This window comes from Adiantum capillus-veneris, chromosome 13 (genome assembly GCF_014529385.1).
Source record: "Adiantum capillus-veneris isolate H3 chromosome 13, ASM1452938v2, whole genome shotgun sequence".
NCBI classification, from domain to species: Eukaryota; Viridiplantae; Streptophyta; class Polypodiopsida; order Polypodiales; family Pteridaceae; genus Adiantum; species Adiantum capillus-veneris.
Genome location: NC_140943.1, coordinates 32,224,265 through 32,296,353, shown reverse-complemented (window position 1 = coordinate 32,296,353; position 72,089 = coordinate 32,224,265). Strand labels below are relative to the sequence as shown.

At 42.3% G+C, this 72,089-nt stretch overlaps 1 protein-coding gene and 1 pseudogene across 2 annotated transcripts; one reads left to right on the top strand and one right to left on the bottom strand.

Moving 5' to 3' along the window:
* Positions 1 to 23,431: 23,431 nt before the first annotated feature.
* Positions 23,432 to 61,657, bottom strand: LOC147443777 (Pentapeptide repeat-containing protein). 2 transcript variants are annotated; one of them, XM_086526565.1, is made up of 7 exons: positions 61,405 to 61,657; positions 25,325 to 25,487; positions 24,755 to 24,784; positions 24,573 to 24,634; positions 24,179 to 24,213; positions 23,854 to 23,982; positions 23,432 to 23,775 (listed from the first exon to the last, which is right to left on the bottom strand). In XM_086526565.1, exons 1-7 carry the CDS (start codon positions 61,586 to 61,588, stop codon positions 23,581 to 23,583), a joined length of 798 nt encoding a protein of 265 aa, XP_086382691.1. In that variant the 5' UTR covers positions 61,589 to 61,657; the 3' UTR covers positions 23,432 to 23,580. The 2 variants fall into 2 exon arrangements, with proteins under 2 accessions (XP_086382691.1, XP_086382690.1); XM_086526564.1 differs by having other exon boundaries at positions 24,573 to 24,679; positions 61,405 to 61,655.
* On the top strand, positions 52,596 to 53,756 carry LOC147443778 (uncharacterized; annotated as a pseudogene).
* Positions 61,658 to 72,089: the final 10,432 nt, after the last annotated feature.

The following is a 72,089-nucleotide window of genomic DNA, read 5'->3' as shown; positions in this document are numbered from 1 at the left end:
TGCCTTCTTTTCTCGTCCATGGTCACTTTGTGATGTAACTCCTTCTTTCTCCTTACCTTTCCCTCGGCCACGCTTAATGCCATTTTCTTCCATGTCAACCTCTCTTGAATTTGTCACCTCTACCACATGCACGTTTGGGTCTGGCAAAGGTGGAACTCCTTCCACTCCTTGTGGAGGTGGTCTTGCTCCATTTGGCCTTTGTATAAGCCGTGGTTGCTGACTAGTTCCTTCACCTGCATTCATCACTAAGTAATTCAAGTTAGGTCTCCCTGGCTCCCCACGGGGCCAAGGACAATTATACATCCCATGTCCAGACTCACCGCAATTCCAACATTGCAAGACTCTCCTAGGTCGTGGGTCTCACTCTTCAGACTTCTTTGCTTGTCCCTTTGGACCTACAGCTTGTGCAAGGTGAATTGACAAGCTGCTTAAAGATTCATTTAACTTCTCAATCACTTCCGCCGTTACCTTAGGAAGCTCCTTAGATGTTGATGCTTGTGACTTACCTTTGGGTCTAAGACCTTCTATTGGAACCTCCCCCCTTAAGCACTTAAGTTTCCTATATTTCTCAGCAGCCCTAGTTTCAGCTGCATCAAAGGTAGCAGGTGCACCCGCCTCAACTTTTACCTTAAGGTCAGGAAAGAGTTCGGCTATGAACCTCTCCTTCTTTAGAAATTCTGCACCATCACCAGGGTTAGCAACATTTCGTATCCATAGAGCCCAAAGACGTAGGAACTCTTGCTTGTACAAGTAGTAGTCATCTAAGTCTTTTTGCTTATGAGAACAATGTCTTGCCATAATTTCTGAGTGTTTTGGGGATCAAAGAAGTATTTCTTGAAACGATTCAAAACTTCCATGTAATTCCCTTTAACTTCCTCAGGCAAAGAGTCAAACCAAGTGCTAGCATCTTTCCTAAGGACCACCTCAAACATTTCTACACGTTCTTGATCAGTTACTATCTTCTTGATACGGCAAGACATCTTGAAATTCGCTAGAAATAATTCTGCATCCTCTCCAGGCTCTCTAAAGAAAAGAGGATATCCAGACATTTGGCGTTGGCTCTCCATTGAATTGATTTCAAAGTGACGCGTTTTTGTTTTTTCTTTCTTTAAAAGATTTACACAATAATATTTTCTAAATTGCAATCTATTCTACAACAAAATAAAAATATTCACATCAAATGACCTATGATAATCACTAAGAGGTAGAATGACAGGGTTTGGTGACGCAAGAATTTCTCCTACTCTTTGGGCACCAAATATGAATACCATACGTTGTTGAAAATGGATTTTTCTACTAATTGCAATGTTTACTTTAATGTGTGGAGTGAAATGAAAGGGAAAAACCTGTATTCCTGGGCCATTATCCATGGTCTATGCATGACCTAATTCTAAAAACAAAGCAAAAATATAGACGTCCAAACTAAGGTCGTACCTAATGAGAAGCAAAATAAAAGGATTTACTGATGCGTTTATCTCTACCAACCTAAGAGGACCTAAAATTCTACGAATTACTTGCTGAAATTGCAACTTAGTACTAACAATTATGTGTACCTTTTGCCTTGCAATGGGAATGAAGGGATCATACAAATTCTCGTGATTCATGCAAGCTACTTGATTATGCTAAAGGTTGAGCCTTCACAAAACATACACAAGCCTGTCCTCAGTGGGGGCACCAAAATTGAGGTGGTCCGGGGCGGGCAACAAGAAGAGAAACCTCTAGACACCCTTCAAGGCTCCCGTGCTGCTCAATGGGGCTGGGGCACAACACAACACAAACCAAAACAACAAACCCACAGCCAAATCCCAACTACACAAGGGGCACCACCTAGTTTAAGAGCGAACTAGGACGCAAAAGAGGAGAATCGTTAGAGCAACCCACAAACAAGCAAGGAATTTACACTAACCCTAACACCAATGGAACACTCTCACACACTAAAACACGAGCGAGCGAGAGAGAGAGAGAGAGAGAGAGAGAGAGAGAGAGAGAGAGAGAGATGGTGTACAACTTAGCTTCAACTTTATATTTTGCACAAAAAGGAACTTAGAGCTTGCGGAATCAAGTGACAAGATTTGGTTATAGCATCACTAGCACATTGTCTTAGGGTTATGGGAGCCCTCTCACCATCCACCCTCTTACAATGGTAGCCAAACAATAGCCAATGAATCACAAGCAACAAAACAACAACCTTCAATGAAACAAGTCACCTTATGAAGCTGAATGAATTTGCCAAGCCAAATTGGAGGAGAAGCGTGAGCCTTTGGACATGAATTGCACCCAAAACTACCAATTCATTGATGTTGGGGTAGATACAACAATGGTAGGAAGAATATCTTCTACTCGCACTCACTCAAACTAGCTCAAGCTTTTCTATGCACCAAAGTGATGGTGTATAGAAAGCTTACTCTCTCTTTACAACCAAGATAGAACTGGCGTGTGCTACGCTCAATCTAGTGTGCAATGGTATAGTGATGTCTTTTACAAGGAGGAATGGGTTCTATTTATAGGTTTTAGAAGCCTTGATTAGGATTAAGCCTAATCAATTTTATTAGGAAAGATCAAGGATTATGAATTTTTATGAATTTCAAATGAGAATGGGGTCTCTCTTATCTCTTGAGTCACATGGATGTGGGCTCAAGTAAGAGAATTATTGATGTGGTGAAAGGAGAGAAGCTTCCATGGGAGTGAGTGAATTTGGTTTACTTGTGCGGTTGCCTACTCCATATGTTGATAGTGTGGGTGCATTTTTACAAGAGAAGTTAGTTGTTAGTGGTAATAATCACTAGAATTGTTAGTGATACATTTACAATGGGTAGGATGAGTTGATTTGATGAAGGAAGAGGGGTGAATTAAACGAGAATCATTGAGATGGTGAAGCTTTGAAGAAGCTTGAACTCACCCTTGTGTAGATTGTGGAAAAAATGACCGCTGGTCTTCTTCTTCTTCTTCGCTTCTTTACGCCGCCGCCACGGTTGACCACCACGATGAAAAGAGGATTTGTTGATGAAAAATCCTCAATTTACATAAGTTATCATGGTTAAGATGCTGAATTTTAGATATTTTTAGGAGAGGTAAATGAAATTGTAACATAGAAGCAATAGAGAGAGACATGGAGAGGGTGTATGTATGTAGAGGTTCATAAAAGAACTATAGGGATGAGAGAGAAGGGTAATGGTGAAGAGGGTGGGAGAATCCATGGAAATTGCAAATTTTAGTGAGGGAAGGAGAGGGAGGGATGTGTAAGAGTGAGTAGGTGTGTGGAAGGGTGAGAGAAGATTAAGGGCTACTTGTGCGAAAAGTGGGCAGACTGGGGTCCACTCAAAAAATCATAGCTCACCGCTGGTAGCTTCAAAAATCATGAAAAAAATTGAGGTGATTATTCAGAGCGTGGGCTACATTTTCTCTATTGACCACCGCTCCAAATTTGGAGTGGAGATAGGTGCCAAAATTTTCACCAAAAAGCCTGTTTTTATGCCTGCAAAAGTCTTTTAGTGGCCCCCTCCTTTGTTGAATTTGTACAATGCATCCAAGAGTGAGCCCCTCCTTTGTCATATTATAATACAAAGCATCCAAGTTGCCCTTGACCCATGCATGGAGGAGGATTATTGGTGAATAAAGAAATATATACATGGTGGGACTAGTGTATGGACTATTCATGGACTTTAGCTCAATGAGCACATGGTGTTAGAATAATGAGTAAAAATAATAATAAAAATATGGAGGAGTTATGGATATGGAAAGACATTGGAATCATATGATATGGTCCCTCCTTGAATTATTTTGGGTGAAAGAGGAAAAGGTATGCAAGTAAATAATATAATAAACGTAACCAATGAGTAGAAATCAATTTTTTGTTTTCACGAGGGTGAGGGTGAAAATGTGGGAGTGATTTGTATAAAGAAAAAATATGAGGTTAGAGTATGTACATATTGGCAAAAAATATAATTATGGTGTAAGAGGATGAAAGAAGGTGTACATATGTTTAATAAAACACACACCTAAGTAGAAATATTTAAATAAAATACCAAAATAATTATAAAAAATCCCTATATTTAGGCCATATATACAATGAAATATTTACACACAAAGAGGCCATAATATACTTTTATTTTTTTGGCTCAACTAGCCCAGTGACTAGCTAGCTGAAGGTTTTTAAGAAGATATGGGAAAAGCCCCCTAACTCACACACGCCTATGTACAGTGAAATGGTAGGGATAGCCATAGCGTTTGGGTGAATTTGGTAGGGTGGAGTAACTTACTATGGCAATTATGGAGAGCTGAAAAACGGCTATCAATGCCTTTGAATATAAGTTTTTGCATTGGGATGAGAAATCTTTTTTTGGTGAAAGTGCCTTTTTTTTTTAATGTCTTAAAAAAAGGATCCATTATAAAAGGGGGGCCACCTAACTCATTCACTATTTTCACTTTTGCAACTCTTGAGCTCCTCTGCTCTCTATCTACACCCCAGGCTAGACATGGATGCTGCCACAGTCTCTACATCTGCACCCACATCCACCCCTTTGTCACGCTTCATCCTCTTCCTCGAGGACACCAAATACAAAGGGAAGTTGGACCTCCACACCTTTTTTACTCGTCTCCCTGACCTTGACGCCACAGTTGCCCTTCACATTGATGCATTTGAGGATATTTTGGCGTTCATGGAGGAGCACATCATAAAATATTTTGTATCCCCCCACATGCAGGGATCTGGGTGCCTTGCGATCTTTTGCACTATATACACAAAGGTGATCGCCCATTCTCCAAGTGGTTGCAACGATTCCAAGAAATTGCAACTGATGCAGGCCATTACTTGGACGAGCAAGCCCCTGGGGTGTCAGCGCTCAAGAAGCGCAAGTTGGGGGTGGAGTACCATTCTCGGCTCGCAACATTTATCTTCTTGGTGAGCGAAGAACCTGATCTGGAGGACCTCCGCTTACCACACCTTCAAGTTGGGTCCTTTATCAAGGACACCAAGGAGCAGCAGGTTATACCCATGAACCCTGTAGCGGAAGGAAAAGCACACCGGCTCGAGTACCCTAGGGGTCTTGAGGAAGTGGTTGAGAAATCCATAGTTGCGGCTGGCCCTAGTGACACTCCAGTGCCACTACCACTGACGGATGTGGCTATCCCAGAGGTAGAAATAAGCCGCTTCTCCTCAGTGTTAGTGGATGGGGAGGAGTATGTGTTCCTGCATGATTTGGAGAAAGCATTTGGCATGCGCATGGATGAATGCTTGAGCGTGCTATGCAACAGCAGCAAATGTCCCTTAGACAATACGCCAGATGCCCTAGAAAGCAAGCTCTTGCCAGATGGGGACTCTGTTGCTGACACTATTGTTGTTGTATGTGCGGAGGTCCTGGCAGCAGAGCAGTTGCACGTGGCCGATGAAGATTTCCAAGCCACGCAAGCCAAGGTTGAGGCTGCTAGAATGCCTATGCCATTATGCAACCTCCCATTTGATGATCCAAAGCTCGTATCTGTGGTGCATGGGAGCATTGACTTGGATGCAAAGGGCAACAGGGAGGAGGACGACAAGGAGCAGGAGGTAAACTGTATCCTAATTTTCATGTTACTATTTTATCCTTCATTGTCTTTTTTCTCTACCTTCATCGGTTTATGACAGGATGTTGTGGAGGTTGATGATTTTGCTGCAAGGACGGGTGGCAAGCGGACGGGCTTTGGACCTAAGCTTCCCTTGCGCATTACCTAGGACAACTCCCCCCTGGCGATGTGGCCATTATCCATAATGAATTTACTCCCCAAGCCCATTTTATGACTTGGTCGTTAAAAGCTTTGAGCAAGTTTTTGTGTTTGAGCACCATTGCTCAAACTGCGCATCAAGTGTTCCTAGTGCGTAGATCCCTTGTATGCACAGCGTTTGGCACTGGCTTTCGTGGTAAAGTGCTTGCCCAAATAGGGATACATGCTTCCATTGGCTCAACTGACCCAAAGGCCATAGCGCAGTCCCTCTTGACTGGGGAGTTGCCTTACGCACAAAATAGGCGCTACGAAATGGTCAAAAAAATTATGAACTCCTCAGATACATGATGTAAAATCACCGTTTTGGAAGGAATAAAAAATATTTGAAATTGTCTCTCTATATTGCAAATTCTTTTGAATGTGATTTGTCAATCTTCAAAATTGTTTCAATTGGTGATATGATTTATTTTTTTGATTGGTGACTTTGTAATTTCAAGTTCTGTATGTAATTGCAGTCAATTTCAGTAAATTTGTGTTTTTTAAGTACCCTTGGGGGTAGATAAGCCTATAAGGGCCAAAAAAAAGCATGGCCACAAGGGCGCGAAAATGGCCCATCCATCAGTTTTGGATGGGCCATTTGCGCGCCCTTGTGGATAGAATTTTTTTTACCCCTATTAGGCTAATCTACCCCCTAGGATACCTACAAAGCACAAATTGATTGCAATGGATTGGTTTTGCATCACTCATTTAGATGCACCCTTTTTATGGCAATTCCAACATATGTTCACACTCAAGGACACTAGAAAAGCTGAAATCAATTATGAGATGAAGTTTCCAGCACACTATCACCTACTTCAGCTATACCTAGTACACCCCTACACCAAAAAGTCCAATTACATTGGACATTTGAAAAATCCAAATTACTGTTGCATAGACACTTGGTTTCACAATATGTTATTTATTTTTATATCCTATAGGGAATTCAAAGCTTGAAATGGCCAAAAAATGGTGTCCACAAGGATCCATGTGAAATAATGATGCAAAACCAATAGGTTTTAGTAAATTTGTGCTTTGTAGGTATCCTAGGGGGTAGATAAACCTACAAGGGGCAAAAAAAAACCTGGCCACAAGGGCGCGCAAATGGCCCATCCAGCAATTTTGGATGGGCCATTTGCGCGCCCTTGTGGCCAGGCTTTTTTATGCCCCTAGTAGGCTAATCTACCCCCTAGGATACCTACAAAGCACAAATTTATTGCAATGGATTGGTTTTGTATCATTCATTTAGATGCACCTTATAGGTTTATCTATCCTCAAGGGTACTTAAAAAGCACAAATTTACTAAAATTGACTGCAATTACATACAGAACTTGAAATTACAAAGTCATTTCATTACAAAGATAATGGACACAGTAGACACAACTGTTGATCATATTGTCATTGGAAAGTCAAATCATTACAAAGATAAGGGTGTGCAATACAAAAAGAGGGGTAACTTCGGCTAATTCTCGAAGTCTCGTCGCAATCGACGTGCAAGCTGCATATCTTTTGGCTGTATTGTCACTCGCTTTGCATGTATGGTGCATAGGTTGGTATCTTCCAACACCGAAATGATGCGGGCCTCTGCAGCTTCTTGAATAGCCTCTAGCACTATTGCTTGCATTTTATACTGATTTTCATAGCTTTGAAGCACCTCCTTCACAGTGCGAGCAAAGGGGGCGCGTCGAATCAAAAGCTCCGTCGTCTTCTGGTAGTGGCGGATTTCTGCAAATGCCCTTGCTATTTTTCGGCGCCGCTGTGGTTGTCTTGGGGGCACTTGCACATTTGCTGGCGGGCGGCGTTTAGGCTTCTTGAAAAACTTAGACTTGCGCCTGTTTACATGCTTAGGGGCTGCTTGGAGAGATTTTTGGTAACCCCCTTTCCTCTATCTCTCTCTCTATCTTTCCCTCTCTCCCTTTAGTTCACTTTAGTTCACTTTAGTTCACTCATCTCTCTAACAATATGATATGTATGCAGGGTTGTCCACATCAGGGCACAATGCATGTCCTACTTGCGGGCCATCGTTGGTGACGAAGAGGCCTGATTGCTTGTGCAAGGTAATTTATCCAAACAACCATCGTTTCTTACCCCAAGGGCATAACAAGCATAAGGCTCGAACGAATGGGAAGACCCCTCTAAAGCTCACAATGGCAGATTGGGCAACCATTTGGGAAGAACACCACAACAACAATCCAACTCCGTATCCTCCACCAAAAGGTATGTCAAGGTATTCCATATTGGCTTCCATATTGGAAGGACTTAAAAATACAACACTTCCTAGATCCCATACACATATTCAAGAATGTAACCCAAACACTATGGGACCACATTATTGGCAAGAAGGACTCTTTGGGTGCGAGGGAGGATTTGAGGCTTTTAAAACGTCTCCCCACCTCTGCTACTCCACGTCGTGCCCCAAATGGAGAGATTGTGCTTCCTAAAGCACCATGTATGCTAGCCAAAGAAGAATTAGACAAGGTGAAGCGTACCATTGCCTCTATTTGCACACCAACAGGATACATGAGATCACTAAAGGGAGCTTTCACAAAAGCGAAGAAGGATGGAAGCGTTCAATTGTATGGGTTGAAGTCCCATGATTGGCACAAGATGCGACAGGTAATCTTTATACTCCCTATTCTATCTATAGTTTGTGTGTATGACTATCACTCACTTTCCCTTCCCCTGATCGTAGTTCATTCTGTTGGTGAGTATGTGTATATGTCAGGACAAGAAAGTCAAGGATGCTATTTTCAAACTAGGAGAGCTAGTAAGGTACACCACAAGACTCCACTCAACTACATCTTTTTTATGTACACAATACTTTCAACTAGCACTTAGTGTATCCTTGAGTGTTTTCTTGCATATTTGTGAGCTTCAAGGAAATCGAAATAGATGCTATCCCTACTGCTCAAACACTTGCAACAGAAACTGTGTGTGCCATTGATCGATCCTTCTTAGTCAAATTCACCTCTTGGTTCACGTGGTGGAGGAGATCGCTATATGTGGAGTAGTACACGCACAACGGATTATCTTCTTAGAGATTTTTTAAAGACTCTCAAAGATTTTGTGCGTCTACGGTCTCAACCAGAAGCATGTATGGCCAAAGGGTGGATCGTTCAAGAGGCATTTGTTTACATATTAGAGTATTTGGCACAAGTTGATCCTTCAATGCCTCGCATGTGGTCAGACGAGGAAGATGCAAGGATGACTTCACACTTGCCAAGTGGAAAGGAGAAACTACTTAACATGGATATGAATCTATCCCGAGTGGTCAATAACTTTTGTATTCTCAATGCAAAGATTATGACCAAGTGGGTAGACTTGTGAACAGCGGCAAAGGCAAGGCGTTTGCAAGAGAGGGAAGCATGGAAACAAGCACATGGAGGAAGGAGGGCACCCCCAATGCCTAGACACCTTGCATGTTTCCCAGATCTCATTAGTGCAAAGTGGATTCATGAGAGAATGACCGAGGCAAAAGCGCGCGGAGAAGACATCACCAGCAAAGAATGGGAGTATGCATGAGGCTGCGTGCCAAAGGTAGAGTACTCATATACCTAAACCATATTGTAAATTTTTTCCTTGAAATTATCTTTAATAAATATTTTATAAATTAAGATATTTTTCTATTTTATAGTGCCTTTCCTTTAACTCTATGTGGTCAAAGGGTCGTCACTTTCATACGCACCACATTGACGGGCGTAGAACCACCATGGATTGTGCCATCATGGGAAACTTTGACATAGAAGGTGATGAAGCCAGGTACTGCGGAACTATTGAAAGGATACTAAAGGTTAATTTTAGAACCTCTCATACCTTCATCTTTGAGTGCAAGTTGTTTGCAAATGTGTCTAGACGACATGAGAATGGCCTCTACATGGTGGACTCTAGTGTGCATCACACAGGGAGGTATGACAATTTAGTTTTACCGTGCAATTGTGAGCAGGTGAGAGATGACATGTACCTTTTTTATTCTTATTTGTTTGTAGCATTTATTATATCAATTACTCACTTTGAGCTTCTATTTTATAGGTCATCTATATCCCAGCAATCCACCAACCAAAACTTTGGTTCATAATTCTCGTAACACCTCGAGGTAGAACCATTTTTTCCACTAATGAAGTGGAGACCATCTTCGACCCTCTTCCACCTCCAACTTTGGATGAGGTAGAAACAGAGCAGAGAGAGGTCGATGAATCAAGTCCGGCGGCAGCAAGTCTTAGCGAGGATGTCATGATGATGAAGATGATGAGATGGAGGATGACGAACTCAAAGATGATGAAGCCAATGTATCCACAAACGACAATTCCGTTTCTCTCTTTATTGATTTAGAAGCCATGGGCTTAGAATTGGATGATGCCTCATGTAGAGATCTTTTGGAAGATGATTCATAAACATTTTTCAGTTATGAAGTTTTTTGGTCATGTAATCCATTCATCTCTCTCCACCCTCTTCCTCTCTCTAGATTTGGGAATATGCTCAATTATGTTAATCAATTGACAATGATTATTTTAGTTGTAACTAAGTGTAATCTTATTATCCCAACCCTCCTCCTCCCTCTCTCTCTCTCTCTCTCTCTCTCTCTCTCTCTCTCTCTCTCTCTCTCTTCTTTTTTAAATTTGAAAATTTTATACAATATTCTTTAATTTTTATTGAGAGGGGGGAAACACCAAAATTTGAAAGGGGGGCGGGGGGGGGGGATGTTTATTTTAAGCCAGAATTTGAAAGTTTAGGCACTAAATTTTGTTGTCGAAAATAAAAGCGGTAATACACGCAGCAATAACAGCGGTAATAAAACACAGTAATAAACGCGGAAACTGTCATGGTAATATTTTAAACACAAAAAAACCCCCACCCTCCTCTCTCTTCCTTCTCTACTTGAATTTGCACCTTCTCTCTACAAAACGCGATAAAACAGCATGGTAAACACTTGGAGATTCTCATAGTTAAACTTGAAACTTGCAATCTAATTTGACCTCTTGTTGTTGCCGAACAATGTCAACAATCAGAGTTTGATTGAAATACCTCCTAAGGGACTCGTCTGTCTCATGCAAGAGATAAAAAGTTACCAACCACCAAATATTCTTCTTTGATTGAATTCCAATATAAGTGTTTTCCTTATATTTAGCTCAACATCAATGTCCGCCAAAGCCCTCTTTATCAAGGTAATGCTTACTTTTTCAAAACGTTGACCTTTTATAATCTGGCACATTGAGCTTCATAATGAAGATGACATTACCATCACACTCTTTTTGTGTCAACCAATAAAACTTGATCATTGAATCTTGAAGCTTCAACAAGTCAACATACACATTATTGAACTCGGTGTAACAAAAGTATTTATTGTCTTCTATGGGCATGGGGTGGGCATGACATCATCCATGTATTGAAACCCACCTAATAAATTGGCAATATCATTATTGGCACATTTCTTTGCAAGGATCACACTATAAGGTATTGCTAGAATCTAATTAGTCTCTTTGCCTTGTGTCCTAGCTTGAAGACTCTGTACAAGGCTTCGTATGCTTTAAACATTATTTCTACATTATCCAATCCTCCATCATTTTCTAAGGTGACATAATGTTCTTTAATTCAGAAAAATACTTGTGGTACAACACTTTCGCAACACTAGCATTGGATGGGTCATCCAATAGCTCCAAAAGCTCCTTTGGCTTAACAATGTGCTCGAATAATGTATGTCATGTTGCTTGAGCATCAGAATCAATTCCTATCGTATGTGCACCAAATGTCTGCTTGTTGAAACAAAGTTTATCAGTAGCGTGCAAAAACTATAGAATACATGTTGAAAGTGTGCACCACTTTCCATACCTCGTTTGTCAAATATGTTTCTTTCGTGTATTACCACATGTAGATAGCACTGACATCACTGCCTCTTGCGTCTATGAACATGGAAGCCAAGGGGAATGTGTATAAGATTATCGATTTGACGTCACATATTATGTGCAGTGTACTAGATCAATGGAACATAGCTTTCCAACCACCGCTCCTGCTTCTATTTTTTTTGTCATAATTTCTCTATGAGCTTTGCCATTTCTTCATTAAGCTGTTTGAACTTCTCATTGGGATGCTCTTGGACTTGTTGAATATCCTTGACATACTACTCTCAAGATTATGCAGCAAAGAGTTGCTTTCTTGCTTCCATTTCATTGAAGAACATAGGATACAATCTCCTAACTACAATACAATAGCCAAATAATCCTTCTTTTTCATCAACTACAAAATGCAACAGCTCAGTGTCATTTCAGGATTGTTGTAATTATGGGATCGTGGGATTTTAAGACCCTAGGGAATGTGCCTCATAACTTGTGGAAGCTCTATGTAGAGTGGATTCTGCAACTTCTTGCAGTTCTCTTTTCCTCTACAAGTACCCCACAATCTATTTTCTATTCATGCAAGCAATAACTAGGTTGAAATGCCACCTCAAACAATGCCACTCAATTGTGAAATAGGTTTGTAGCATAAGTGCGGGTTGGTATGAGACATGCTCGAGACATGAAGGGCAACAAGCTGAAAAAGGAGAGGAAAACAGTGAATTCAAGTTTTGTCACTTGCAACTTGGCTTCTTTTCTTATTACCAGTGCAATTTTTCCTACAAAGACAAGGGTGGACAAAGGTACATTCAACATCTGACGTGCAAAGAGAGTAACTATTGTCACTCCAAAGTACTGTAATGGGAGTACCTACCAATTTGTGCTTATGTTTGAAAATTTCAAAAGAATGAGATTTTCAACAGTTAATTTAGAGCCATTACATATATGTTTGGCAACAAACATAACTTTGATAACATTTGTGACTTTTATGAACATATGTGATAATATTAAAATTGCTTCTAGGATTTGGAGAAAAGAGGATTAACAAAGGAAAAAAACATCCTCTTGTTTTCTCTCTCTGTCTCTCTCTCTCTCTCTCTCTCTCTCTCTCTCTCTCAATGTACAACAATTAACATATATAGTAAATTAGAAAGCACTTTTTTCTTGTTGTCCAATTTTTTGTGGGCATTTATATTTATAGTTGGCTCTAAGTGAATACATTAGAAAGCAATGCTCACATATTCCATAATTTGTAGTGTAAATTTTTCGATTGAAAATGAAAACATTTTATTGTAATTTTATTTGATCTTAATTTTCAAGGTCAAAACTAGGGTATTTTAGCTATAAATCTCGATTAAAAAACTTAAATTTTGGGCATAAATCTTCTAAGTTTGTTGCATTAATTTAAAGAAGGCTAAGAAAATGTGTTTTTTTGAAGCACTATTAGCCACATTTTTCGTGGATGTTGGTCATGTGTGTGCAAGTATATATTGGAAGTATTATTTTAGTTGAACCAATAAACGATGGCATAGAAAAACAAAAAAAAGTGTGGAATCTCAGTGCTAGAAAAAAATCTAGGTGTTGTGTAGTCCCACCTACTTATACAAATTTTGGATTTACCTTTTAATTTTAAATTTGAAGGTGGGGAAACCTACAAAATTAAGAGAAATGTAGTGTAATTTAGTATGTAAACCTCAAGGTTTTTGGGTTTTGGGGGGGGGGGGGGTGGGGGGCTCGTTTATAAAGCACACGGGGTGCACTCGAGGGATCAACGGCCCGAGTGCATCTCACCGTTGGATCTCATCTGGCTGGAAAAAAAAAGGCGCGCCGCATGTCCCACTCCCCTCTTGAGCTCGCGACCCCTTCCCACACACTCACAGACCTCAACCATCCCGCCTATCGCGCGTCCATGCAAGGAATGCGCTTTTAAGTATATAAAAACCTATCCCCTCTAGGCGCATAGATCCAACAGCCTAAAGCCCCCTGCCCTGCCTATCGCACTCCTCGCCTGATCCCTCGAGTGACACCTCGTGTCACTTATAAACGAGGAGGGGTGTGTGTGTGTGTGTGTGTGTGTGAGAGAGAGAGAGAGAGAGAGAGAGAGATATAGAGAAATATCGAGAGCATTGGTGTGGATACGCAAGCGATTTTGTACGATTTAGTAGAGTGTGCTGTCTCAAAAGCATAGGAAGCATGTTGTGTTTTTGAAGACGGTTATATTTTGGCGTGGTGGATGCATGCAATCAAGTTGACGTAGGGATGATGATGATGTCCGTCGCATTCTAATTGCAGCCAACGTCAACTCATGAACCCAATTTGATGCAAGCTGAGAATGATGAGCGCATGCATGCCGCTGTTAAAACATATATATATATATACCTATATGCCCATGCCGCTCTTGTTGCTTTGCACCTCCCAGCCTCAGGGCCCCCGCTCCCAAGTTGCGGGACAGCTAGCTCTATGCCTCTCTCTCTCTCCCTCACTCACTCACACACACGCGTTCTCAACTTCTCATTCACTCTTTTCACGCAAGCTCACGTAGCGACTTTGGTGAGCTCACGTCTGCACTATAGTCTCTGCACCCCTCACTTCCGGGCTCTCTCTCTCTCTCTCTCTCTCTCTCTCTCTCGTGCCGCCAGCAGAATCATGTAGGTAGTGAGTAGGTGTGTCACCGAGTGCGCGCGCACTCTCGTCTTTTTGTTTTCTTCATCGTGCGGGTTGTACCGTGTGCTGTGTGTGTGTGTGTGTGTGTGTGTGTGTGTGTGTGTGTGTGAGAGAGAGAGAGAGAGAGAGAGAGATATTTTTATGCTTCCTTCAGCTTTCCATTGTGATTGATAAGGGAGAAGACATGAGATGCTCATGCCAGCGGCCCAGCACTAACTAGTCCAATGCTGAAAGGAGCTTTTGGGCCATGCAAAAATAGGATATCATTAAAATTAGTAAAAAAAAAGAATTTGAAGCGCCTCGTGCACATTGTGTGCCCCCTCTACTTTTTTTTTCTCCGGCTCATCATCATACGATAAAAGGTGACCCATCCTAATGATGTGATTTCTCCTCTCTCTCTCTCTCTCTCTCTCTCTCTCTCTCTCTCTAGAGTGTCCCACATAGATTTTTTATTTTACTTCCATTAAAATAAAGTTGGCTTTTAAAAGGTGCTAAAAAGGTTAGGGTTGGGTGGTTGAAAGGTGGGAAAGTTAGGGTTAACTTAGCCCTTCTAATCTCTCTCTCTCTCTCTCTCTCTCTCTCTCTCTCACACACACACACACATTTTCGCGGTAAACACCCACATCTACGATTTCAACCTCTCCTAGCGTTAGTGCAAAACGATCAGCTAATTTGCACATTTTATCAGGAATAATGTTAGTGCAATTGGGAATTGAGCATGGGCTTTTATGCCTTCACACAAACTACGCTTCATTGCTACGCTACCGCACCCACCCGTTGACAATGTGCGAACTCCATACTAGGAAACATCATTACACCCCATGTGAACTTTGTTGCAGCCAATTAAGCCTTTGGAAGGTAATTTCTATTGTAATCCAAGCAAAACATATCAATTATGGTCTTTAAATTGTAAAGCAAGGGAAGAGTTGATTAGGCCCATCCTCTAATAATCATAATAGAAGAGGAAAAGCCCCTAAGGTAGAAAGAATTAACAAGACGTTACTTCAACGCTTTAGGATTCTTGGGCTATTGTCGGCTCTTTTATGCTTGTTTAAGGCAAAGGTGGAAGACAAGCTACATCACAAACACACCCCCAACTACCCTAAAAAAGAAAGAAAACAATAGAGAAACTACCACAATCACCCTCTCTTACAAAAGGGAAGAAATTTTATTCCAAAGGGCCTTACCGTTTAAGTGGCATGCTCCCTTTATAATCAGAGAACCTTATAAGTTGTACTACACACATATGATCGAGCAACATTGAATTGAAAAGGACACATTTCTTTCTTTTTCCGATTCGAAGTAAAGCTCTTATAACGGCGAAGCCGAAGCCCATTTCGGCGAAAGTTAAGTCGCCCTTTAGTTTTGTATGGAGTCCCTTCCAAGCTATGTGGGCTTTCAATCTCCTATTGACACTTGGCCTTCTACTCTTCGCTTAACGTGCTCTTAGCTCACCCCCTCCCCCACCACACTTTCTAAGGTTCACCATATAGACTACATGCCTTATAATTAGAGTAGTATAATAGTCACCATGCTTCTTCCATGCCTACCCCCTTTAATTTGTTTTTATGCAATGTCAAAATCTTGTTTGCAAAGAACATTCCGCTCTCATTCTTCCAAGAATATGGCACAATAAAAGAAGCTACCCCTTTATAAAGGAGAATATTTATCCAACCTTTGCTAATTAAACTTAATTTTTCCTTCAGTGCTACTAGTACGCAACCCGCCCTTGGCCGTGCGAGGCCACTTGCCCTTCGCCCCGCATAACCGACAAGACAACACATTCCTCTTAAGATATGAGTGCATGTTCTATGTATTCATGATTTAGTGTCTAGTACAAAAGGTAAGTAGATAATGTTCTCTTTATATTTTGATTAAGGCCCCATCATTGTGATAACCTTTTCATCATTAAATCACATTGAGCAACCATATTTGTTGTTCTCCACATTTGAAAGTCCAAAAGATCCAAAAGTCCTAGTATGTGGCTAGGGCCCTAGATTCTACCTATGCTACCATTGAACAATTGTAGCCCATTCTTTTAAATCTAGCGCATGAAAAGAAACATAGCAAAGGACAAACTTACAAAATTCATGATAGCATGTGGTTCTAAATCGTCAACTAAAGTTTCCATACCCAACTTTAACCTTATTCACAAAGTCAATATAAAAGCTATGGAATGTGGCATTCAAGTAGTGCCAAAGATTCAAAGGCAATCCATAAGACGATTTCAGGATCCAATTGTTGTAGCCCGTTTACAACTATTTCTATACCTTACTCTTTGAATTGATGAACGTCTAAGTCAAATTTGCATATTTTCCTTTTTAGAAAAAAGCTCAAGAGGGAATAGTGTACGTCCAAGAAAATGATTTTTTTTTCCCTCTTCTCACAATTGTGAGTGGAGATGTCACTGAGCAAAGAATGTACAAGCAATATATGTGCCATGGGAAATTTTAAAAAATTACATTGCATGGAACCCTTGGGAACATTTGTGAACCATGGAATAAAGCTTGTCAATTAGAGCCATATTTCAAGCTATTGCTTATTTTCCAAAAATGGGGAGCTCGGAGTACAAATCAATTCTAAATTGTGTACCCATTATAGATTTAAATTCTCCTTTTGAAGGGCTATCTAGTGATATATTACATATTTTATATTTTTTTCATTTTGATCATACATATTTGGTCAAACACTTCCAAGAATAGTTATTTGATCCACACACTCATGCTTTCACCCTTGATTGTAGATATATTGACCGTAATCAATTGTATATACATACATATATCCATACATATATGTATATATGTATGGATAAATATGTATTTGTATATATACATACATTTATACATCAATATATGCACATATATTTACACACACACTTACATACATACATATATGTGTATGTATGTATTTACATATAAATGTGTATACAATATATACATATATATGAATATATATATATTTATAGAAATAGATATATACTTACATTTGTATGTGTGTGTGTGTGTGTGTGTGTGTGTATATATATATATATATATATATATATATATATATATATATATATATATATATATATATATATATATATATATATATATATATATATATATATATTGCATGTGTGTGTTTCTATGTGTGTAGAGAGAGAGGAATAAAAGAGGTAAAAAGAGAAAAGAGATGGAGAGAGATAGAAATAGAGAGAGACAAAGAAAATTATGTTTAGATAGAGACAAAGACAAAGATGTAAAGATAATAGGGCAACAGAATGAGAGGTAGAAATAGAAAGATAGAGATAGATTGATTGATAAGAGAGAGAGAGAGAGAGAGAAGAAGAAGAAGAAGAGGAGGAGAATTTTAACGTCATAAGAAACTATCCCAAGAGACCTTAAAGATATGTTCGACAAGGAGAGTTGAACTGAAGACCTGTTATTCAAGAGGGAAATGGCACAACCAATCTACCACACTTGGGTGATAGAAAGGTTATACCATTTTCCTCTTCTTATTAGCGCACGCGCGTGCACACACACACAGAGAATTTTAACGTTGTAAGAAACTATCCCAAGAGAGATTAAAGATCTATCCGACGAGGAGAGTTGAACTCAAAACTTGTTATTCAAGAGGGAAATGGCATAACCAATCTACCACACTTGCGTGATAGAAAGGTTATACCATTTTCCTCTTCTTATTAGCGCACGCGTGCACACACACACACACACACACACACACCTGAGAAGACGAGAATTTTAACGTCGTAAGAAACTATTCCAAGAGACCTTAAAAGATCTATCCGTCGAGGAGAGTTGAACTCAAAACTTGTTATTCAAGAGGGAAATGGCATAACCAGTCTACCACACTTTGGTGATAGAAAGGTTAGACCATTTTCCTCTTCTTATTAGCACACACCCCCACCCACACACCCAAGAAGAAGAAAATTTTAACGTTGTAGGAAACTATCCCAAGAGACCTTAACGATCTATCCGACAAGGAGAGTTTAACTCAAGACCTGTTATTCAAGAGGGAAATGGAATAACCAATCTACCACACTTGGGTGATAGAAAGTTTATACCATTTTCCTCTTCTTATTCGCATGCGCGCACGCGCACACACACACACCCGAGAAGAAGAGAAAGAGAGAGATAAACATACAGGAGAGCTCAGAAAGCTTTAGATTTAAGGGGTAATTGACAATAGGCCCACCGAATCCAAGCACCATCATATGTCTAGGTTAAAGACATCATTGCTAGATCGAAAGAGAGGGAGAGACAAAAGTAAAGAAAGAAATAAAGACAAATTTAAGCTTTTGGTTGAAGGGTTAAGTTGATAATTCAGTCCACAAAATGTGAGTAGTATCTATGTGTGTACTAAAGACCACATTGTTGACTACCAAAAGCTACTATAAGGATATTGTTTCCCATGATAAATTGATACTTCAAGGCAAGGTTACACTCTTAGTGCATGTAATCTTTATTTGTCAATTTATATTAGCAGACTAAATTTACTTTCCTTTTTGGTTAATTATATATGAATCCTTTACTGATATTAACATAATGAGTGATAATAATAAGGTGAGAAAATGGATATGTCTCAAACCAAATGTGCGTAGTATCTATGTGTGTACTTAAGACCACATTGTTGACTACCAAAAGCTACTATAAGGATATTGTTCCCCATGTCAAATTGATACTTCAAGGCAAGGTTACACTCTTAGTGCATGTAATCTATATCTATCTATTTATACTAGCAAACTAAATTCACTTTCTTTTTCGATTAATCATATATCTATCCTTCACTGATATCAACATAATGAGTGATAATAAGAAGGTGAGCAAATGGATATGTCTTAAGACACTCAATGAAAATGGGTTGTGCATCAAACTAGTAACATATCATTGCAATACATCAAACTAGTAACATATCATTGCAATACATTTGACACTATAGTGAATTTTATCCAAGCAGATTATTAATAAGCACAATTTTCAATAAGTCTAGATGATGGTTTGAAGTAGTCCCATAAATTTAGTAGCATGTCACATTTCTCAATCTTATGCTTGCTTGGTTAGACTCCCTACAATTTTGTACTCTATGAGACACATTTGTAGAAGATCCACACAAACGGAACACAGAACATGATACTGATCCCAAAGTCACCCCCCATTCACAAGTTGGCCATGGTAGTATGAAGTCACCATACATTGAAATTTTCAAGCCAATGATCAACAACCTGATTGGCACTATTATGAGCACGAAGGAGCCACATATGACAACATGAAGTAAGATGCTTTAATACTATCGTACAAAAGCAACAAGCTTGTGAGAACTGAAGACAACATTGGTCCTCTTGAAGATGTAAGCAAAGCTTGGGGGGAACAATTCCAGTGTTGCGGTCTTCATGTACATTTCGTTCATGTATTCATGTATGTGTTTATTGTTGTTGCGATCGAATTATCTCCAATACTTATTTATGTAGGGTGCTTAAGTAACATTTCTTGTCAGCTTGCGACAAAATAGCCACCTCACAAGCTAATACAAGGAGGGTGTTGTGAAAGCTAGGCATGGATTGCAATTCAACACTTTCCATGTTCCATCCATCTTCATATTTTGTGTCCTATCTATTTCGCTACTCTTTTGTAAGGTGGGTTGGTGTATACAACAATAAGCACAAGAGAATTCGTAGTGGACCTATATATATGGCCTACAAATTAGTAAGGTGGGTTGGTGCGTTCAACAATAAGCACAAAAGAATTCGTAGTGGACCTATATATATACGGCCTACCAATTAGTGCTTGGAAAATTTGTGCGATTAGGGGACTAGCTTGTTAAATTTACACCTTCAACATCAAATGTGGCATGTGTGAGAGATCATGTTCTCATTTATGCAATCGATGCTCATTTTTGCTATTTTAATTGAGAAATCCAGTCATATAGCTATGCAGGTTTACTTTATTCAAATGGATATGTAGTTGACAATCAAAGTCATAACTGATAAGTCCTACAACCAATCAACAATCTCTTTTGATGAATGATTTTATTAATATTGGTGATAATAACAATAATTGACTAGCAATTTTGTGGTCATCCCAAGAGTCCTCAAATGTTTACTTTTCCACTCTTCTTCGTAAACAAACTTGTGCCTATGTAAGTTTGAACATATAGTATTGCATGTACTATCACCATTGTGTGTGTGTGTGTGTGTGTGTGTGTGAGAGAGAGAGAGAGAGTCTAATTATGAGAACCAAAAATTACAAACACCCGAGAGCCAAACAAACTTTTCATATACACAAATGAGTTACCCTGCATTATTCTAGAGCCAAACAGACCTTTCATATACTCGGAATAAGTTACCCTACATTATTCCACTTGGGCATCCACATTTATGTTAGCCCTTCCACTTCATTCTTGATAATCCATTCTTGATATCTCATTGCAGATGATGAAAAAAAAATCAACTTCTCATACTGTCATGCCTTGGGCCTATGTATTCCAGCACATCAAGAAATCTCAACCGTCCATTACATTAACATTCTTACACTGAATAAGACAAGAACAATGCAGTCAACATAATTCCACCAATGGAATTCACCTAGAGATAATTCCAGCCTATTATATCACACAAACAAGATTCTAACCAATCAAATGCAAGATGGGGCATGACGGATGGGAATCTCCCTCACCCTCACTAATCCGGAACACGAAACAAACTCAGCCTCCGCCTCGCTTATTCCAGCCCGGAACAGTGAGGGTGAGGGAGATTCCCCACCTCAACATTGACCGTGGCCCCACTACAACCCACACAAATAACCGGTACTCCTTAGTCAAATTTCAATGTATAATTTAGAAAATAGGACAGTTCACACTACCACCACTTATTATTTACCACTATCTATGGCTCACATATTCATCAGTATAGGCAGTGATTATTATTTAGTAATGATTCACAAGTTTCGCAAGACTACTTAATTATGATGTGTGTGTGTGTGTGTGTGTGTGTGTAATGTCAATTTGCCTATGTAAGCGACATGACACTAATTACTTTTGATATAATTGTGCCTAATTAAGTGACACGACACTAATTACTTTTGATACAATTGTGCACTTTTGGTGTGGCAAATCAAGTTGGTGGATAGATGGACAAGCATGGCTCCTATCATCACACATCTACATTAAGCTGTTATTTCATTTTGTTTAACGATCAAAACAGCCTTTATGAACAATTCACTATTATCAGGCATACAATGGGATGCAGGGTATCTTCTGCATAACTCTTTACCTCTAAATTAAATAGATGAAGCCATGCATCCAGTGCTTGTGTCATCTCTGTGTCCATTTTTCACACACATACTCTTCTACATCACATACATGCATGCTCTCTCTCTCTCTCTCTCTCTCTCTCTCTCTCTCTCTCATATGAGTTTCTTTCCTCACTATTTTGCAAGTACACCATGACTCCTGTTGCCATTGATATATGTGAGCATGGCAACCCCTTACACAAACGAGTTCTCAGGCTGACAATGCATGAATTTTCAGGCTACTAAGAGTGCTACTATGATTAGCCATACAATGGTCGAGCTCTGTGGGGCATGCTCAAGGGGAAGCTTAGTACAAACGAGAAGCTCTCTCTGCCATTGGCCACATTTTCATAGCTCGATTGACCAAGCAAAGGCAATGGACAAGGAGGCTACATTGCTGCTTTGTGAATTTCCACATGTCGAGGGCTGATAAGGTTTGGCACATTATATCGAACTAGCCCACATGCTCCAAAGCTGTTGGAAGTCCTCAAGCGACCCCAAAGATGATATGGAGCATCTACACCCTCTGAGCAAGTGATGAGCGGAGCACGATGCCACAAGGCAGATTACATGAGGCCATTGCTAGCATCCTAGGTGCTCACTCTCCGCCACAACACTCTGGGCTTTACATTCATGAGGTGACAGAGTAAGTACTCCGTGCAAGTGGACATGGTGTGGATCTCTCAATGCAAATTATGTTTTATGTCACCTTCTAGATGGTAAGTTCTATGTAGAGAAGGAGAGCTGCCACCAGACTAACTCTCATTCAAAAGCTTTCCAGGCATCAAAGACAACTGGCAGAGGCTGAGGAGAGCCCATCATGGTATTCACAAGTGACACTGATTTAGCTCTTCCCATGCTCTAGAGCACCTACTATACTTTAATATGACCAAAACTCCCTAACCATTCACCTCTTGCATACAGAGAGGAATTGAGTCCTAAGACGCAATCCACGTTAGCTTCATGTAAAAGACATGGATTACACTTACAAAGACTCTTCCATCAAAAAAGTTGCATTACAGAGATCAATTCCTGACCTTGAAGGATTTGATTATACAAAGCTCAAGGACATATACAATTCTCAAAAACTCTTGACTCTCTTTGTTATCACAGCACGTTGATGAACCTGAGTCCCATCTCCATGATTACTTGAAGGCTAACCTACACTGCATGGGAGAAAACCTCTTACTCTATCGCCAGACCTCAAGCCTGAAAAGAGAGCATTTCAACCACAAACCTTGCGAGCAAAGTAGATATCACACTATTCCAAAACCTCTGTTGGAATTGTACAATAACCCTTGATTTGCAATTGCAAGAAAGCTGCACACTATGCTATCACCCCGTTAAATACTGAAAGGTAGTTGCAACAAAGTCATCGCAGCGATTTCCTTGATACACACCCCTATAAAAAGTACTACAATCTCATTCATGGACAAAGAACACACATGAGCGATGAGGTGACTTGTAATAAAAATCAGATTCACTCTCCAACAGATGATCCATTTGTACTGGTGGCTACCAATATTTCCATAGAGAGGTTTCTCGATATTGATTAAAATATACAGATAACCAATGAAAAAACAGGAATGAAACCCTAAGAAATCCACTCACCCATAACTTGTGTATTTAAAATCAAAATTCTGGACCATAAATTGCAATACAAATTCGGAATAAGAATACCCACCAACCTTCTCATTAGTAAAATGGGTGAGCAGTTTACTTCTATAGTGAAGTCGGTTGCAGAAGGACAAAGCTAAAAGAGAAGGAAATGCTTCAACACAAATGGCTGAATGCTTTTCACACTGCACACTGACCTTTTCAAAGATGGCTTAAGCAATGTTTAGCTTGTCAGACTACAAAAATTATCTCAAAATCAAACTAGTATACAAAATAGAACAGATTATGCCAGAGAGCAGATGGCACACACATATATAATACTATCTCAAAATGAAGCTATTATACAAAATAGAACAAATAATGCAAGAGAACAGATGGCATACACATAAAGGCTAATACTTACATGTCAAGCTTGTCAGATGACAAAAATCATCAACAGGCTGAAGGCTTCAAGGAGAAGCTTTGCACAGGCCTGTAGCATCATCACAAAATCCGTCCTTGTCCAGTAGCTTTACAGGAGGGGCACTCAAGAGAGGAGAGGAGGGAGAGCCATAGGCATTACGCCGAGCATTTGAGCAGCCCAAACTCTTTCGTGTGCTCATGCCAGTCATTGAATTTGTCCCATCAGCATATTTGCAAAGAGCCTATTGTAAGCCTCACAGTCAGCATATCTAGCCAAAGTATCAAGTACTAATCAAGAATTATTCAACTTATGGACTTACCTGCTTTTGAAGGAGGTCTAAAACAGCATCACTGAAGTCCGCTCCCTCAATGACAGCACTTCCCAAATCACTACGAGTGAGGACAGCTCTTACAAGAATCGCATTTTTAAGATTCGCCTCATTCAAAACCTGCTCACAACCAAACCATGAGGTGTTGTCTGCATAAGGAAAATATCAATGGAGAATCCTCTTTGAGACATTCAGGTGTTGCAAAGAGACCCCGACATGTTGTGTTCATTGGTGAAGAAAGAAACTCTTGACACAAGTTTCAAGAGCGCAAATCAGCAGCCTAGAGGATAATCCTCCAATCAAAATAAGACCTTACCATTCGATCCATCAAAGTGTCACTCAAGTCAGCATCTGAAAAGCACAAGGTAAAACTGAAATCAGGTAAATCATGACATCACGTTGAGAGCCATTTTACAGCCTTACTTTCGCAATTGGGGAATCATTCATAAATATGCAAGGATGTCACATGATTTCAATAGAAGGGATTTTCAAATCCTTATTTTGCACATTTTTGCATACAAAAGGGTATATAAAGGTTGTGTTTTAGCAGGTCGAGAATTCACAGACAAGGGAACTTGAATCCACATGATATGGAGGAATCACACATACATTACACTACCCCCCCTTCCCCTTCCCCTTCCCTTTCCCTGTCCCAAGCCACTGCAGCACAATTTACCACCTTTGAAGAATCCACAAACCAGAACACTTACTTTCAAAATTAGCCTTGAAAGCCACAGCCTTTTCCATATATGCTCCATTGAAGGTGCTTCCACTGAAGTCAGCTTCCCTCATATCAGCTGAGGTGAAATTGGCTCGCCTACAGACGGTAAGATGCTAACTAGGTACAATTCATCAGTGATGATTTCTCTCAGAAGACAGTTTGTTTCCATACCTAAAATTTTCATTTGTGTGCACAGTTTTCCTGCAGAGCAAAACAGCAAAAGTTTGGTATTGAGGCAGAAGGCAGCAATGAAATGTAAATGCAACAAAGCTTTCAAAACAATTTTGCCAAGCTTACTATCTATAAATAATAAGCCGCTACTATTTTGAAGACCAAAGCCATAGTTATAGAATCCCCTTATTTCTTTTGACAGAATCAATAAGACACCTATGCCTCTCACATCATACCTGCTTCCCTCATATCTGACCACACAATTTCTCAGAGGTACGACATCAATTATTGTGGAAATAGAGCTAACTAGCAAGCACCAAGCGATAACTGTCTTTTTACAACATCTGCAAGGCAATCTATCAAATAATAGCAGAAAAGACAGCAAAACCATGCATAAAAGCAGTCAGACTGAAAAGCATGTACACATGAAGTACTTCAGAAATTACAAATCTATTGAATAATAGTAGACAAGACAGCAAAACCGTGCATAAAATCAGTCAACCTGAAAAGGATGTACACATGAAGTACTTTGGAAATTACAAATATTGCTAGGTCAAGATAGCATAAAACCTTAAATCAGCAGAGCCAAATTGCGCAGCGGACCCTATTCCAAATTCCCCTCGCATGTCAGCCTCAAACTTGTTCAGATCAGCCTCTGCCTGGTATGTGGAGCCTAAAACAGTGACAGCCAGAGCTGCAGCTACACATCGTCCAAAAACTTTTGACTCTGGAGCTGTCAACATTCAACAAAAGAGATTTTTTTTAGCTTTGGTTAGGTCTGAGTCCAAGATGCTCCTAAATCCAACACGGCTCGCAACACACGGAAATTGCTAAAATGGGCTTGTAAGAAGGATGAAAGTAAGTCAAGACACTGGTTATTGTCATTTGCAACATTTGAGTAATAAACAAAGCAGCCAGCTTTATATTCAAGACATGAAAATTGGATAGAACCAGACTGCCACCTTTTCTCCACATCCTGTCAAACAAAAAAAAGTTTGAATTGCCAGCCAACCATCTCCATCATTGTGTCAACCACGGAGGAATATCTGCCAAGTCATCCTCCAATCCAAACTTCAGGAATTCCGCTCCCTTCAACAGAAGTCTAGAAGATCCTCTCTGAACCTACCAAATCAAGTAGCTCACTACCTGACTCATCTTTCACTTGCACCCTTCAATAGAATTCTAGAAGATCTTCTCTGGACCTATCAAATCAAGTAGCTCACTACCTGACTCATCTTTCACTTGCACCTGTTGCTCACATCAACAGATATTCTGTATCCACTTCTGATCTGTACCTCTTAAAAAAGCTCTTGCAATCTACAACCTTTCTAGTTTTACAAACCAGAGGTCTCAATCTTTTCAAAAACTTGTCCCTTGAGCAATAACAAAAGGAAAGTTGCTAAGAGATTGTGTCAATCCCTTAAATATTTTTTTCGAGGCTCGTAATCTGCAGCCTGCTCGTGCCTTGACTTTCTTTACTTTTCCATCTTCTGCAACTACATGGAACATGATGAGATGGCCACTATACACATATGGAAGACGTGGCAGATATTAGCAATTGCTTTTGGGGACTAGCTTTTAATAGCAATTCCTTTTAAACTACTTTTACGCCCTATGGGCCAGTTTTAACTTAGATTATGGAGAGTGGTCTTTCCCAACAGTTGTCACTCAATTGAATAATAATAAAGAAATACCATCAGGAGTGCGCAACTTGGGGGCCAATAATCTCTTAAGAGTGTAAGACTGGCAATTATGGCGGATATTGATTAGTTGCGTTCATAATTAGGATTTACGTTAACACGTTAATTTATAATTGATGTAAGCAATCAATATACAAAATAACACAAAATAGCTAGATTGATAATATACATTTTGTACAATGAGCTGTGTGCTTATATAGCACTTATGAGAGTGCAGCATCAAGCCACATGTTGAGCCACATGTCCTAATACATGGCATAGGAGGTGGCAGCTTTAGGTGAGAGGTAGTGCCATGTAGGTGGCATATAGGTAGTCGTGCAAAGTGTAGGGTTGCTTCCCACTAGAGTGTGTGAGAGTAGCACCATAAGGGATAGTTCACATAGGCATAGGATGGAAGTAGGTTAAAAATCCTAACAATGGCCCCCTTAAACCTGATTTCATCCTAAGACTGCCTAAGATACATCATGCCTCGATCTCCACGGATTCAACAGGTCATGGTTCATACAAGGCTTCCTTAGGTAGATGCATGGGTTCACATTTTGGATGCGTAAACAATGAACATGGTTCTCAAATTGGATACATCATGTTTCCCTCACATTCGGATACATCATGCAAGTATAGAGGGTAATGTAGTATGTAGGGATTAATGGTTCATCCTTAGCATAATGTGATCCTTGTTTGTCGTGTTGTAGTCGTAATGTTGGTTCTGTTGTTTTTCTTCATTTGTCCAATTTGTCGAGGATGAAGCCTCATGGCTAAGTGTCTAAAACCTCTTTCGTGGATTGGCACCATCATATCATTGCAAATAAATGTGCAGATATACATTTTGATGTGAGCTTGATGCACATGTGCTTCATAGATGGTGGATTGAGCATGCATATGTGCCGATTACAAGTGATTAGGTCTCCCCCTTGAACTTTGATCCTTTGTAACACTGATTGTGAAGCACCTCTTCACAAAGTGAAGTCACTCTTCACAATGAGTAAAGTTGGTTGACCTGCAAGAACGAGTGGCAACGTGGAAATCGGCCCTTAGAGCTATAGACCTAAGGTTTTGGAAACTCCTGCTGGTAGTGCTTAATGGTAGTGTTTTGAAGTCCTTGAGAAAACCGGCTTATCAGCTTCGGAAATACAAGGCCAAGAAGCGGGTTTCAGTGGAAACGATAGCTTCAAAAAATGAATTTTATTTTGCAAAACAAAGCAACACGTGCAACGAGAGTCAAGTCGACCTGTGCAATCTGTGTGGTGCGGAATCTGTTACGTGCAGCGGAATGAATGTTGTATTTTCTCAAGATTAGTGATCTTTATCGCTCAAGGTTCCTTTTAGTTCTTAGGGAAAGAGAGAGCTTTCCGTCTTATGGAGAGTGCTATGGTCACGAACAAAGTGAGTGGATATTGTGCGTGCAAGTGAATGAGACTGAGAGAAGGAGAGAGAAGAGATACGACACCCGAGAGGTTGTAAAACCCTCCTCCGAAGGCCCCACTCTCATCGGAGAGAGTGGTCTATTCTTTGATTGCACAAAGGTGTACAATGCGTATGCAATGGACTATGCAACTTGGTCTATGCCGATGACGACGACGGTGACGACGACGATGGCTGAAATCTGAGATCTTCTAATCGCTGAATTTCGGGACTGTTTCGGTGGCTGAAAATGACTGTTTTGGCTGCGTTTTCTTGGGCTAAACTTGGGGAACAATCTGCAACCTGATTGGGGGAAATCTGCTACGATTCTAACTGCTGAAAACGTTGTGGATCTGAGGCGGTTTAGGGCTGAAAACTAAAACGCTGGCTGGTTCTGCCTCCTTGCCAAAACGCTGGCCTGATCTGAATCTGCAAACACAAAACGCTGATGGATCTGGTGCATGCGATGCTGATCCGACTCTGCAAAGCAAAAACGCTGGAATCTGCAAAGTGGGCTGGCGTTTTTGTGAAGAAAACGCTGGCTGAATCTGTAGTGTTTTTGCAAGCAAAAACGCTAGGTCTTGGGCTGATCTGCCAGGGGATTATCGCCAGAAGGGGGAAGCTTCAAGAGATGGCTGATCTGTGAAAACGCCAAGGTAGTGGGAGGTATGGCGATGGTTCTGCTGGGAGTCCCCACGAAGAAGGAGGTCCAAAAACGCTGGGGGGTGCGGGGGGGGGGGTACTGCTGAGAAGTTGCCTGTTGAGCGGGAAGCTCCTGCTGCCTCTTCTGCCAGAAAGTGTGAACTTTGGTTTGTTTATATATTAACTTAACAAAATTGCCCTACCTACTTTTGTTGGAAAGTCACTTAAAAATAATAAGTGAAAATCCCAATAAATAGGAAAATAGGCTAAATGCATTGGAAAATTCCCCTAACTGATGCTAATGGATTCTGATGGGAATTCCGATGATCATGCTGTGTGCAACCGGAGGATATGCATCTATGCTAAGTGACTGGGCATGCATGGTCTACGAATAGACTCACAAAAGTGCCAGATCACTGCTAATCTAACTTGATCGGACTGACTGAACCCTGCTGTGGTGTAGCTTGTCCACAGACACATAAGGTTGGGATGTGTCACGTGACATCCCCTCCTTTTCAAAGTGAGGTACTGGTACCGAACTGTATGGCGTCGAGGAGATCGCCAATAGCATCCGGAATCCTGGAAGGGACTCTTCGCCGGCCCACTGTGATGTGTGGGTCGAGCAATACTTGAACTTCATAAAGGTCTGCAACACTTGCTTCTTTGGGCCGCACCGAAAGCGACTCAAAGTCTTCTGAATCTCCTTTCTTGCTTCAACTTCGTCTAGAGTTCTGCTTCTTTCGTCTTCAAGAATCTCCATGGCTGAAAATTCATGAAACCATCTCCAACACAAAACCATGAACATACTTATTCCATGTAAAGTGAAGGGAAAAAATCTTGTCTTCTCTAAAGACTGTGTATGCAATGTAGATGAACATAGATACGGAGTGACAACCCGTTCATCAAACACATGCAAACAATGAGATCGAATCTTTTCTGTTTGATCGAAATCAATCAACGGTGGCAAATCACAATGGAAATGCCCATGCTTGGTGCTCATACTATCATGTGCTCTTTCGAAAATTGTGTCATGCCAAGGAAGAGACATGGAATGTGACTTCCTTACATACAAACTTTTCAACTTTTCATGAACAATCCGCATACATTCGTGCTCATCCATGAGAGAAACGTGCTCAACATACAGTATGTCATGCCTAGGAAAAGGGATCACATAACGATGCTGACTAAAATACAGGAAACCTTCACGAATGAAACACTCGAACAATGCGTGCGTATCAATCATGCGAACACATAATACTGCCTGTGATGGTTCTTTGGACCTAGGCTCGAGAGCCAAGATCGCTTCTTCCTGAATGATCGAATCGTCCTGTGGGGGTTCTTTGAACCTCGACTCGAAAGCCAAGATCGGTTCTTCGTGATTGATCGAATCTACAACGAGGTTAGCTTCGCTAGGAAAAGTATCCACTAACACATCATCCTGGTGAACAATCACATCTTCTTCATGCAATTCATCATGCTTGTGAGAAATCACACCTTGATCATGCAAATCAGCATGCTTGTCATTGGCATCTAAATCATCATGCTTAGCAATATCATTCAAATCATCATGCTTATCTTTGTCATCCAAATCATCATGCTTGTCATTCAAATCATCATGCTTATCATCATGCAAATCATTGTGCTTATCATTGTCAATCAAATCATCATCATGCTTCACACAATCATGCAAATCATGGGGGTCATGCTTTGGAGAAGGAGAGACTGAGAGAGTCTCCTTTTCTTGAATCTCTTGCATCGGTGCCGGTACTTGAGAAAAGAGTCGCAATAACTCTTGCATTTGTGCTTTGTTCTCGCGATAAAATTCTGCTTCTATGGCTGCCCTTCTTTCTTGGTACTTACGCTCTATGGCTGCCATGTCTTCTTCGTAGGCTTTTCTTTCTGCTTCTCTTTCTTGGTCCAACTCCTCCATAGGAGTTAGTGCAATCTTTGTCGTAGATGGGGAAGGGGGAGGGTCGGAAAAACCTACTAGTGGGGAAAATTCTTCTTCGCCTCTCTCGTGCTCATCACCTCCAAGCAAAGTATCCATTCCGCTTCGAGTGATGACCATTCTGAAGTCGTGGGTTCTTGTGGGTTCTTGGGAGTCTTGGGTTCTTAAGTTCACGAGGAACTTGGGTTCTTGGGGGTCTTGGGTTCTGAAGTTCACGAGGAACTTGGATTCTTGGGAGTCTTGAGGTTCTTGAGGTCCTTGATTCGTGAGAATCTAGGGTTCTTGAGGTTTTCATTCGCTTGCAAATCGCGTTGGAGAAGGATCTTCTCTTCACCCGAGTTCTACTCCTTTCTGCGGGCGCACCCCTTGGCGGCCTTGCGCTCACACCAAGGTTGCTTTTTCCCACCTCACGTCGATTGGCCGGCCGCTAAGTGCACGGTCCGCTCTCAATGTGTGAAAAGAGACACAAGGGGAAGCTGGACAAGCCCTTCTTTCTTGGGATTCCTGTCACTCTTCAACAAAACACGATTAGGAATCGCCACGCCCAAGTAAACTTGGGTTCGTGCGATCGCAACAAGCAAAAAAATTCTTGTGGTTCTTGTGGTTCTTTCCTTGAGTAATGCACAACACTTCCAAAGCCCTGATACCAATGTTAGGTGCAGCGGAATGAATGTTGTATTTTCTCAAGATTAGTGATCTTTATTGCTCAAGGTTCCTTTTAGTTCTTAGGGAAAGAGAGAGCTTTCCATCTTATGGAGAGTGCTATGGTCACGAACAAAGTGAGTGGATATTGTGCGTGAAAGTGAATGAGACTAAGAGAAGAAGAGAGAAGAGATACGACACCCGAGAGGTTGTAAAACCCTCCTCCGAAGGCCCCACTCTCGTCGGCGTACAATTCTTTGATTGCACAAAGGTGTACAATGCGTATGCGATGGACTATGCAACTTGGTCTATGCCGATGACGACGACAATGGCTGAAATCTGAGATCTTCTAATCGCTGAATTTCGGGACTGTTTCGGTAGCTGAAAATGACTGTTTTGGTTGCGTTTTCTTGGGCTAAACTTGGGGAACAATCTGCAACCTGATTGGGGGAAATCTGCTACGATTCTAACTGCTGAAAACGTTGTGGATCTGAGGCGGTTTAGGGCTGAAAACTAAAACGCTGGCTGGTTCTGCCTCCTTGCCAAAACGCTGGCCTGATCTGAATCTGCAAACACAAAACGCTGATGGATCTGGTGCATGCGATGCTGATCCGACTCTGCAAAGCAAAAACGCTGGAATCTGCAAAGTGGGCTGGCGTTTTTGTGAAGAAAACGCTGGCTGAATCTGTAGTGTTTTTGCAAGCAAAAACGCTAGGTCTTGGGCTGATCTGCCGGGGGATTATCGCCAGAAGGGGGAAGCTTCAAGAGATGGCTGATCTGTGAAAACGCCAAGGTAGTGGGAGGTATGGCGATGGTTCTGCTGGGAGTCCCCACGAAGAAGGAGGTCCAAAAACGCTGGGGGGTGCTGGGGGGGGGGGGGGGGGGTACTGCTGAGAAGTTGCCTGTTGAGCGGGAAGCTCCTGCTGCCTCTTCTGCCAGAAAGTGTGAACTTTGGTTTGTTTATATATTAACTTAACAAAATTGCCCTACCTACTTTTGTTGGAAAGTCACTTAAAAATAATAAGTGAAAATCCCAATAAATAGGAAAATAGGCTAAATGCACTGGAAAATTCCCCTAACTGATGCTAATGGATTCTGATGGGAATTCCGATCATCATGTTGTGTGCAACCGGAGGATATGCATCTATGCTAAGTGACTGGGCATGCATGGTCTACGAATAGACTCACAAAAGTGCCAGATCACTGCTAATCTAACTTGATCGGACTGACTGAACCCTGCTGTGGTGTAGCTTGTCCACGGACACATAGGGTTGGGATGTGTCACGTGACAAAATCGGAGAGGATGAGGTGGCATAAGGTGGACTCCATCTAGTAGTGGAGATGGCGTGTGCTACCGTGAGCAATATTGCTCCACGCACAGCGGCACAAGGACAAGGCCCGTGAGGGGGGAGACTCGGGTCTGTGTTTGCTGAGCAGCAGAAGCGCCACGTGAGCCGAAGGCGGGTGTGTGTGTGTGTGTGTGTGTGTGTGTGTGTGTGTGTGTGTGTGTGTGTGTGTGTTAAGCAGCTCGTGATCTGCTAGCTCAAAAGAGAAGCATTGTGTGGGGCTCTGGATCGTAGTTGGGTAGTAGCAATCGAGCGGCCCTTCGACAGCGAAGATAAGGCTTTGGTGAATGCACGGCAATGTGGAGTTTGATGATGACTCAGTGAGTCGTACCAGTGAGAAGCAATATTGGGCGGCTATGTGTAGATAGCGGCAGCTGTTCACAGAGAGAATCGATGGTGCGATGGCAAGGCCCTGGTGAGTGCACTGCGAGGCTTGGTGGTGTGATGCAAGGCAGCAACGAATTGATGGAGCTGGAGAATTGAAATGAGGGCGTTGATGAGCCGTGCGACTAGGCGAGGGAAAGAAAGGGGAGCACGTGTGTTGTGCCAGGGTAGGGGAAATGGTGCGCACTTCACAACACGATGAGGATGCCGCAATGGCAAGAGTAGGGTGTTAAAAGGGGCAACTTGGAGCCGGATGGGACCCGCGTTGCTTTCTTGTGTATTGAGCTGCAAGCAAGGGTGAGACTGCAAGTGGATATTGAATATTAAAATCAAATCGTGAAATAATGGAATGCAAAAGGCTTGTAAAAACCTAAAAGAGAAGTAATAATGATGATAATAATTTATACATATATATGTACAAATGTATATATATGACAATAATAATGATGATAATATTAAGTCTCACAACAATACGCTCTGATACCACTTGTAAGACTTGCAATTATGGCGGATATTGATTAGTTGCGTTCATAATTAGGATTTACGTTAACGCGTTAATTTGAAATTAATGTAAGCAATCAATACACAAAATAGCTAGATTGATAATATACATTTTGTACAATATGTTGTGTGCCTATATAGCACTTATGAGAGTGCAGCATCAAGCCACATGTCCTAATACATGGCATAGGATGTCACGTGACACATCCCAACCCTATGTGTCCGTGGACAAGCTACACCATAGCAGGGTTTCCGTCAAGTCCAGTCAAGTTAGATTAGAAGTGATCTGGCACTTTTGTGAGTCTATTCGTAGACCGTGCATGCCCAGTCACTCAGTGTAGATGCATATCCTCTGGTTGCACCTTGCATAAGCATAAGCATTTCCATCAGATTCCATCAGAGTTAGTTTGGGGATTTTTCAGATGACTTTATCCCATTTTTCCCTATTTTTGACATTTTTCACTTATTTATTAAGTGACTTTTCTTGGGTACTCAGTAGGGCAAATTGGGTAAGTTAATATATAAGCAAACCCAAGTTAGCACAAATTGGCAAATGAGCAAAGGCACAGCAGGCTTCCCCAAGCAACAGGTGTCCAATCCTCTCTCAGCAAGACCCTCTCCAACCTTGGCGAGGCCACTCCCCTTCCACTAGCGTTTTCAGCCATCGCCACAGTGATCCCCTTCCATTGGCGTTTTCTAGCCCAGCCATCGCCACCCCATGTCCCTTCATGCCTGGTGTTTTCACTACCCATTGGCAGCAACACTAGGATTTCACTAACGCTAGCATTCAGTTGCAGATCATTGGCGTTTTCAGCCCCAAAACGCTGCAAAGAGTTCAGCCTTTAAACCTCAGCAAGTTCAGCGATTTCATCAGCAAATTGCAGCAGATTATCTACGGCCGGGTAAGCAGTTACTAACGCTTGAAGAGCTGCAATTTTCAGCAAAGAAACATCTGCTGTCACAGCGTTTTTCAGCCAAGCATTCCTCTCCAAAAACGCAGCCTGATGAGAAGGAAGACCAGCGTTTTTCATCATCAGTTCAGTCCCAACAAAGACAGTTATTTTCAGCCTTAACCCAGCAGTAGGAACAGCCCATTTCAGCCCGGAAACAGTCCATGAAAATCAGCAGATAGAAGATCCCAATTTTCAGCCACCAAGTCGTCGTCGTCATCGGCATAGTCCCATTGCATCAGTCCATGGCATACGCATTGTACACCTTTGTGCAATCAAGTAGACCACTCTCGCCGACGAGAGTGGGGCCTTCGGAGGAGGGTTTTACAACCTCTCGGTGTTGTATCTTTTCTCTCTCCTTCTCTCAGTCTCATTCACTTGCACGCACAATATCCACTCACTTTGTTCGTGATCACAGCACTCTCCATAAGACGGAAAGCTCTCTCTTTCCCTAAGAACTAAAAGGAACCTTGAGCAGTAAAGATCACTAATCTTGAGAAAATACAACATTCATTCCGTTGCACCTTACATTGGTATCAGAGCTTTGGAAGTGTTCTGCATTACTCAAGGAAAGAACCACAAGAACCACAAGAAATTTTTTTGCTTGTTGCGATCTCACGAACCCAAGTTTACTTGGGCGTGGCGATTCCTAATCGTGTTTTGTTGAAGAGTGACAGGAATCCCAAGAAAGAAGGGCTTGTCCAGCCTCCCCTTGTGTCTCTTTTCACTCATTGAGAGCGGACCGTGCACTTAGCGGCCGGCCAATTGACGTGAGGTGGGAAAAAGCAACCTTGGTGTGAGCGCAAGGCTGCCAAGGGGTGCGCCCGCAGAAAAGGGTAGAACTCGGGTAAAGAGAAGATCCTTCTGCAACGCGATTTACAAGCGAAAGAACCCCTCAAGAACCTCAAGATCCTCAAGAACCCAAGATTCTCCCGAATCAAGGACCTCAAGACCCTCAAGAACCCAAGTTCCTCGCGAGCTTAAGACCCCATGATTATAGTGCATGGTCGTCACCCGAAGCGGAATGGATACTTCGCATACAGGTGATGAGCATGAGAGAGGCGATGAAGACTAGTTCCCACCCGGAGATGATCTCTTCAACCCTCCCCCTTCGCCATCTACGCCAGACCCTGTGGAGGCAATGATGAAGCAGACGATGGCCATGATGGATAAATAGGAAGACAAGCGCCTTGCTTTAGAACGCGAGCGCGACGAAAGAAACGCAAGATTGGCCGCACAACAAGAAGAAAATCGACTTGCTCTCGAACGCGAGCGCGCTGAACGAAAAGAACGCAAAGCAGAAAGGGACGCCGAGCAAGAAGCTCAAAGGGAGATTCGTAATCAAGAATTTATTTCCCGTGCCCTAGCCTCGAAGACCGAACCACCCAAAGATCATGGGAGTTCCTCTCGTGGTGCAAGCCACGATGCGGATTCCAACAACCCAGTCACCGAAAAAGTGACTTTGAGTAAGTATGATAGTAAGATGGATGCTACGGTGATTCATTCTTAGTTACATCAATTTAATGCTTATTTTGCAACAACTAAGAAAACAAGAAATAGCAAAGTGTTGACGGCAGCTATGTACCTTACCGGTGATGCCATCAATTGGTACCATGCATGGCAAGAGGCACAGCTCGCCGCGCACCTAGAGGTAGCCAAGGATTTAACGCCCCTCTCTTTTAGTTGGACTGATTTCCAAGACAAGCTCAAGGCGCGGTTTATGCCACCTCAGTACCTTGCACACTTGAAAGAGGATTGGCGTAACCTCAAGCAACATGGTATGCCAGTCATGTCTTTTTCTAACCGTGTTTTGCAGCTAGACACTCAAATACGCAAGTCGGATGATGAGCGCAAAGAGGCTTTTCTCTTTGGGTTAGACGAATACATCAAGTTTGATGTTGAAGTCTTTGACCCCACGGATCTCAACAAGGCGGTAGCAATCGCTCTCGCCCAAGAGATGAAGCACAACAAGGGAAAGCCTAAGGAGGATAAGTCTTCTCAAGGGCCATCTCAGAATTCTCAGAACACACAGAATAGTAAGAACGGTAAGAATATACCTAGATGAATCCTAGATATACCCAGATTCACCCTTGAAGGAAAGTGCAAGGTATAGACTCATGGTAGTCACCCACGAGACAATATAACCATCAGCTCCATCATGCATAGTATTGACTAAATACCACGACATCCCCACTAACGTCGTCAGTGCCCAATAGTGGGTGTAGAACTAGGTACAAACATATGCTCCCAAACACAACGCACACCACACGCACACACACATGAGCATACATCAACACAAAGTTCAGAGTGCTGAGTTTCTGTCATGACTCTAGAGATCAAGGGCGGACTCAGCCATAATGAAGCCTAGCACTAAGAGAAGCGTTAAATTGGAAAAATTAGCACAAAAGAAAAGGTAGTTGATAGGGCATACGCACCACAAAAGATAGAAAGAATTAGCACAATATCAACTGGTCGTAACTCGGACGAAAACTTCACAATGTGAGGTCTGCATGTCCGCTATACGACTAAAAAATGGTAAGAATGGTTATTCTTCTAGCCCTTCTTCTTCTAATTCCTCGGAAAAGAACTCTAATAATGAATCTAAAGGTAAAGCTAAAGCACCTGCAAAACCTAAGCTAACCCCTGATGAAAAAGCTTCTCAAGGAATTATAGGAGGATACATCACGGCGGAAGAACAAGTGATTTATGCTAAAGAAGGTCGATGTTTTCAATGTCATGTCAAGGGTCACATTAAGAAGGCCTGTCCTAAGACAGTCCCACCTAAAGAACCAAAGGCACCCACAACTACCACAAACTTTGTCACAACACAACCTGCATCTTCTCCTGACTCTGACACACACAATGATGAATCTCTCTTGAAGTGTTATGGTCATGTAAAAGGACAGCGTTTTATCATATTGTTTGATCCAGGCAGTATGCATGATGTGATTAGTCTCCCTCTTGTTGAGAGAGCCCGCCTAGAGGTTAGTCAGAAATCTCCTCTCGAGGTTTCTGGTTTCACTCCTGGTATGGACTCTCTCATCACGAAGGAGTTCCTTGATGTGATGTTTACCGTTCAACAAGCTTCTTTTCGTAGGAAATTTTTTGTGTCTCCTCTCTCAGGATGTGATATGATATGATTTTGGGCATAAAATGGTTTCGTGAACTCGACGCTCTCATTGATTTTGAAGCTAACACTCTCATTTTACATGCCAAATCTGATTCCCCCCTCATCATTCGTGCTGAGGAGGGCTTGCATTCTTTGCCTCTCATCTCGCATGTACAGGTAAAGCGTGAATTACGACGAGGAGCACAAGTGGCATTCATCTATGCTGCCCCAGTTTCCCAGAGCATTCAGGCTCCAGGTAAGTATTCGGAGTTGTTTACGAAGTTTAAACATCTCTTTTTGCAGGATGATCTGCCCCCTCGTCTCCCACCAGAGCGGCCGAAGGACCATCGCATCAAGCTTATGGAGGGAGCGCAGCCTATCAGTAAGGCTCCCTACCGTTTGAACAAGTCACAGGAGGAAGAGTTAGAGCGACAACTCACGGAGTTGGTGGCTAGAGGATTCATACGTCCTAGTGTAAGTCCTTTTGCTACCCCTATTTTGTTCGTTCGCAAGAAGGATGGTTCGTCTCGTTTGTGTGTTGATTACAGGGTATTAAACAAGATGACCGTCAAGAACAAGTTTCCGATGCCTCGCATATCCTCGATAGGCTCAATGGGGCAAAGGTTTTCAGCAAGGTCGATCTCAAAAGTGGATACCGTCAGGTACGGGTATTCAAAGGCGACATTTTCAAGACCACCTTTCGCACCAAGCGAGGACAATGGGAGTATATTGTTATGCCTTTTGGATTGACAGGAGCCGTGGTACATTCAATCGTCTCATGGTAGGTCGTTTCGGCGACATGGTAGGTGTATGTGTGTTCATCTTTTTAGATGATATTCTCATTTTTTCTGCATCGTGGAAACAACATGAAAGAGATGTTGAAAGGGTACTAACTTGTTTGGATGAGTGTCAGTTCTACATTGCAGCTAAGAAGTCTGAATTTTTTCTTATTGAAGTCACTTATCTGGGTTATATCATTTCTGCAGAAAGCGTCAAGCTAGACCCCACAAAGGTGGAACAGGTTCGTAATTGGGACTTGCCCAAAACTGCATATAATGTGCGTTCTTTTCTTGGTTTATGTCAAGCATTTACATAGAGAATTTTGCACACATTGCTGCACCTATGACTGATGTTTTGAAAGGGGTAAAGACTCGTCGTCAGCACGTAGACTTGCCCGAGGCAGCCATTGAGGCTTTCGCAGCTCTCAAGGTTGCGGTGACGGAAGCTCCGTGTCTTATCCTTGCTTCTTGGGATGATCCCTTTGAGGTATGGACGGATGCGAGCAATGTCGCCATAGGCGCTGTGCTCCAGCAGCATGGTCGTCCTGTAGCTTTCCTTAGCCGGAAGCTCACTAGCACGGAAAAGAATTATTCAGTTTCTGATAAAGAACTTTTGTCTATCATTCACTCTCTTAAGCATTGGAAGCATTTTTTGTATGGTAGAGAGTTTACAGTGCGCACAGATCATCAAGCCCTCAAGTGGCTACAGTCTATGCCTAGTGCACATTGGAGTGATCGCCAAGCGCGGTGGTCACAATTTTTTGAGCAATTTGGAGGTTTGATTGAGTATGTGCTTGGAAAAGCTAACCCTGTTGCAGATGCGTTCAGTCGCAAAGGACAGATTTTGGCTCTTGAGTCGAGAACCACATTTTCTATACAGAGTGAGTCTTTTGACAGCATGAAGAATCAATATGCATGTATTGGTTGCAGGCTCTTGCTTCCCAAGGGCCCAGCAACTATCTCATTCGTGATAGATTGTTATTTTTCCGTCAACGTCTATGTGTGCTGCCCTCTCTCAGGCCAGCCATATTGCATGATGCACATGACTCTCTCACGGGTGGGCACAGGGGTATGAACACCACATTGGAAAAGATTGAACGATTTTTCTATTGGCCTAAAATGCGAAAAGATGTGTTTAGTTATGTCATACATTGCACTATATGTCAAAAAGTAAAAGCTCCTCGAGGTAAGCAGCAAGACCTCTTGCTTCCGCTGCCTATTCCCGAGGGACCTTTTCAGGATATCTCTATGGATTTTGTGACTAACTTATCACCAAGTCAGCATTCAAGGAACACTCAATGTTTAACTATTGTTGATCGTTTCAGCAAATTCTGCATGTTGATTCCTTGTAAGGCCACAGTTACTGCACAGGATGTTGCACGATTGTTCATAAAGCATTGATACCCCCTCTGTGGTTTGCCAAAGTTCATTGTTTCAGATAGGGATGTTAAGTTTACGTCCAACTTTTGGCGTGCACTCTTTGAAAATTTTGGCACAAAGTTGAATTTTTCATCCGCTTTTCATCCACAATCATATGGTCAAACGGAAATTTATAATCAGTTGGCTTTTGATGTGTTGAAGTCTTATGTTCATGATCAACAGTCTCAATGGGAGCTCTATCTCCCATTGGTTCAAGCTATTCTCAATGATTCCTTCTCTTCTGCTATTGGTCGAACTCCGTATGAGGCAACTTTTGGCCGCCGATTCCAGTCATTGTTGACTCGATCGGTCAGTCAAATGCCTGATGCCAATGCTGAGAGTCAGTCATTGAATGAGATTTCTAAGAGTGTGAAGCTTCGGCTAAGCAAGGCTCAGGAATCTTATTCTCGACAAGCTAACAAGCATCGTCAGGAGGTCTCGATCAAGGAAGGAGATTGGGTGTATCTACGAATTATGAAACAGCGCCTTAAGCAAGTTGGAAAGAAATGTCCTAAGTTATCTTTTCGTATGTATGGTCCTTTTCCAATCATCAAAAAGATTAATGAGGTTTCAGTGAAATTGCAATTGCCTAACTCATGGTCTATGCACAACGTTTTGCATGTTTCTTGGTTGAAAGTGTTTTCAGGGAACACCTCCAAAGGACGTTTCGGAACAAGAAGAACCAGAGATCATCGATGAAGCTGAAGTCATGGAGCCGGAGCAAGTCTTGTTGCATCAGTTTCGCCATGGTTCAAAGAAACAAGTACGACAGTATTTTTTGAAGTTCAAAGATCGACGAACCCATGAAGCGGTGTGGGTAGACAAAGAGTTCTTCAAGGATTATCCAGAGTTGTTGGCAGACTACAAGGAAGCCATGCAGCTCGGTACCAGTACCTCACTTTAAAAAGGATGGGATGTCACGTGACACATCCCAACCCTATGTGTCCGTGGACAAGCTACACCATAGGAGGGTTTCCGTCAAGTCCAGTCAAGTTAGATTAGAAGTGATCTGGCACTTTTGTGAGTCTATTCATAGACCGCTATTCATAGACCGTGCATGCCCAGTCACTCAGTGTAGATGCATATCCTCTGGTTGCACCCTACATAAGCATAAGCATTTCCATCAGAGTCAGTTTGGGGATTTTTCAGATGACTTTATCCCATTTTTTCCTATTTTTGACATTTTTCACTTATTTATTAAGTGACTTAAGTTGGGTACTCAGTAGGGCAAATTGGGTAAGTTAATATATAAGCAAACCCAAGTTAGCACAAATTGGCAAATGAGCAAAGGCACAGCAGGCTTCCCCAAGCAACAGGTGTCCAACCCTCTCTCAGCAAGACCCTCTCCAACCTTGGCGAGGCCACTCCCCTTCCACTAGCGTTTTCAGCCATCGCCACAGTGATCCCCTTCCATTGGCATTTTCTAGCCCAGCCATCGCCACCCCATGTCCCTTCATGCCGGGTGTTTTCACTACCCATTGGCAGCAGCACTAGGATTTCACTAACGCTAGCATTCAGTTGCAGATCATTGGCGTTTTCAGCCCCAAAACGCTGCAAAGAGTTCAGCCTTTAAACCTCAGCAAGTTCAGCGATTTCATCAGCAAATTGCAGCAGATTATCTAAGGTCGGGTAAGAAGTTACTAACGCTTGAAGAGCTGCAATTTTCAGCAAAGAAACATCTGCTGTCACAGCGTTTTTCAGCCAAGCATTCCTCTCCAAAAACGCAGCCTGATGAGAAGGAAGACCAGCGTTTTTCATCATCAGTTCAGTCCCAACAAAGACAGTTATTTTCAGCCTTAACCCAGCAGTAGGAACAGCCCATTTCAGCCCGGAAACAGTCCATGAAAATCAGCAGATAGAAGATCCCAATTTTCAGCCACCAAGTCGTCGTCGTCATCGGCATAGTCCCATTGCATCAGTCCATGGCATACGCATTGTACACCTTTGTGCAATCAAGTAGACCACTCTCGCCGACGAGAGTGGGGCCTTCGGAGGAGGGTTTTACAACCTCTCGGTGTCGTATCTTTTCTCTCTCCTTCTCTCAGTCTCATTCACTTGCACGCACAATATCCACTCACTTTGTTCGTGATCACAGCACTCTCCATAAGACGGAATGCTCTCTCTTTTCCTAAGAACTAAAAGGAACCTTGAGCAGTAAAGATCACTAATCTTGAGAAAATACAACATTCATTCAACTGCACCTTACATAGGAGGTGGCAGCTTTAGGTGAGAGGTAGTGCCATGTAGGTGGCACATAGGTAGTCATGCCAAGTGTAGGGTTGCTTCCCACTAGAGTGTGTGAGAGTAGCACCATAAGGGACAGTTCACATAGGCATAGGATGGAAGTAGGTTAAAAATCCTAACAAAGAGGAACTACACCCATTTCTTGTCGGCTCACGTGAGGAGTGTAAATCATTTCTGATCTCTCTCAATTATTTCAAGTTGTACCATAGATTTCCTGTTTTTGCGTGGTGCCAACCAGCTACAATGGTATCAGAGTTCAACCTTTCTCTTGTTCTCACAAGAAGAACGATCACCTACAATGAAGGAAACACCTAATCTAAGTTCAGCAAAAGACACCATTGAAAATTCCAAGAATCCTCTCAAATCTGAGATTCCCAGGACAACTTCTTTGAATTGGGGATACTTAGTGGATTAACTGCTAGAATTACAATTTGCTATCACTTCAGAACAGTATGCACACCATGTGGAAGGAGTAGATTTTCAAAGTCTATGATATCTTGGCATGTATCTTACCATGACAACTGGATAATTCTCAACAACATAATTCTACTCTTGCTACTATTCCAATTATTCCACCTATTCTACCTATTCCCTGATTTCTACTAGGCCCTTGAGTCCTCGTATGCCATATTACACACTTTTGAACTCAAAACAATTTCTCCCTCCAACAGTTCCTCTAGATCCTCCACCACAAACTCCATTGATAGGAGGTATGTTTCGCACTATGGCAAACAAGCATCCTACTTACCGGATTCCTCGCACATTAAAGTACACACTTTCGAACTCTAAACGATTTCTCCTCCAATAGTTCCTCTAGAGCCTCTACCACAAACTCCATTGATAGGAGGTATGTTTCGCACTATGGCAAACAAGCATCCTACTTACCGGATTCCTCGTACATCTGCGCCTACTTTTACTACCACCACCAAATTCCAACCCATCACCGCACCTTATTCTGTGCACCCTAGCTATTTTACATATTTCCCTCCATCCATGATGCCCAGCCGTAAACCTTTCAAGGACAATGGACCTTTCATTATATTTGAAATACGTGTTTAATATTTGAAATACGTGTTTTATATTTAAAGTACATAATATGATGGAATTTTCATTATATGTAAAATACGTGTATTATATTTAAAATACTTGACTTCACGTTTTTCTTTTCATGTAGTACGTAGCATTGATAAAAGAACCTAGAAATTTTTTTGAACCTTGGAAAGTTTGTAGTGAAGGGTTATGGATATCCGGTACAATTAGAGGGTATGCACCTACTATGAGTGCCTCTGTTACCATATACATGTGGTACTGATGTGTGTGAACACACTTAGGACCGCCGGGGCATTTTTTCCCTCACAAGGAGGTTTTTTCCCACGTGCATTGTATATACGCCGATCATTCCAATTTTTCCATTCCACACTGAGTAATACACTCTGTTGTGTGCCTTGAGCTTCCTTCCTCTTCTCCAAGCTGTGTGTTTTCCTGCACCCCTAATTCTAACAATTGGTATCAGAGTAGGTTGCATCCTCCCAGGCTTAGTTGCCAGCAGCTCCAGCACACGCCTGCTCACTTCCTTCGATTCCTGTAAGCTTTGGTAACCGTTCGCAGGTCGACAAAAATTTCGGGTGAGCTCAAAGAGCTCAGTCTGCTCAAATTTCTGATTCAGGCTCATTTCGACCTCTGTTTCCACTATTTCGTCATTTTGTGCAGAATTTCTATCAGTGCCGTTTTCTGCAAAACAAGTCCCTTATCGTCTTCTACGGTTTGTGCTATATAGCACGCGTTGTTCTCACTTCGTTTCTCCTCTTTTCGGGCAGTTTTGACATCAGATGCAGCATTTACCATGGCTGACAACAACACAGATGTGTTCAAGATGTTTGCTGCTGAGAACAGATTGGATGGGACCAATTACCCTATGTGGGCTTACATGATGCAACATGTTCTTGTGTCAAAGGGCGTCTGGAATATTGTGTATAGCATTGATGCACGTCCTGGTTCTGAGGATGCAGGCGATGTTGAGGATGTTGCACGTCTTGCTACAAGAATTGCTGCTATAAGAGTTGTTTTGCCTATGGCAGAACAAGCTCGTTGGGATGTAAAGGATGCGCACGCTCATGCATTGATTGCGTTGTCTGTGAAGCGCACCATTACTCCTCACATTCGTTCAGCGAAATCTGCAAAACAGGCTTAGGATATTCTAGTAGATCTTTATGCAAGCCGCAATGAGGCTAAAATTGCTTTGCTGCGTAAAGAGCTGGAATCGAAGATTATGCATCAGGAAGATGATATGGACACTTTCCTTGCACGTGTCAAGGATATCAATGAGCAACTTATTTCTGCAGGTGAAGTCATTTCAAACAGTTCCCTGTGCAGACTATTCTTGATGCCTTACCAGATTCTTACCAAACTTTTGCTAGTACTTGGAGACTTATAGAAATCCTGAAGTTGTCAAGTTTGATGCATTACGCACATTGTTGTTGCAAGAGTCACTTTCCAGAAAAAACAGGACTAGGCAGCGTGCAGTTGAACAGGCTTTTATTGCTTCTCATAGAAAGGGTGGTAACAGCAATGCAGCCACTTCTTATGGTTCTGCTACGAGTGGCAAAAATTCTGTTCCTAATGCTTCTGCTAGCAGCAATTCGTCTAGAAATTCTGGTGATAAGGGCAAAAAGAAGATGTGTTGCCATTATTGTAAAGCTAATGATCACTTGATCAAGCAGTGTCCTAAGTTGAAGGCCAAAGAGGCTAAGAAGAAAGAGGGTGGTTCCACTGCAAATGCTGGTTCCACTACAAATGCAGCCATTCTTGAGTCTTCTGTGAAAGGAGACTGTGATGTTGATGTTGATGCAGAATGGGCTTTTAGTGCAGAGTGCACTTACAATCTTGTTGTCCATGATACATGCATGTCGGTTGCTGCAGATTCACATGTGTGGTATTTCGACAGTGGTGCTACAAAGCACATTACCTCACTTCGTGAATTGTTCACCTCTCTCGAGTCTGTCTCTCATGGGAATTCAGTCACTTGTGCCAACAATGCCTCTTATCCTGTTCAAGGAGTTGGAAAGATTGTGCTTACTGCTACAAATGGCAATTTTTTCACACTTGTTGATGCACTTTATGTACCTCGGATCAAGAAGAATCTTTTGTCTGTATCTGCACTTGCTAGACTTGGACTTGTAGTCAAATTTGTGGATGACAGACGTACAGTTCATGATCTCAGTTTTGGTGATGAAATTGTTGCATCGGCCTTTTGTGCCGTGGGCTGTATAAGCTCACTTTGTATGACAAGTGTGGACAAAATTTTGCAAATGCAGTTGCAGATCCAAGGGCTGTTTCAGATGCAAAATTGTGGCACGCACGTTTTGGGCATCTGAATTTTGTCAGTTTGCTGCGTTTGCAGAAATATGATATGGTTGCTTCTTTGCCACCTCTTGAAGCACCTATCAAACATGTTTGTGAAGGCTATATTTTGGGTAAAATGCAGCGTTCTAAGTTTCCAAAGGATGGTTCAGTTAGGGCCACATGCAGATTGCAGCTTGTGCATAGTGATGTTTGTGGGCCCATGCAAACTCCGTCCTTGGGCAATTACCTGTACTTCGTGACTTTCATTGATGATTACTCCAAGCATGCATGGGTATTTCCACTTAAAGCGAAGTTCGAAGTTTTTATGTGCTTCAAAAAATTTCTGGCTATGGTTGAAAATGTATCCAAATGTACTATGGGCACTCTCCGTTTCGATCGAGGGGGGGAGAATATGTCTCATGAATTTAATGCATTTCTGGCTAGTCGTGGAATAAAACACCAATGTACAGTGCCTTATACACCTCAGCAAAATGGTGTTGTTGAGAGGGAAAACAGGTCACTTACGGAAATGGCACGATGTATGGTCAAAAGTCGAGCTTTGCCGCATTCTTTTTGGCTTGAGGCCATCATGTGTGCCACTTATGTACTTAACAAGTGTCCTACGAAAGCTTTGCAGTCTATTACTCCATATGAAGCATTGCATGATAGAAAATCTTCTATTGAGCACATGCGTGTTTTTGGCTGTTTGGCATATGCTTTGGTGCCACAAACACAGCGCAGAAAGTTTTGTTGATTATAGTGTTGAAAGCAAAGGTTACATGTTGTATCATCCGCAAACAAAGAGTATTCTGGTTTCACGGGATGTAGTGTTTATGGAAGATTTTGTTCAACCCTTGCTGTCATGTACTAGAGACAGTAATGTAAGCTTGCAGGACATTTATGACACTTTGTTGCCTCTTTTCAATGGCGGAAGTTCGAATGTAAATTCCAATGAGACAAATGTACAGTCTATGGGGGTTTCCGAAAATGTTACAGATCAGCCTATTACTGATGCAGATGTGCATGATGTACTTGATGAGGAAAGGGCTGAAAATGAGCAGGCTAGAGGTATGCCAAAATGGCTGGTGCATACATTGCCTGACAGTAAATTGGATGCACCTTTGTCTAGTCGTACTCGTTCAACTCGTTCAAGCTCTTGCCATGCATCTTATGCCTCACATTGTTATGCTTTGGCTGTGCCTAGCTTACATGATGTTGAGGAGCCTCTGTCTTTTGATGAAGGACAGAATTCAGAAAATTGGATAGCTGCCATGCAATCAGAATATGTAACAAACTGCTGACGTGTCAAAGTCTAAAGAAGGGAGCCAACTTACAGATGCCGGCCGAGGGGCCTAAACCCTAAGAAGAGCAAGTAATAAAAGAAGTCCTACCAACTTATGGGGACCCCGTCCGATGGACCCCCAGGTGACATAAAGGATTAAAATAAAGCAAGACCCGCACACACACAAATATTGATGACGTGGCAGATTTTCGAAAATTGCGTTGGCATGATGACGTGGCAGGCTGTACGGATTCCCGTGTTTTGCGCTGGCTGATGACGTGGCAACTGTACGGATTTCCGTGATTTACGCCGGCAACTTTTTGGCACTGCCTTTGCACCAGATGCTTTTGAGTTAAAAGGCTTTTCATGAAAAAACTGTTGTTTAGGCCAAGGGCCTTTAAATATGAGGTTAGGGCTCATTCTCTAGCATGCTTCTTGGCGAAGGTGCAGAGTCTGGAGTATCGGCTTGTATTGTGTTGATGCAATATAAAGAAATACCCAAAGGGGCGCCAAGGTTTGGGGCAAATACTCTCTGGAGTGGAATTCCGCCACTCCGTGTCGCGTGTTGTCTCTCTCTATTTCAGTTCTGTTTTTATTTAGGTACTAAAAGTCTGTCCTGTCTGCTCTTTTCCACTGGCACGTGGTGCCCGTCTTGTGACAGAATATGATGCACTTATGGAAAATGGCACATGGACTTTATGTGATTTGCCTCCTCGCAAAAAGGCCATTGATACGAAGTGGGTTTACAAGTTGAAACGCAAGCCGGATCGTGAGATCGATCGCCATAAGGCTCGACTTGTTGCAAAGGGTTATACATAGCAAAAAGGCATAGATTATGAAAAGACATTTGCTCCCACTTGTCGTATGACTACTGTTTGTTTTCTATGTGCATTGGCAGCTCAGTTTGGTTGGGATGTACATCAATCAGACATTGTTACTGCTTTCTTAAATGGTGACATATTTAGAAGTTTATGTAACGCAACCTCACGGTTTTGTCAAGAAAGGACAAGAGGACAAAGTGTGCAGATGTAACAAGGCTTTGTATGGGTTGAAGCAATCTCCTCGTGCTTGGTATGAGAAAGCTGACACTCATTTGGTCAAACGAGGCTTTCGTAAACAGTCCAATAGAAAGCACATCATATGTAAAGCGTGAGGGTGATGTGCTTCTCATTGTGGTTCTTTATGTCAATGATCTGTTGATCACTGGACCAAATGAGAGACATATTACTGAATTTAAGGCTGATTTGAATGCTACTTTCAAGATGAAATATTTGGGGCTGTTGCATCATTATTTGGGCATACAGTTTAAGCAGTGTGATGATGGTATTGCCTTGTGCCAGAAAAGTTACATAGAGACATTGCTATGTAAGTTTGGACTTGAGGAGTGCAAACATATTGTCACTCCCATGGAAACAGGTTTGAAGTTGAGTCTACATGATGCTGGTGATCTGCTGATGTCACTCTTTACCAAACTATTGTTGGCTGCCTCATTTATGTATGCAACACGAGGCCACATATTCAGTTTGCAGACTCACAGGTCAGCAGATTTATGCATAGCCCAGGATCTAAGCATTGGCAGGCTGTCAAGAGGATTTTCCGCTACCATAGTGGCATTTTACATCTTGGCTTGTTTTATCCAAAGAGGGGTTCATTGTCACCATACTTACATGCTTTTTCAGACTCAAATTGGGCTGGTTGTTTTGACACGGGAGTGTCCACAAGTGGTTTTTGTTTCATGCTTGGCAGTTCATGTATATCATGGTTGAGCAAGAAGCAACCTACTGTGGCCACTTCGAGTTGTGGGACTGAGTACAAGGCAATCTTCACAGCTACGGTTGAGTGTGTATGGCTCAAACGCCTTATGGCTGATTTGGGTGTTGGACAGGACACTGCCAACACTATCTACACTCACAATCAGAGCACATTGGCAGTTGCGAGGAACCCAGTTTTTAATGCTCGCACAAAGCACATTGAGGTGCATTACCACTATGTCAGGGACAGGCTCTCAGCAGGAGAGATCAGCTTGGCTTATGTGCCAACACAAGACAACCTTGCAGATCTTTTCACAAAGGCATTGTCTCGTGAGAAGCTCGAAGCTTTTCGCAAAGCTTTGGGCTTACTCCCCTTTGTGAACTGATCATGTCCTCAAGGCATGGCACTTCCCTTTACTCATGTGCCAGCTCTCGTTCACCGCATCACTTCAGGGGGGTTTGTTACCATATACATGTGGTGTGATGTGTGTGAACACACTAGGACCGCCATGGTATTTTTTCCCTCTTTAGGAGGTTTTTTTTCCCCCGTGCATTGTATATACGCCTATCACTCTAGGGCTATCTATCTTTCCATTGCACACTAAGTAACACACTCTCTATTGTGTGCCTTGAGCTTCCTTCGTCTTCTCCAAGCTGTGTGCGTTTCTTTGCAACCCTAATTCCAACAACTTGTTGATGCACTTTATGTACCTGGGATCAAGAAGAATCTTTTGTCTGTATTTGGACTTGCTAGACTTTGTCTTGTAGGCGAATTTGTGGATGACAGATGTACAGTACATGATCTCAGTTTCGATGATGAAATTGTTGATTCTGGCATTCTATGCCGTGGGCTGTATAAGTTCACTCTGCATGACGTGACTTTCATTGATGATTACTCCAGGCATGCATGGGTATTTCCACTTAAAGCGAAGTCCAAAGTATTTATGTGCTTCCATCAATTTCTAGCTATGGCTGAAAATGTCTCGAAATGTACTATGGGCACCCTCTATTCCGATTGAGGGGGGGAGTATATGTCTCATGAGTACAGTGCCTTATACGCCTCAGCACAATGGTGTTGCTGAGAGGAAGAACAAGTCACTTACGGAAATGGCACGATGTATGGTCAAAAGTCAAGCTTTGCCGCATTTCTTTTGGCTTGAGGCCATCATGTGTGCCGCTGTTTGGCATATGCTTTGGTGCCACAAACACCGCAAAAAATTGGATGATAAGGCTGTCAAATGTATTTTTGTTGGTTATAGTGTTGAAAGCAAAGGTTACAGGTTGTATCATTCACAAACAAAGCGTATTCTGGTTTCAAGGGATGTTGTGTTTTGGAAGATTCTATTCAGCCCTTGCTATCATGACTAGAGACAGTAATGTAAGCTCACTAGACATTTATGACACTTTGTTGCCTCTTTTCAGTGGTGGAAGTTCGAATCTAAATTCCAATGAGGCAAATGTACAACCTATGGGGGTTTCTGAAAATGTTATAGATCAACCTATTATTGATGCAGATGTAAATGTACTTGATGAGGAAAGGGCTGAAAATGAGCAGGCTAGAGGTATGCCAAAATGGCTGGTGCATACATTGCGTGACAATAAATTGGATGCATCTTTGTCTAGTCACACTCGTCCATGCATCTTATGCATCAGATGGTTATGCTTTGGTTGTGTCTAGCTTACATGATGTTGAGGAACCTCTGTCTTTTGATGAAGCAAAGAATTCAGAAAATTGGATGGCTACTATGCAATCGGAATATGATGCACTTATAGAAAATGACACATGGACTTTATGTGATTTGCCTCCTGGCAAAAAGGCCATTGGTACGAAGTGGGTTTACAAGTTGAAACGCAAGCCGGATGGTGAGATTGATCGCTATAAGGCTCGACTTGTTACAAAGGGTTATGCACAACAAAAAGGCATAGATTATGAAGAGACTTTTGCTCCCACTTGTCATATGACTACTGTGCCTTTTCTATGTGCATTGACAGCTCATTTTGGTTGTGATGTACATCAGTCAGACATTGTTACTGCTTTCTTGAATGGTGACATATTTGAGGAAGAGGCACAGATGACCGCGCACCTTGAGGAAGCCGAAGAAGGCGTGCCCCTTTCCTTCAATTGGGCCGATTTCCAAGAAAAGCTCAAGGCGCGGTTTATGCACAGTTGAAGGACGATTGGCGCAGTCTCAAGCAAAATGATATGCCAGTTATGTCTTTCTCTAATCATGTTTTGCAGCTCGGCACCCAATTGCGCAAATCGGAGCGCAAAGAGGCATTCCTTTATGGATTGGACGAGTATATCAAGTAAGATGTCGAAGTACTCGATCCAATAGATCTCAACAAGGCGGTAGTGATTGCTCTCGCACAAGAGATGAAGCACAACAAAGGAAAGCCTAAGGAGAACAAGGCTTCTCACAGTACCTCTCAGACTCCTCAAAACCCACAAAACGGTAAGAACGGTAACTCTTCTAGCCAATCTTTCGGAATAGAACTCACAAAATGAATCTAAGGCTAAAGCTAACACACTTGGTAAACCTAAGCTCACCCCATATGAAAAAGGAATCATAGGAGGATACATAACGGCAGAAGAACAAGTCATTTATTTTAAGGAAGGTCGTTGTTATCAATGTCACGTCAAGGGTCATATAAAGAGCACATCTCCTAAGAACCCATCTAACGAACCTAAAGAACCCACAGACCCCGCATCCTCTGTTAATGCCATAAGTGAGAACACTCGTGTGTCCCAAGTTTCTTATGATCCTCTCCTTGATGAGTCTCTCGTGAAGTGTTATGGTCATCTGAATGATCAACACATGGTGGTCTTGTTTGATTCTGATAGTATGCATAATGTGATTGGTGACTCTCTTGTCGAAAGAGCCCGCTTGGAGGTTCGCAAGACATCTCCTCTCGAGGTGTCGGGCTTCGCTCCCGGTATGGACTCTCTCATTACACGAGAGTGCCTTGATGTGTTATTCACTGTTCACAACAAGCGTCCTTCCGCAGAAAATTTGTAGTGTCTCCTCTTTCAGGATGTGATATGATTTTGGGCATTAGATGGTTTCGTGAGCATAACCCTCTCATTGATTGGGCGGACAATATTCTCACTCTAAATGCCAAAAGTGACTCTCCCATCATCATTCGTGGTGAGGAAGTTGTTCATTCTTTACCTCTCATTTCTAATGAGCAAGCGAAGATTGAAAAGAAACAATAGAAGGAGACTTTCTCAGTCTTTTCTTCTCCAAAGCACGACACACATGCTTTGCATGATACAGATGTGATTATTCACAAGGATGATGATTTGCATGATAAAGATGTGATTGTTCACAAGGATGATGGTTTTTCCAGTGAAGCTAACCTCATTGCAAATACGATCAATCACGCAGAACAGATCTTGGCTCTCGAGTCAAGGTCCACAGAACCGCTCAGGACAAAGTGATGACGTGTCTGCTTGAGAGCATGCGGGAAACCCTAACCTTGACTGCTACTGAAAACCCTAAAACCTGCAAACCCTAAAATCTGCCAAAAACTCTAACCCTAACCCTAAAACCTGCAAACCCTAAAACCTGCCAGAAACCCTAACCCTAAATTCTGCCCTGACCTAACCCTAACCCTAAAAGGCAGCAAGGGCTGAATCCCGGAAATGCGCAAGCATGCTGACGTGGCAAAATCCCGAAATTTGCGGAGGTGCTTTCTGCTTCTAGCAACGCAATTTGAGAGGGATTTTTGGCTGGTGCTTTTTCTCCACGCAAATTGCAAGGGGAGAGAGAGAGAGAGAGAGAGAGAGAGAGAGAGAGAGAGAGAGAGAGAGAGAACTGCATTGTTTTACTTTTCTAAAGCTCAAGAGAGCTTGTGAGAGAGAAAAGAACCTCTGCTTTATTTTAAGCTTTTGGGGCTCTGCTTTTGGCATCCCTTGTAAACATTAAATAAGTGGTTTGGGCTCCTACTCTGCAAAGCATCTGGACGCAGAGTCTGAGAGAGACCCAAACCACTCTTGTACTTTGAACACTCATTAATACATAAAGAAATACCGAAAGGGGCACCAGTCTTTGGGGCCAATATCTCTAGGCACGAAACTCCGCCGGGCCAGTGCAAATCTATTGTGAACTGTGAATTGTTTTGAAGTGGTTATTTGGTGTTGCCGTGATTGATTCTTGCCTTGGAGTGTCCAAGTCTGTTACAAAGTATTGTGTGTTTGCATGATTAGTCAGGGCTCAGCACGCATTGTTCGAGTGTTTCATTCGTGACGGTTTCTTGTATGTTTGTCACCGTCTTTATGTGTTCCCTTTCCACAGGCATGCCGTATTGTACGATGCACATGATTCACTCATGGATGAGCACAAATGTATACGGATTTCTCTCGGAAAGAAAAAAAGTTTGCATTCAAGGAGTTCACATTCCATGTCTCTTCCTTGGCATGACACAGTCTCAGAACGAGCACAAGAAAGATTGACCATCAAGCATCGGCATTTCCATTGTGATTTGCCACAGTAGATAGATTTAGATCATAATATCAAGTTTCGACCCCATTTTTTGCGTATGTTTGGTGAACGGCTTGGCACTCCGTCACTTTGTTCATCTACATTGCATGCGCAGTCTTTTCAGAAGTATCTTATTTTTCCAGTCACTCTACATGGAATGGGTATGTTCATGATTTTGTGTTGGAAGTGGTTTCAGGAATTTTCCCCCTCGGAGGTTCTTGATGAAGGTGGACCTACGTCCATAGCCGAAGTTGGAACATTGAAGCAGCCACAGGTCACTTTGTGTCGCTTTCAGCGCAGCCGAAAGATGCAAGCATTCCAGACCTTTATGAAGTTCAAGTATCCCACGACCCATGCAGCAGAGTGGGCTGGCGATAGTCCTTCCCAGGATTCCAGACATTGTTGGCACTCTCCCTCGACGCCATATAGTTCAGTACCAATACCTCACTTTGAAAAGGAGGGGATGTCACGTGCACATCTAACCCTATGCGCATGTGGACAAGCTACTTCAGGTCTAGGGTTCACGTCAGCTTAGGAAGTGTTCTGGCACCTTTGTGAGCCTCTATGCAGGCCGTGCATGTCCAGGCACTAGTTGCATACCCTCTGGTTGCACCCAGCATGATCATCAGCATTACAATCAGTACCCATCATGAGCATTTTACAGTGCACAGAACCCATTTTCCCTATTTTATCGATTTTTCACTTATTATTAATAAGTGACTTTGTTAGGAAATTGGGTAGGGCAAATTTGCTAAGCTCTATAAACGAAACCTAGTGTTAGCACTTTCTAGCAAAAGAGACAGCAGAAGTTCCTACACTTGCAGTGCACCTTCTCAGCAAGACCGACAGAATTCCCTAGCATTTTCAGCCAATAGACCTTCTGGCGTTTTCACGAGCAATTTCAGCCCAGCGTTTTCTGCAGCAGATCAACCTTTGCGTTTTTGCTGCAGAGTGCCTAGTGTGTTTGCAGATCCCAGAACAGCCTGGCGTTTTTGCAACTTGCAGATCAACATCAGCGTTTTACAGTTTGTCGGCATCAGATCAAGCCCTAGCATCAGCGTTTTCAGTTTTCAGCACTTAGACTCCGCAAGATCAAGCCCTAGCCTTGCAAATCTCGCCTACCCACAACAGTTCCTCGCTGCACGGTCAGATCAGCCAACGATTTCAGATTCAGCCCGCTGTTCGCAGATTTCAGCATCTGCGTTTTCAGCGCATCGTCGTCGCGTCATCGCCATCGCCGTCCGCACCGACACAGTGTCAAAATTCAGCAGTTAGTAGATTTGCAGATTTCAGCCCCTAGCGTTTTCAGATTTCAGCCCATCTTGTCGCCGTCATCATTGTCGTCGACCTCGTCGGCAAGTCCATTGCATCTAGACCATTGTACTAGATTTGTGCAATCAATAGCATAGACCTCTCTCGTCATAGAAAGGGGGGCCCTTGGAGGAGGGTTTGAGAACCGTTTGGTATCATATCTCTCTCTCTCTCAGTCTCAGCACCTTCATTCACAGTAGCATTCACTCTTTGTGATCTTTGCACTCTCTCACTAAAGGAAGGGAAGGCTCTCCCTTCCGTAAGTAAAAGGAACCCTTGAGCACAGTTCGGAGCACTCATCTTGAGCAAAGTTCAGCATTCACTTCCGCTGCACCTTACACCCAAATCAGCCATAAGGCGTCTGAGCCATACACATTCAACCATAGCTATGAAGATTGCCCTGTACTCAGCCTCACAACTAGAAGTGGCCACACTAGGTTGCTTCTTGCTTAACCATGATATACATGAGCTGCCAAGCATGAAACAAAAACTACTTGTGGACATTCTCGTGTCAAAACAAGCAGACCAATCTGAGTCCGCCCAATCTAAGTCCGAAAAAGCACGTAAGTGTGGCGGTAATGATCCCCCCTTGGGATAAAACAAGCCAAGGTGTAATTTACAATGTCACCATGAAACGCGTTTCGACAAGTCAGGACAGGTGAAACGTTTCGCTCACCAAGTGAAACACAAGCCGTTTCACTAACAACAAGTTACCATAGTTTTAGTTTCAAAGTCGCTAAACGCACGGTTCGGTCTCACGTTTCACTGTGCTCTCATTTTAGACTGAAACGTTTCGTGGTGAAACGCCGCGTTTCAGGGTGAAACGTTTCGGCTTTGAAACGTTTCGCGGTTACTGTCACGGGGACATGGCAACTGTTAACTATGTCACAAGGACGTGGCAATTGCTAACTCTAGTTATTGGTTTCTTTCCAATGGGTTTTGTTTTATTTTTGAGACCCTCTTCTTGAAGTAGCAAATGGTCGGGCATTGTATGGCCACTGTGAACGGTAGTTTCACCCGCAAATGGGCAGTGGTCGGCATTGGAATTCGTATGGTAAGAGGATGTCAGAGCAGGATCATATAGGTCCCCCCGTCGCACTTAGCAAGTTGGTGGATACTAGGAAGTGAACTCAATAAAGGCCTAAAGTCAAGGTGTGATTACCAACAGAAAGTATCTGACAGTTGGGCCACATTGCACTTTTGGATGCTGTCCCAATGAGGATAGATGGTCAAATGACCACAGGGAGCCCAACGGAATCATTTCCTAAAATTTAGGGAATTGCTATTTTGGGCCACGAAATGTGTTCGCGTCATTACCTCCGGTATGACTAGGGGAACACTTTTCAACTCTGCCGCGAAGTCAACCGGGCAACCGATCGGGAGATTTTTAGGCGGCAACCCCAAAACGGGAAATGGCTTGTAAATGCGCCAAGTGTCTCAACTTTTCATGCACTTTCCTCCTACAAAAAAAAGGCGCTGAATTTCATACTAGGAGAGGCCTCATTTGCTCTCGGTCATAGGTTAAGAGCTATGGACTGCTTCCTTTCCCTCTTATGTACAGTGCGGTGCCAAAAGTGATGCCCTGCACGCTACGCACTGCTCTCTCTCCCCTATGAGCAATATGTTTGGCCCCTCTAGTGGGTTTTTCATTTGACCAATGTACAGTTATGTGGGTTCATGCGCGATTGCCGAGGCAAGAGCCTCTTGCACAGGTACTGGATTAGCTAGCGGCTAATCCTCCGCAGGTACAGGTGAATTCGGAGAGGTTTCACGTGAGAAATCTCGTCCGATTCAAAGGGCAAGTAGCCCTACAGGTACGGGAGCTCGAGGTCTTGCTACAGATGCAACCGGCACGCGAAACGGAGCCCAAAACAAGGAATTACAGCCTGCTGTGTATTTTTGCAGGTTTAGGGTTTCGGCCCTAAACGGACCCTAATACCCCCAGGAGGTTCGGGGATGTGAGGGGATCGCCGTGTAGGTGATCTGGCACATTTTCGGGGCAGAAAACAGAGAATTCAGCGTGCTGCAGATTCTCGCCAGGTTTTGCAAAGTGTCCGTATGCGTCGGGAAAGTCATCTGGGGTGGAATTGGGGGTTTGGGGTATTCATAACTCAACATTAGCATCAATTTCTTGCACAAACATCATCAAATCAAACCAAAATTGAGTTACACACACTCAAAACCCAACAAAATTAGTAGTGAAATTACTCTATTCTACATATCCTAAAGTCACTAGCTTAGGTTATTGATCCCCGGCAACGGCACCAAATGTAGGGAGGTGTTGTAGCACGACCTAATCGCAACCCACACAAAATTATCAAATCCGTGGATCCGGCAACCCGGCTAGGGCATGGAAGCACGAGCATCGGATGAATAGGATAGAGGATTCAAGAGATCACCTCTCCAATACAAGTAGAGATTAACCATGGCAAGACTAGCTCTAAACCTACTCTAATCACTAATCAATTAATCTCCTACACAAATCAAGACCACCAAAGTTCGACTTACCATAGACTAGAAACCCCAAGCACACTAATGATAAGCACACACTAATTACCACATACAATTATGCTGCCGAAATCGGGCCAGAACAGGTGTTTCTTAGCCTAGATTGTGCGGGGCAGCTCGTAGGAGATCACAGGTTTTATTCCCTCTATTAAAGAATAAAGAAATACCAAAAGGGGCGCCAATTTTGGGGCCTACAAGTTGTCGGCGTCTGCTCGGAGCATTCTAGCTTCCGAGCTGTGTGTACTTAGGTGTTGATCCCCGTTACAGGTTCCTTTGCAAAGTGCTCTGTGTGTGTCTAAAGTAAAGAATTTCAGGTGAAAGCCAACGCCTGCCACCCCACGGGCCGGTTTCAGTTACGTTGGATGTAAAGTGCCACTCAAGTAGCGGAAAATCCTCTTGACAGTCTGCCAATGCTTAGACCTTGGGCTATGCATAAATCTCCTGACCTGAGAGACTGCAAATTGAATATCTGGCCTCGTGTTGCATACATAAATAAGGCATCTAATAGCATTTTGGTAAAGAGTGACATCTGCAGGATCACCAGCATCATGAAGACTCAATTTCAAACATGTTTCCATGGGAGTGGCGATAGGTTTGCAATCCTCAAGTCCAAACTTACATAGCAATGTCTCTATGTAACTTTTCTGACACAAGGCAATACCACCATCACACCGCTTAACTTGTATACCGAAGTAATGATGCAACAATCCCAAATCTTTCATCTTGAAAGTAGCATTCAAATCAGTCTTAAATTCAGTAATATGTCTCTCATTTGGTCCAATGATCAGCAAATCATCTACATAAAGTGTCACGTGCACATCTAACCCTATGTGCATGTGGACAAGCTACTTCACGTCTAGGGTTCAGGTCAACTTAGGAAGTGTTCTGGCACCTTTGTGAGCCTGTGCGTAGGCCGTGCATGTCTAGGCACTTGGAGTAGTTTCATATCCTCTGGTTGCACACAGCATGACCATCAGCATTACAGTCAGTACCCATCATGAGCATTTTACAATGCACAGAACCCATTTTCCCTATTTTATCCATTTTTCACTTATTATTAATAAGTTGAGAAACTAGGTAGGGCAATTTTGCTAAGTTGATATATAAGAAACCTAGCGCTAGCACTTTCTGGCAGAAGAGGCAACAAAAGTCCAACTTATAGTGCACCTTCTCGGCGAGACCGGCAGGAGGCCAAGCGTTTCCAGCCAACAGCAGATCAAGACTAGCGTTTTTACTACAGTTCAGCCTAGCGTTTCCAACAGTACCAGAACAGCCCTGGCGTTTTGCAGATCCCAGATCAACCCTGGCGTTTTTGCACCTTGCTGATAGCATCAGCGTTTTGCGGATTCTCAGCGACAATTCAGCTCCTAACATCAGTGTTTTCAGTTTTCAGCATTCAGACACCGCAAGATCAGCCCCTAGCCTTGCAGATCTCACCTACCCGCAACAGATCCTCGCTGCACTGTCAGATCAACCAGTGTTTTCAGTTTCAGCCCGTTGTCCGCAGATTTCAGCATCTACATCTTCAACGCATCGTCGTCGCGTCATCGCCATCGCCGTCCTCACCGACACATAGTCAGAATTCAACAGTTAGCAGATTTGCAGATTTCAGCCCCCCGCGTTTTCAGATTTCAACCCATCTCATTGTCGTCGACATCGTCGGCAAGTCCATTGCATCTAGACCATTGTACCAGATTTGTGCAATCAATAGCATAAACCTCTATCGCCATAGAGAGGGGGGCCCTTGGAGGAGGTTTGACAACCATCTAGTGCCGTATTCTTCTCTCTCTCTCTCTCAGTCTCAACACCTTCATTCACAGTGTCATTCACTTGTTTGTGATCATTTACACTCTCTCACTAAAGGAACGGAAGGCTCTCCCTTCGAGAGCCTTCCGTAAGTAAAAGGAACCCTTGAGCACAGTTCGAAGCACTTATCTTGAGCAAAGTTCAACACTCACTTCCGTGCACCTAACACTGGTATCAGAGCTTTGGCAATGTTCTGTATCACTCAAGGAAAGAACCACAAGAAAATTTTTGCTTGTTGCGGTCGCACGTAACCCAAGTCCACTTGGGCGTGTCGATTCCTAATCGTGTTTTTGAAGAGTGACAAGAAACCCAAGAAAGAAGGGCTTGTCCGGCCTCTCCTTGTTCCTCTTTTCACTCATTGAGAGTGGACCGTACACTTAGCGGGCGGCCAATTGATGTGAGGTGGGAAAAAGCAACTTTGGTGTGAGCGCAAGGCCGCCAAGGGGTGCGCCCACATGGAAGAGTCAAGCTCGGGTAAGAGAAAAGCCTTCTCAAACACAGATTGCAAGTTAAAGAAAGAACTCAAGAACCTCAAGAACTCAAAGACTCAAGAACCTCAAGAACCACAAGAACCAAGTTCCTCGTGAACTTAAGTACCCAAGATCTCAATGTATGGTCATCACCCGAAGCGGAACAGATACTGTGCGTGAAGGTGATGAGCATGGAGTTGGTGAAGAAGAATTTTTCCCACCAGGAGGTTTTTCTGACCCTCCACCTTCCCCATCTACGCCAAGGGTTGCACCAAATCCTATGGAGGCTTTGGTCAAAATGATGATGGACATGATGCTACAACAAGAGGCGCAACCCACCACCTTGGATCGCGAGCGTGATCAAGCGCGCTTGGCGGCCAAGGAAAGAAAGGCAATCTTGGATCGAGAGCGCGAAGAAAGAAAGGGAAAATTGGATCGCGAGCACGAAGAAAGACGGTTAGCCTTGGAGAGTGAGCGCGAGTGAGCGCGCTTGGCGGCCGCAGACAGAAGGGTAGCCTTGGATCGTGAGCATGAGCAAGCGCGCTTGGTGGCCGAAGAAAGACAAGCGGCCTTGGAGTTAGAGCGTGAGGCGCAAAGAGACCACCGCATGCAAGAGTTGGTCCTACAGGTACTCACCTCGACGACCGAGCCGATCAAAGATGTTGGTAGTCCATCGGGTAGCACAAGCAGAGATTCGGACTCCAACGACCCCGTCACTGAGAAGTTGACGTTCAGTAAAAATGACAGTTAGATCAATGCTACTATTGTTCACTCTTGGTTGCATCAATTTAATGCTTACTTTGCGACAACTACGAAAACAGGAAATAGCAAGGTTTTAACAGCAGCCATGTACCTTGCCGGTGATGCCATTAATTGGTATCACGCATGGCAAGAGGCACAGTTGACCGCGCACCTAGAGGAAACCGAAGAAGACGTGCCCCTTTCCTTCAATTGGGCCGACTTCCAAGACAAGCTCAAGGCGAGGTTTATGCCACCTGAGTACCTAGCACGGTTGAAAGACGATTGGCACGGTCTCAAGCAAAATGGTATGCCGGTTATGTCTTTCACTAATTGTGTTTTGCGGCTTGGCACCCAATTAGCAAATCGGATGATGAGCGCAAAGAGGCATTCCTTTATGGATTGGACAAGTATATCAAGTTTGATGTCGAAGTACTCGATCCAATCGATCTCAACAAGGTGGTAGCGATTGCTCTCGCACAGGAGATGAAGCACAACAAAGGAAAGCCTAAGGAGAACAAGTCTTCTCATAGTACCTATCAGACTCCTCAGAACCCACAGAACAGTAAGAACGGTAACTCTTCTAGCCAATCTTCCTCTAATCCTTCAGAAAAGAACTCTCAAAATGAATCTAAGGGTAAAGCTAGCACACCTGCTAAACCTAAGCTATCCCCGGATGAAACCGCACAAGGAATTGTAAAAGGATTATCAAGAGGGGGGTATGTCACAAACTAGAGATGCGGCAATCCCTAAGATGCTGACCAACTTACCGGTGAGGCCGAGGGGCCTAAATCCTAACACAAGGAGCAGGAGAAGTCTTAACCAAGTTACTGAAACCGACCGAGAGGCTTAAAGGACAAAAGGGGTTAGGATTTTTAATCCTTACCCAACCAACTTGGAGAACATCAGCCGAGGGGCCTAAACCTTAAAATAAAGCAGGACACACATACACTCAATTTCCGTGGAGATGCTCATGTGATAGCGCAAATCAAGGGACAGCCCAATGGGCGCCACATTTCAGACCACATGCTTTAAGAAGCAACGCTTTTCATGTAATTGCTTTTGGGTGAGGCCAAGGGCCTATAAATACATGGTGTGGGCTCTCTCTCTCTAGCATTCTACCGCATGGAGAAGCAGAACACACTTCCCAGAGCTTGTACCTTGTTGAGCGATATAAAAAATACCGAAAGGGGTGCCAAGGTTTGGGGCTAGTGCCATCTGGGAGTGGAACTCCACCACTCCGTGTCTCGTGTGGATTCTCTCTCTCTCTCTCTCTCTCTCTCTCTCTCTCTCTCTCTCTCTCTCTCAAACTTTCAGTTCAGTTGGATTGAAGTGTCAAAAGTCTATTCTTTCAGTTGGCTACTTGTGGTAGACAAAGGGAAATGGAAACATAATTTTCCAGGACAAAATAAGGATGTGCATGAATGGTTCACTCAATTTTTGGAGCACTTCTGCAATTGTATGCAATACATAATAGAATTTACACGTCTATCCATACTATCGTACTCTTATCTATATCTATTGGAACAGCATTAGGTTCACTAGATGAGTCCAAAATGTTAGACATACTGCACGATGGAGTAATATCTTATAATAACCAAACCATATGAAACTGAAGACTAGTGTTGAAATACAGATGACAATGATTACTGAGTATGGCATCAATTTCCAGCTCCTTCACCATAGTTTTGATAAGGGCACTCAGAGAACATCAAGAATGTAATGAGACCTTAGCAAAAGTGTCGACGAAACAAGATAACCTTTAGAATCACGTAAGCATTGAAGTGGTGCATGCTTCTGGAAGATCAACTTATGCAAGGCCATATTACATATCACTTGTGTGAGCATGTTTCACTTGCGGACAGAATGGAAAGCACAAAAAGAAAAATAAAGAACCTGGGAGAGGCTTTCCGCTAGAGTTGGCGATGGAGGGAGGAGGCGGAGTGCAAGAGTCGCGTCTGATGGAGCACAAAAATGGGCTCCTACAGCTACCGTTGAGGTTGCTGCTGATGAGGCTCGTAGCACAGTTCAAGGACCCAACTCGCAGCGGAGACGAGGACAGGAGGGTACCCGCCATCATACCTCCACGTTGGTTAATCACTGCTGTTGTGTACAATCTTTGATGTCCATTATCCGTTCGTGGCCTAAGACTAAAAGTTTAAAGTCGTGTTTAAAGAGGAAATTCTTGACTCGATCAAAGAAATGGTAAGGGGAGTTGGCCTAGCGATAAAGGCGAGGGGCTTTAAGCACGCCCGATGTGGTTCAACTCCTACGACATACGGGTATGGATGTGTTTTTAGATCGCCAAAAAACAAGGTGAGGGCTAACAATGGCCTGCAGAAGGCAACTCAATGTCAATTTTTTAGGATGAGAAGATATGTAGTCAAGTGGTCGGACCAATAGCTATAGTTAGTATTGGCCATGGTTTGAGGCAGATCATTATTGATCCATATATGGTCTAGCGTAGAGTTGTGTATTATGGTTGGATGGTACTGAGGGGCTTTGTATCCAAGACCTCTATTAGATCGCCAAAAAACAAGGTGAGGGCTAACAATGACCTCCAGTAGGCAACTCAGGATGAGAAGATATGTAGTCGAGTGGTCGGACCAGTAGCTATAGTTAGTGTTGGCCATGGTTTGAGGCAGATCATTAATGATCCATATATGGTATATCATAGAGTTGTGTATTATGGTTGGATGGTGTAACAGTGTTGGCAAGACTAAGGGGCTTTGTGTCCAAGACCTCTATTTATACTAAAGCCTAAGGAGGTTAAGAACTTTTTAGGTTCTACCTTCGAGAATGTTTTAAAATTTTTTGGAACCTTTAAATTCTTCCTTCTAGAATCTTCCAAAATCAACTAGATTTTCTCATTTGTTATAGGAGGACTACAATAGCGTGGAATAGATGAGACAAAATCAATTTGCAATGAAACTTTACATGGGTATAGGGTTTGGTGCATTACTTGATCCTACAAAGTTTCATTTCCATATGACAGTATCTCATTGGAACCACGTGTCACAATCATCATATTTTGTGTCGCATGGGACTGACGAGACAGTGTCATGTGGTAATGAAATTTTGCAAGGGTGGGGCTTTGCTACATTCTTCACCCTTTCAAAGTTTCATTTTCATTTGACACTTTCTCGTTGGTTCTAGGGTGCACAATAACCATATTTATGCCATAGGGACTCAAAGAAGTCCTATGGCAATAATACACAGATTGTGTCACTTGGGACAATGATATGAAATTGAATTGCAATGAAACTTTGCAGGGCAGGAGGGCTCGTCCATTCCCCACCCTTGCAATGTTTCATTTCCATATAATACTTTCTCACTGGTCTAAAAGTGCACAATCGCCACAATTTGCTTACTCCTATGGGAGCCTATTACAAAAATATGGCGGTGGTGGTCATCTCCATGGTAAAAATACATCTATGTATAGTCATCTCTAGCATTAACTCTTTACCTAATACATAGATATGTTAACATAAATTGTAATCTATGTATGTTCCAATATAGCATTAACTCTATGTCCATATAGTTATGGTTGCATAAGCCCCATCTATTTTGATCGCAGCACTACTTCCAAAGCACTTTTACAAATTTTCTATGCAAAAATATGCACCGAATCACAAGGTTCCTATTTTTTCCATTTTCACACTCGATTTTTGTCTTTTGGGGACCAAATGTTGGTCAAAACCTTAGTCCCAAGGTGCACTAAGGGTAAAACACCCCTAAAGAACACTCTAGTGCAGTTTTTTTTGTCATATTTGGTCTTTTGCTAGGCTTAAAGACATCATACATGTATGATATCTGCAGATGAAAAATTGCAGATTTCTCATCCAGATCTCTTGCATATGTGTTCTTTTATGACCAACATCACTCAACCATGCATAAATTTCTACTGAAGCTTGTTTATTGCAAGTTATCCCTAAAAATCAACTTTTCAGATATTGTGGTGTGTGGTCGTGTGTCCGACCACCTAGTGTGGGAGGACACTTCTGCTGTTCTTGGCATGTAACCTTTCCAGTGCTCAATATGAGGAGCTGCCTCACTCGTTGAGGGCAAGCTTAGTTTGGTCTTGTCTCTCTCTCAAGTGTCTTGTAGTGAGCACACTACATTGGTGGAGGCGGCGGGCAGTTAGAGAGACTTCTTGTTTTATCTTCTTTTTCTTGATTTCGTCTTAGCTTTAGGAGATGGCGTACTCCCTGGATACTGGCTAGAGAGGAGGATGTGAGTTTCTTCCCTGCTCTTCAAAGCTCCAGCTCTTTTGAGTTCCTAGAAACAACCATTGTAATTCTCATCGTCACCTTCAACACCATCATCAACACCCTTTGTTTGAACCTATCTCTCATAAGCCTTGTCCAGTTTCCCCTCGCCCCCTTGTCCAGTTTCGCCTCGCCACCTATTTCTGTGTGCAAGGGCAGTACTCTGGAGGTTGGCGATGGCAACAAGAATGGAGCAGCAGGTGAGCATGAGCAAGCGGCCTGCGATGCTGCAGATGGTGGTGATGGTATTCATGCTGACGTGCATGGTAAGCTTATCTGCTTCAGAGGTAGCGCAGAGGCCACGGAGGATCATGATGTAACTCACATGCACGCTCGTAGAAACTGGTGTTGCACAAGAAGTTACACGTCGCTTTCTTCATTTTCTTCTTCTCTACGCCGTCCTTGGCTGCAGCAGGCTTCTTCTCTGCAGCGGCCTTCTTGCAAGCAGGCTTCTTGCCTGCCTTGACCATATAAGCCTTGTACAAGATTCCTATGTCGAGATACACCTGCTTCAGCACCTTGAAGATGTAGATCTTGCAGGCCTCGGTGCTCTTCGCCTTCTTCTTTCCTGGCGGTGACACGTCACTTTGGTTTCCCCAGGATGGTTGAGTTTCCCTACTGCTTTTGCAAGTGGACCCAAGTTCACTGAGCTCCTTGTTGTAGAGCAGCGTTCTCTGGCTCTTCTGCAAGAGCAAGCTCAAGGTCTAGCACGCATCTGGAAAACCATACCCAACACCAACGATGGCGAGACCCTCAAAGACCAGATCACTTATCAGATCAGACTCCACAACAAAGCTCAGCAGGTTTTACTTTCTTCTTATCAGAACAACAATAATGTCAATGTTTCTAGCAACAATGACAAAGGTTTGAGGACTTGTCAGACTGTTGCAATCCCCAAGTACAAAGTGAAGGAGGGTCTGCCTTGGCATCCTAAATATGACAGATTTCTTTTTTCATGGCGACAACACACACTATGGTGGCAGCAACGTGATGGTGCACGATTCTATGGGCTTGACCATGGCGTTCCGCGAGGTGGCCAAGTTATTTGTGAATGTTTTGTGTGGAAATCCATACTACATGCCCTCTCTCAGGCTATGGGGTTCACGGAAGTACTATGTGATAAAGCTTTTGTGGTTGCTATTCAAATCGACAGGAGTTGCTGCATCTTTGGTGCAAAGGTGCCTGAAGCCAATGATAGCCAACCATTTGAAATCTTCATGTACGTGTTAAGTCTTTCTGTTCGATAGTCTTTTTGAATAAAGGATCATCACACACCAAGCCCCTTACGGGTCGGACGTATATCCCAAAAATATCGCCCCCTTGTCATTATGATGTAGCCCTTAGTTGTTCCTTGTCTTGTCCACTACACTAGGATAGCAACCTAATGTTTGAATAAGCGAGATGTTTAAGTTCCATGCCTTGATGATGATCGGCATGATGTCGAGTCTAGCCCACAAGTTCAGTCCCTAATCCGTGAGTCATTGTATGATCACTCCCCCCAGATGAGGCATTGGAGTTGATCTCTCTTGTGAAGTACATTCTCAGCCCAACATTCTAAAAAGATGTCCATCTTTTTCTCCCTAAGGGGGGAGGTGTGGTGTGTGGTCGTGTGTCCGACCACCTAGTGTGGGAGGACACTTCTGTTGTTCTTGGCATGTAGCCTTTCCAGTGCTCAATATAAGGAGCTGCCTCACTCGTTGAGGGCAAGCTTAGTTTGGTCCAGTCTCTCTCTCAAGTGTCTTGTAGTGAGCACACTACAATATTATAAATGGAAGCAAGCATACAAAAAATTAATATCGATGATGGATAGCTCTAAATCACAATCACATGTCCTATCTACAACTACTCTTACTCATCATGTGGAGTTTTGCAATCATGGGTAGAAACACACTTTACTACCACACATGGACTATAAACGCTTTCACACCACCACAACCACTCAAACACCAACAATCACAACTCTACCAAACTAACTAATACTATCTACTGCGAAAGACCCAATCGAGACACACACTCCCTAGAACCTCTCTAAAATCTCAAGAGTCCTACTCCCAGATCCTACCTAGAGTAAAATAAGAAGATTCCAACCAACTAGAGGAACTCTGACCTTGTAGGACTAGTCTAAGGTCACCTACCTAGGGCTTTTGTTCCCCATCAGTGGCACCAATATTGTCAGGCAGATTCACCGCTCACAGTTGCTAGCAAGTGAGAACTAGGCCAACAAACAAGATGTCAACCAAGGACGGAGCTTGACCCGTAGGTGCATGGAAACAAATAGATGGGTGTCAATTATCTACTCAACCTTCTATGGATAATCACTAACAAGGAAAACCAACTCAAAGCACACTATGTATGCACAAACGCTATCTTACCTATGACGGTTACACTCTCCAAAACAAGACCTAACGTTGTCGAATCGTCACAAAACTCAAGGGATAACCTCTACACACCTAAAGGACACTACCGTAAAATCTCTAACCCAACTCGCTACTTGTAAACACTTGGTGCAAAAATCGCGTATGAAGAGAGGCCAAAAAATACAAGTCATGGGTTCTAAACGTGTTTATACGTAATGTGTAGTTCTACTTGCCGTGAACGCAATGATATATAACAATCATGAAACGGATGCACGATTAGAGAGAAAACTCACCTCGAAGCTTGTGGGAGAGCTCTTCACAGAAGAGACTGAAACCGTAGAAGCTTGACGTTGGCACGTAGCTATTGCCATTGCTAACACGAGGGTGATGACACCTTTGTAATGTAGCTTTCGTAGCGCGTGTAGAGAGTAGAAGAAGATCACTAACTCTCTCACACAAAACTCATGGTACACTTAGTTGAGCTCAAAAGTTGATTAATTCAAAATTTGCCCTTAGGGTTATAAATTGGCTTTTATACCTCATCCTTGGAGGTTCTAACTTATCAAAATCATCTCTTACTTTCTACCATGGATTCGGCTAATTTGCATATTTAGTATATTACAATCTAGAAACTTGATTGTATCCCAAAAAATAATTACATTGAGTTTGAAGGGATAAATAATATAAATTTGGGCTTTTCTTGTGTTCATTGGTTTACAAACGTTGTTGTTGTTAGGTAGTCAGTAGTATATTGGCTCCATTCTGGTGCAATCGTTACCTGAAACAACGTTGTATGTTCTATTGGTGATGATGTAGATCTGCATGTAGCACAATTAATAACATGCTCATAAACATCAGGGTACATATTTGGCCAATAAACTCCTACTTGTTTCAAGCATTGATATGTTTTTGTTTGCGAGCAATGAAATGCCAAGTCCTGAATATGTGCTTCTAAAAGATAGCAATCGTACTCTTTTGGGACTTATGCATAATTGTAAAATGTTGTCTGAGCCTAAATGATACAAACGTCTGCCAATTAATTGAAAATTATTGGATTGTTGAACCTTCTATCATTTAAATTCTTGCTCAGTCCCATCGAACTCTCCTCCATAGGACAGTAAACGGACTATCTCCTAAGACTACTTGGGTACCATTTCAACATTGAAAAGATATGCATCAGGGATGTCATCGTCTACACCTTCTGGAGCTTCTTCATTTGGCAATCTGGAAAGATGATCTGCTCAAAGATGTGTCTTCTCCTTTCTAAGCACTACTTTAAAATCAAACTCCAGCATTATGATAAACCATCGTACAATTCTTTTGGTATTGCATGGTTTGTTTACAAGGTGTAAGAGGGCTTGATGATCAATGAAAAGCACAAACTGGTTTGCAAGGAGATAATGCCGAAAATTTTTAACAACATATATCATCCCCAACCCTTCTCTTTTAGTGGTAGTGTAGTTATTTTCAACACTGTTAAGCTATCTGCTAGCAAAACAGACTGGGAAGTTCATATTTCCTTCTCCTGACTGAGCCAAGATGCATCCTATAACAAACGGTGAAGCATCAATATGAACATGAAAGATCTTTTCCTAATATTGTGCTTTTAATATTGGAGCAGATATGAGTGCTCTCTTCAATTTTTGTAAATTACTCCTCACACTCCTCCATCCATTCAAAGACTATTATAAGTCTATACAAGGGTTGAGCAATGACCGCATACATGTGTATAAACCTCATGTAATAACCACAATGTCCCATACAGGGTTGTATCTGCTTTGCGTTGTTTGGTCTAGGCATCTCTACAATCACTTTTATATTATCCAAATCAGTAGATATGCCATTTTTTGAGACAATATATCCCAAGATTCTACCTTGTCTAGCCATGAATACGCACTTTTTGGGTTAAGGTAGATCATATACGTGTTGCACTTCTCGAATACTTTTTTGAGGTGTTTTGTATGTTCATCTCTCAAGGGAGAGTGTACACGTATATCATCCATATAAATTTCCAAGAATATTCTCAAGTATTCTTTAAAAGCATGTGTCATTAATCTCTGGAATGTTGTTGGGGCATTAGTCAATCCAAAGGGCATGACTCTATACGCATATATACCCCATTATGTGGCAAATTCCGTCTTATATTGATCCTCAAGCACGATTGCAAGCTAGTTGTAGCCAGAGAATCCATCTAAGAAGGATATGCCCACTTGCCTACCACTCGTTCCAAAACATGATCGGTGAAAAGGGATAATTATCCCTTATTGTGGCTGCATTAACCTTGTTTAAATTTACCTACACTCAAAGTTTACCATCCTTCGAAATTACCACAATTGGAGATACTCAATTGGTGTGTTTTATCTCGTAGATGAACTCACCTTCCTTCAATTTATCAATCTCTTGCTTGATTCGCTTAGCAAACATATCATTGTATGTGTACGATCTCTGTCGGCTAGGCTTTGCATCGACATTTAATGGGATTGTTTGTTGGCATATTGTTGGATCTACTCCTTTTAGGTCTTTATATGATCAAGGAAACACGTCCTTATACTCCTTGAGAAGATTTATGAGCTTCTCTTCTTCTTTTGTACTCAGATCAGTTGCTGTATAGACTAGCCTTGGCTCTTCTCTTGGTTCTTCCAAGTCTATCTTCTTTGCGTTCTTTGGCCCATCATAAGACTCCTTGTCCTTTCGCTCTCGTATGGGCTATGTCATTTACTACCTTTATGTCTTGGATAATGAATTTTCTATAGTGGGAAGGTGTTGCGCGAGCGAATCACACCACCTATAAAGTGCATGCAACACTACCTAGATCAACATAATGTCAATCGAGGACACAAATGACATGATATGTGCATGGAGAAAATCTCTTTAGCTTGTCAGGTTGAGACCATCCCACACATACAACACTCTAGAAGGCCAACTAAATCAAAATCAGGAATCTCACTGCTCTCAACTACACCACCCAACCAACATACACACAAACGGAAAGAAACTCACCAAACCATACCAGAATCATACGAAACTTAAGAAACACCATTGCCTCACTAGGATACACCTGTCCCAAACCCATATGTGAAAAACGTGTATGAAGACAGAGCAGAATTTTAAAAGTGTCCGAAATTGAAGTCTATGAGTACCTATGCATAGCTTATGTTGCCACAATTCTAATGACTACTTGCACGCAAAAAACAGACATCGCCTATAGCTCGTAGATGCGTTAGCGTGCACGCTCCGTTTATCGTGGAATGCTTGGAGTTGTTGTGTAGCTCTCTTTGAGTCTATCGCAATGGTGTAGTCGAATCTCCAATGCAACGAGTGAGCAGGGAGTGACGTCAGGATGAAGCTCAAGCTCTCTCTCTCTTTCTCTCTCACACACAATTGACAACAGCTCAAAACTTTGATTAACATAAAGTTCTCTTTACAAAGTGACTTAGGTACCTTATATACTAAGGCTACCATATGTTAAACCTAAAACAGGGTTCAATGGGTCAAATGGATTTGTATTTACAATCTGGAAGTGCCATCGCACCCCGGCTTCTGCAACTAGACTAGCTACTCATTACAAATGATGTTTTTAACCACAATTCGTATCATTTCATAAATCTCAAAAAGTAAGACTTTGATAAAAAAATTGAGTTATGCCATACTGTTGACCCATGGGTCAACACTCCCTCCCTCCGAATTCATGTCGTCCCTGACATGACCTGATTGTCAATCTCAGTGCGGTCTTTGCTGTCATTTTTGCTTTTGTTTGCTCTTCTGCTTGTATATTATCATTTGGATGCCTCTGTAAAGTCCTTGCTAGAATCTCTTTTGATGTTCAATGCTTGTCAACCTTACTATAACTTCAGGAATTCCTTAAGGCTTTGAGTCTTCAATGGTCTACCTTTTGTGTCAGCTTTTCTTCATTGGGGACTTCTTTGTTCTTGCATCAAGGCAATCAAAGTCGCATTTGACACTGTTAGCTTTTGTATGTTGTGTAAATCATTATACTGCTTCTATTTGATACATGAATTAATTAAAGCCGGACAAAACCCAATTAATTCCCCAAGTTAGTAACTTGCTTCAAAAGAGCCTTATCTGATATCATTCACAATAGATGACCATCTATGAGCTATCATCGTCCATATGTTCCCAAAACTCATATACATGATGTACATGGTATGTAGATGGATATCATGGCTTCAGATTTGAAAAAATTACATCTCTGGCTAGGGGTTAGAATCCAATCCTTTTCCAAATTTTCTTCACCCGTAGCTTGTATTCTCTATTCATAGTCTATTGACAAAGTTTGGCTTGATTTGGACTTGTATTTGGCTTTCTAAGCTAACTTTTTAGATTTTAGTCTCGAAAATGACTGATGGGCATCTCTGGCACCTTTTTGCTGCAAAACTTGAAATGAATTATACCCTGAGCATTCTCTAAACATGTAGAATCAATACTGATGACCATAATTTGGCTTGACCCCTGGTTGCTCCTACAGACATCCATCACAATAGACGATTTTATTGTCACTTCTGTCCTCCTTTTTTTTTGTCAGTACAGTTAGCCCCTTGTGGGACGGGTGTTTAACCTCACTCCTATCTTATTGCAGACATAGCGAGAACCACGAATATAATTGTCAATCCATGGGACGAAGCTGACTCGACTAGTGCATAGAGGCTACAAGAGGTTGTCAATTCGCATCTAACTCAAGCTACACTCAAATGACAAAAATCACCAAAAGCTAGTCACTCATAAGCAAGCAAATCGCAATCGTTACAGCATCAAACGACATCCAAATGTTATGAAACTTCTAAGACATGTTTATAAGACCTAAGCACACATGCTTATGGTCTCAAATCTCACTTAAGATCAAGTGCAAAAATCACGATTATTAATAGCAGTGAGTTTTTGACCTAGTCGTTTTTGACCCAGAATGCATCTAAATGCTTAGCAATGCTGCCCCAATACCCCGCCTATACTTATTTTATGATTTTGAAGCTTAAATTCCTACTTATGATGAAATTAGGCCGTTGGTCGGCGACGCCAAAAGCTACAGATTACCATGAAATGCTTACATCAATGCGTAGAGCTCTTACGTGCAGTTGCAACGCAATAGACGCAACTGCAATGTAACAACCGGGAGGCAGTAGGAAGCGAGAGAAGGAGAGAAGTGAGCACCGTTGGCTCACGCTGTGTTTCTATTATCCAAAACTTATAAAAACTTACAAAAATTGGCTTTTATACCTTAGCCAAGGTTTTTGGTGGTCAAAACTAATAATCTGGGAGCTCTAACTAAAGACAGGTTGATACAATCTAGAAGCTTGTAGCCCCGGCTCATCAATTACAATGTTTATATAGAAAGTAGGAGTTACAATATTCTCGATTCATCAAAATAATAAATGTTTTTACAATGAAAGCTTCGAAAAATGATATTCGAGTTAGCTTGCTGCTAACATTCCCCCCCTCCTTGATTGTGTCGTCCCTTGACACAGCTTCATGGGCTGAAGTAGTCTTCAGGTTGACAACTGGCGAGGCGGTTTTTAAGTGCGTGTAAGGCTTTCTCATATCTCAGTCTTCTCTCTTTGTTAGGAACCTGTAAGAACAAACTGCATGTGACTCTGTTTTTAAGCTCAATGGTTGAATAGCCAACAAATCTGGAGGTTAGGTTGCTGATCACTGGCCCATAAATCTTCATTCGCCAAGTGAAGAACCCTATATAAAAATGCTTCCTCAAACGCCATCATATTGCTTGAAGGCAAAAACATGCATCAGGTGTAGAAGCCATAAAGGACTTTTTTGGAAGGCTGGCCACTTAAGTTGTAGCAGAGGCCCGTATTGCCTTCAAGAAATAACATCATGGTGCCCCTGCTTGCTCTGGCTCATGAAAAGCCTGAATACAGGTGAGCAACATTCGGCAAATCTTATATAGCATGGCACATGAGAGGCCAGGAAGAATTTTGAAGAAAGT

Bases quoted from the DNA above. Each gene is read 5' to 3' on its own strand.
- LOC147443777 (XM_086526564.1), bottom strand. From the start codon at position 61,588: ATGATGGCGGGTACCCTCCTGTCCTCGTCTCCGCTGCGAGTTGGGTCC. The intron at 24,680-24,754 runs GTATGGAAACAA...TACCGTCTGTAG, and splicing joins CACACAAATGAAAATTTTAG to GCGAGCCAATTTCACCTCAG. The intron at 23,776-23,853 runs GTAAGTCCATAA...GGCTTACAATAG, and splicing joins TAGACCTCCTTCAAAAGCAG to GCTCTTTGCAAATATGCTGA.